Here is a 72,089-nt window from a genome sequence, read left to right as displayed (position 1 = left end):
AAGTACCATGACAGCAGGTTACATGTAGGCAAGATTTTTTTTTCTCTGTTAAACTAGCTGTGTCCAAACCACTCCCATTCTCAGTAGTGAACATAGCAATAGATACTAGGGGGTTTGAATTTTTTTTTTTCTTTATGAGAGGTAACAATTCTATAAAAATTTTTCAAAATTCAAAGCCGGTGCAACAAATCCTACTTTTGCTTTGTGATCAAGACATGGGTCATGGCTAAGAGGCAGAGTGTTTGCAAGGGGAGCAAAGTGATGCTATGCAGATGGCCTTGCAGTGGGAATTAGGGAAGTGGCTGTTTGTGAATGGTTCAAACCTGCTTCAAGACTAGGCAGGACATGTTTTGAGAAACTAGCAATTGCATGAACTTGGTTCATGTTAAAATCATCCTTGATTTTTAAAATTAATTTTGTAATCAGGCAAGAGGAGAGGAGAGGAGAGGAGAGGAGAGGAGAGGAGAGGAGAGGAGAGGAGAGGAGAGGAGAGGAGAGGAGAGGAGAGAAGGAGAACCTTGCTACCTGCAGCAGTGGCCCTTGCTGATAGCATGCAGCAGAGACAGGACATGTTCTTGCCTAGGCCTGTAAAGAGGTTGAAGCATCCATTAGTGGCAGCCATGCTACTTTTAAAAGTAATGATCAAATTTTGAACGTGTGGCAGCTCTACCTTTTTGTGAACAATTTGGGGGGGGGCGGGTCCCACCTTTGCAAACCTAATGTTACTTTTCATAGCCGCAGCTGCTGACTCGGCACAGTAGCTAAGTGTTAGTGTCTGGCACGGAGGCACTGGGAACAAGAAGATGCACCCATTTGGCCTGTTTATTTTGAAAGCTTCCTCATTATTGTTGTTTTTGTGGGTTCAAGTACTGTAGGCCTGTCAGGAGATAAAGAGGCCTTTCCTGGCTCCTGAAGCCAGTCTCCAACATCTGCCCTGTCCAGAGGGAAGGAAAGCTATGTTAAAGAGAAAAAAGCCACCACAATTGTTAGCTATTTGCTAGTATGTTTAGGCAATGAGATCAGAGCGGTCGAGCTGAAGAAAAGTTTGCTCAGTTCTGATTAAGAGAACCAAAAAGTTTCTGGCACATAGGTTTTCATCTTACAGTGAATCAAAGGAGCCTCTCATGTACAAAGCCCTTGTCATATTTTGCAAACTGTAAAACACTCCAGTGGGTGTTTACTTGCAAATGACAAAAGGAACAGCATGCAGATTTTGCAGTACATTGGGAAACACTGGTCAGAAGATAGTTTATATTTAAAAGCAGTTATTGTAAACTCAATTGTATAACATGCTGATCTTTAACAGCAAACATCTGCTTATTCCTCTCAGACATTTATTTTCCCGCTTTTCTTCTAACAAAATGTTTTGAATACTGGGTAACGAAAGCATCTCCATGCCATGTTCAGTCTGCATGTATATAAAGTCAATGTGTGAGCATTTTCCAGGGACATCGCATGAAGGTTCATGTGGTTTTACTACCAACAATCTACCCTGGAGCAGAGAGGTATGTCTGCCACACAGCATAGGTAAACAGACCTTCATCTTCATGTCTGTGCTTCAAAAAGCTATTCTTTAAACCATTCCAAATTGTCTGTAACCTTTGGAATTATTTTCTACAATGGAAAAAAAGATGAGAAAAATTTGCTTTTAGACCTGACTCTAAGGCTGAAAATCAACAGCACACATTGATTGCAGACAAAAGTCATCAGCCAGGACACAAGAAGGACATTGTCACTGGGTTGCATATCTGAAGACCAAAGGCTTAAATGTCCATATTAGCAAATGCTCTTGTCACCTTCTATGATGGCTCAAAACTCTAATTAATCTGACAAGCCCCACTGACACCTGGAAAATAGAGCAAAGTCCAAGCAGGGCTTTTCCTTCCCGTAATTAGGTCAAGAACCTGAAGCTACCTATCTGACAGGTGTAATAGTGGTGTCTTTAAATTAAAAACAACCAACCAAACAAAACACAGGCAAACTGAGGGAAATCACCCTTTGCAAATATTACTTGACCCCTTTACCAACCGTTCCTGGTTTCAGTGGGATGTATTCAGGCTGCGTTAGGATTAAGATACTGTGCTGTTCAGAAGAGAAACCTGCAGCAGCTCTTCAGCAGCTGTTGAAGCTGGGAACGTAGGAAAAGCAACATGTTTAGTCCCCGCGGGCTGAGGAGATGCCTCGTGTTACTCAAGAGCGATGTGAATGGGTGAGTAGGTGCTGCGGCCAGGGGAGGCCCGGCCAGCCACCAGCCGCAAGAATGGCTGCAGGCAGGGCTCTCCGCAGCTCGCTGCCCTGTGCCAGGTCAGTTTGGGCACCGCACTGCAAATAAGAAAATAGCAGCATCCCTACTGACTTGTACCTGGGGGGAGGACAAGCAACAAATGTGTCTGCCATCAATAAGATGGAAGGTCTCATCTCACTTGATGTTAGGCAGTGAGTTAAATTTATGCTGGCCACCACGTGTTCCCTCCCTTGTCAGTGGAGCCGGCGGCTGGAACGACTGCTCTGTTTGTTTGTTTAGGATGGGGAGAATCATGCTGTGGAAGTGCCAGTTTCTCTCCTTTAGTTAGAGATAGCATCTAGAAGACTTACGCAGCTACAAATGTCTACACTGGGCAGACGAAATCCTTTTGAAGCAAACGGTCAGGAAGGGCAAGCTCAGAGCGTTTGAGTGACTTGGCTAGGAACCTAACCATATCTTTCCAGATATCATGTGGCTGGGGAGGGCTCAAATATTTCTGGGAAACAACATGTTTTGGGTTTTAGTTAAAAATAAGTAGCAAAAGACTCATTAAGCAATGCTTAGTTTCTGGTCTGCACTATCAGTGGTGTGTATTGTGTCATTCACCCCGGCAGTCCCATTTTCTAATGGAGTGTGTTGGGTTGACCCTGGGTGGGTGCCAGGTGCCCACCGAGGCCACCTCATCACTGCCTTCCTCAGCTGGGCAGGGGAGAGAAAGCATAACGAAAGGCTCGTGGGTCGAGATAAGGACAGGGAGAGATCACTCAGCAATTAGTCATGGGCAAAACAGACTCGACTTGGGGAAATTAATTTAATTTATTACCAATCAAATCAGAGTAGGATAATGAGAAATAAAAACTAAATCTTAAAACACCTTCCCTCCACCCCTCCCTTCTTCCCAGGCTCAACATACTCCCAATTTTCTCTCCCTCCTCCCCTCAAGCGGCGCAGGGGGACGGGCATGGGGGTTGTGGTCAGTTCATCACACGCTGTCTCTGCCGCTCCTTCCTCCTCAGGGAGAGGACTCCCCACCCTCTGCCCCTGCTCCAGCCTGGGGTCCCTCCCACGGGAGACAGTCCTCCATGAACTTCTCCAATGTGAGTCCTTCCCACGGGCTGCAGTTCTCCACAAACTGCTCCAGCCTGGGACCCCCCACGGGTGCCGTCCTTCAGGAACAGGCTTCTCCAGCCTGGGTCCCCCGCGGGGTCACAAGTCCTGCCAGCAATCCTGCTCCAGCCTGGGCTCCTCTCCCCACGGGGCCACAGGTCCTGCCAGGAGCCTGCTCCAGCATGGGCTGCCCACTGGGTCACGGCCTCCTTCGGGCATCCCCCTGCTCCAGCGTGGGGCCCTCCCCGGGTGCAGGTGGAGATCTGCTCCCCCGTGGAGCTCCACGGCTGCAGGGACACAGCCGGCCTCACCATGGGCTTCCCCAGGGGCTGCCGGGGAATCTCTGCTCCGGCACCTGGAGTCCCTCCTGCCCCTCCTGCTGCTCTGTCCTGGGGGTCTGCAGGGCTGCTCCTCTCTCTGCTGCTGTTCCACAGTTTCTTTTCCTCTTCTTGAATTTGTTACCCCAGAGGCGCTGCCACTGTTGCTGATGGGCTCGGCCTTGGCCAGCAGTGGGTCCATCTTGGAGCCGGCTGGCATGGGCTCTATCGGACATGGGGGAAGCTTCTAGCAGCTTCTCACAGAAGCCAGCCCTGCAGCCCCCCTCTACCAAAACCTTGCCACGCAAACCGAATACATAGAGACGCTAAATGGTACAAGTGGTAGAGGACGTGCAAAATTAAGGCAAAGGGACCGATGGAAGGACAGGCCTGCTGGTGTGCATGCGACCTGAGGAGGCAGAGTACTCTTGGGTAGGGCCCTGGAGCGGGGGGGCTTCCACTTGTTCTCAGCAACTGCCTAAACTTCATTTCTCTGCAATACACTTCACTTAAAAACAGTTAGGTGAGAGGGTTGGTAGAAACAAAGCATCCTGTTTGATGGTGTTTCCACAGAGCACTGCACTGTGGAGGGGAGGAAAGAGGAGCTACAAGGACGATGGGACTAAGATGTCAAATAAGGAGGGAGAGGGCTTTCCTCTTCACCTACCAGCCCTATAGCTGGGAGGGTTTCTCCTCTCATCTTCAAGACAAGGATTGCAGAAGGGCTGCATCCTGCAGGTGCCCTGTGATTCTTTCACCCGCTCAGACCACAAAAGCTCTGGCCTTTCAAAGGTGTGGATTCCTCAGGATGCAGGAAATTTTGCAAATCTGCCTAGGCGTTTGTTTTCTACTGCCTACCTGCATACTTAGCTTCATAGCACCTTTAAAATCCTGACCCCCACAGGGATTAAAACTTTTTTTTAGGGCTTAATATCTTGCCAGTCTGCTAGATGGAATCATCTGATACTAACTCATATGCCCAGAGCTGTGACAATATTGAAGCCAAGAAGTTAAATGCCGAGTTAAGGAGATGGTTTTTTTCCAAAGGAGTTGTGGCACTGAAATCTATCTGTCATCCAAAGCTGGAACTAAGGAAAAGTCCAGAAGGACAGAAAAAGTTCTGCAGAACACCTTCTGCTCTTTCAGGCATAATTTTTCAATCAGAGATCCATTTGTGCGAAAAACATGGCAGGTTTCCAGTAGGATAAACACACCTGATCCTTGTTATTTACAGATAGCCACACAACAGCAGCTCAATTATTGAGGACTGATGAAGCCCTCACAATCCCCTCTGAAGTTCATGGCACATGAAGGTAATCAACTTTTTTGAAAATCTGGACATATTTATCCCCTAAACCTCAGAGGCAGCTACCTGGAACCTAGTTAACACTACGTGAGCCACAGCGAACTAAAATCAAGAAGCAGCATTTGTGGATGTTATGACAAGACTTTGCTGCATAGTCTGGGAGGACAGTTTTTCATCCCTATAATACAGCGAAGTTCTAGAGACAACTGGGCATTTAATTTCCTGTAGAAATCAGTGACATTATACATCTAAACACGTATGTGGACCTGGCACAGAGATAGATGAAGAATTTCCTTATCTGGGTAAAAATCATGAGGGTCTCCAGTAGATTATAAAGCAGCTTCAAGCTTCCAAGATGGTGCTGTGCGCTGCATTGGCCTTTAGTCAACCCCACCATCCAGGAAACTTTAAGGCAAAGGTGTTGCCACCTCTTCCTAAACAGAGAGGACAAGTGTCCTTCTGGCTGGCAAGATGTAACAAACAAAGTCTGAAGCCATAAAAACAAACTTGAGGAACCTAAGTTAGATACCCCCACTGGAGCAACCTCAGTATGCCGTCTAACATATTTATTCTTACAACAGCCATTCTAAAATTGAAAAAAACCTTATTATTTCCATTTATGCAGCCAAGGAAAGGCAAAGGGACTTCCTGAAATACCAACTTTTGAGACAGCATGTGAAGACCTGGTGCCCCTTGCTATCCTCTGTAGCCAGTGAACAGCAGAGCACCCGAATTAATCTTGCTTTGGTGTTTGGAAGTACCTGTCTCTCTTCATCAGCAATGCTGGAGGTGGACAAGGAACTGCTTGAATTAACACTAGAAATGTAATGGGTTTGGCTTCCCCTCTGTTAAATGTCATTCAGGCCAGATTCTGTGGCAAATCACTCAGTCAATGTGTTCACCAGCATTAGGCAGCACCGTAACTGCTGAGCCATTCTTGCTTTCCAGAGAGCAGCTCACCCAGAGCCATATGAATGTAGAGCAACAGGATTCACTGAAGTTGCACTTTTTTAGAAGGCAAAGCCAGGACATATCCAGAGTTTTTTCTCAGTGAATCAATTTCTCTTAGCTCTAATGTTGCATCACAGAGAAATCTACCACAGCATGGGGCACAGGAAATGCAAACCTCATCTGTACAGGTTTTTCAGATCCGTATTCTTTGAGTTACGTCACCTGGTATTTCTTTCTAGTGGTTTTTGATGATGTTAAACCTTGAGGTTCTCCTATCCCCAGTAGAAAAATTCCAACTCTTGTCTTCTCAGTTGCAAGTATTTTTTAAAGACTAAGCGATAACCAAATGTACATAAACCTGAGCCCTGACTGGATATTTTTAATCTAACGACAATTCCCACTGATGTCACTGAAAGTCTGTATCTATCAGCAAGATGGGACACTGTTGAACAGATGACATGGTTAGCCTGAAATGTAACTCTGGTCCTGCCATTCACACTAACGTACTTGTGCAGTCTTGACAGACAGCTACCTGAGCCCATCCAAGGGTATCATTGTAGGTTTAAGATTAAAATATCTATTTTATCTGTAGTGCCCCAGCTGAGACTGAGACTGTGTTAAGTGATGTACAAACACGTAGTCAAAGAATTGATGTCTGAAGTCCATGGCAGCACACTGAACCTGGAAAAAATGTGAAACAGCTTTCTTCTATCTCATGCACCCCACAGAAACCACACTATGGAGAAAATTTTACACCTGGGTCTCATCTTGACACAGACGACATGCAGATGGGGTACCTACCTAAACTGAAGTTAAGCAGCGGTCTACTCTCATCAATTTAAATGGAGCAAGAAAATCCCTTCTCAGATGAAAGTATGAGCTAACCCAACCAACAAAGGTCTTTGTCTCCACAGACTGACCCGCTTCATGTCCTCCTCCATGAGGACCCAGCTCATCAGTCTTATTTTTCTGCTGCATTCTGATGTCTTCTTGCATCTCTGCCATACCGGTGCACTACCCTGACTGCTCTCCCTTCTTCCACAACATGCGGAATTCAGCGACAATGTCAATGTAATAAGACTACTGTCATTAGCACAAGTTATTTGTTGCTACTTGCTATGGAAAAAGTCCGATAGCTAAACATAGCTTGAAAGCTTGAAGAACAACTTGTTTGTGAACACAGAGAACTGTAAATATGTAAACAAAGAACGGATAAAATATGTGATCACAAAAGTTAATTCTAAAAAAGTTTCTTGCTCTTGCCTGACTTTCTAGGTGACCACCAGATTGAAGAGTACATGTTGTAACATTTAGAAAACGCACCCTGGGGATGGAGAAGGTTTTCCATTTGTTTGTTCTGTCTGTTAAAATTATACTGTGGTTTCTGAATCATAAATCATGGAGTAGAGCTGGAGCTGCATTAGCTGTACTACACAACCTCCCTCCTGCACATAAATTCCCTTTAATCCATTTGTACCCTATGGTGGAGTTAATACGTCCACCTGCATATTCTCCAGTCAGTAAACACAGAGCAGGTGAAATCAGGAGGAAATTTAAATGAGATCAAAAGATATGTTCAAAAGAAGGGCTTAAGCCATCTGGAATCCCTCAGAGCTGCCGGTCACACAAATGAGACGCGCTGGCATCCTAAGTGGAATTTCTTGCTTCCCTTTCTTCTGGAGCTGGAGGAAGTTCAAATGAACACTGGGCTAAGAGTTGGCACTTTCTTTGTGAGGAGGCTCATTGTTTGGAGAGGTGAGGTCAGACACAGATTTTAAGGATGCCCAGATTCAGACCCTGAAAGGTTGCCGCTTTTGTTTAAAAGTGGATTACTCCCTGTTTTTCCATTGTTCCTTAATATATTTTGACTTGTCTTACATCTTTAACTGAAGCAGAACAAATCTAGGAAGGCCACAGGAAAATTTGTGGCTTTTTGTTTGGAAAGTCTCTTTATTTAAATGAAGCAAAATAAACAAATAAGCCCCAAGCCTTTGATTTCAGAGAAACTGGTCTGGCTACATGGTAAGTAAAGAAGCTACGGACTGCCCTGCTATGATTGGAATAATGTGTACAATTCCATGACAGAATGAACAGGGTTAGAAATCTAAAGTAAACAAATACACATCTTTAGTCCTAAAGTCAAAACTGCAATTACAGGGAGCCACGTACTTCAAACAAACATCCAACAACATTTACATATCGGGAAAGAACACTGTGCTCCTCTTCTCCTCTCTCCAGGCTTTCAAAACAGGGTTGGAAAAGGGATGCTTAACGCAACATATTTAACACACTCAAAAATGGCTTCAGCTCTAACCCTTAGCTGAACTGAGTATCTCGAACTTTGCCTTGAACACTGCATTTAGAAGGATGCACTCCTGGGAAACAGAGACACTTCATTACAGAAGCTACTGGGAGTGTATTCCATGGGGGCATTTTTTGTTTTGGGGAAGGAGCAGGACAGTCCGCAGAAGTCTTGCATAGAATTGGAGTTGGTGGTTCCTGATGGACTGCCAAAGAATGGCAAACTGATTTTCAAGCACGTTTTGTCTTTTTATCTAGCTGCTGAGACACCCCGAATCTAAGATAGATCTTCTTCTGTACTTCTATGCTGAATTTCAACTTTATCTGAATGCGCCTGCGCTTGCCCCAAAATTTACCCCTCTTTTACGCTGCCTGGAAGTGAGACACACCCCCTCCACCCTCCACGTGCATCTCTGAGAGATAACCCAAGCTGGTATATGCCTAGACTATGGCAAGGAGAGGCATAGCTGGGTCTGTATCTGTTCAGCCAGTGCCTACAAGACCTGCCACAGTGCTTGGTGATGGTGGTAGGTGCCTAATGCTGAATCCAACACTGTGCTCCAAAAGGTGACGCAGATCACAGAGGCATCATGACAGTGTGGACATGCAGAACAGGGTCCTGAAATACAGGTCTCCAGCCTGTTCCTGAGGAGAGTGTAGTCTTTAGTCTGTATTTATTTTGGCCTCAGTATATAAAGGCTGATATTTGCATGGGATATTAGAAAATATTTCATTATAACAGTGTCTCTGAAGTGGAGACCACATTTTGGAAGAGCTCATAAAGCAAAGCAAAGTAAAAAAATCCTTTCATGTGTCCAGGAGAGACTTAAGTACACACATTTCTATCATAACTGAAGCCCACAATAACCTGTGTGTGCTGAGCAGCGTTTCATAGCCTAGGAAGTAATAATTTCAGTTTTAGAAACCCAGGAAGACTGTATCAACCACACACATTCCTAGAAAACAGATACCTTCCTCTTCAGAATGCATGTTATAAATCCAGGTAGAATTTCACTAGCGCACACAAACATAACCTTCAGCAGCAGACTGAATTTAAAAAAAACCTTCCTGCTTTAAAATGCCTCCTATTCTGCAGGACTCTTTTCTGGTTTTAAATAGAAAAGCTATATGCACTAGTGGCATTCAGCTGGCAGGTCAGAAATGGTCTTGCTGAAAACAAAGATCTTGCTAGAAAAGCAAGTCCTTCAGCAAGTTCTCTAGTTCCCACTACTAAAAACATGGATATGTACAAGTAATTCTAAAAAGAATGGACTACATCCTCTGATGTTCTGTAAAAGATAAAATAGTAAAAATTCAGAACTGAAGGGGGAATGAACAATGTTAAACATAATAAACAAGGAGCCCATGAAGCAGTGTGGTACTTGTGGTGGGAGCAATCAGCCATAGCTGGGCGGAAACTGTAACAGGTAAAATGAGCAATTTTTGCTCAAAATTTGAGCAAGGCCAAGGCTAGATGCTGTAGGTGGAACCCAAACACTGGTATCAATTGTGCATCGATTCTCTAGTACTCTCTTGCTCACTGGAACGCAAAAGTCCTTTCTTTTTGGAGACTTTACTATTTTTACCTCCAGTGTTTGATGTTAAGAAGGTTATAAATTTTTTGTTCTCTACTTTTCGCCATGAGAGGAGGAGGTCCGTTGGTTGCAGCTCAGATTTCATTGCCAAGTGAGAGACTCACCCTTCATCCAGTCTGAGGTGGGCAGGAAGGGAACAAAACGACGAGGTCAGGGAATTAGAGGAGATACAAGCCAGAGAAGCACTAGGTAGTCTTAAGATCCCACCTGAGTGAAAGGTGCTCTTAGGATCTTTAGGGGCCAGGGACTCCATGGAAAACACCCGGCAGAAAATCCAGAAGAGTGGAATGCCAGCTCAAGGGAGACAGGAGGGTATTTTGCAATTGTTTGGACACTGACACCTTGGACAGGGCAGGTTTCACCCTGGATGTGCAACCACTCCCCACCCTTTTTTGAAGTGGATATATAGAAAGCTTGGTTTCGGAAACCCTAAGAGAGAAAATTTACTTGGACACTCTGGCAAAGATCACTCAGACTGGCTCTCCACACCCCATGGGCCCACAGCCAAACAGCTCAGTGTTTCAGAAAAAGAAGCAGCTCTTCCCCATTTTTTCCCCACTCTTCTACTGTCCCCTGACAGATGCTGCGCTTCCTGAACCTCACTAGGTGTGATCCTCAGTTGTGAGGGAAGTAAGGAGAGGGGTCAGCAAAACTGCTATCATGGACTTCCGGAGGGCAGACTTTGGCCTGTTCAGGTCACTGGTTGAGAGAGTCCCTTGGGAGACAGTCCTGAAGGACAAAGGGGTCCAGGAAGGCTGGACAGTCTTCAAGAAGGAAATCTTAAAGGCGCAGGAGCAGGCAGTCCCCATGTGCCGTAAGAAGAGCTGGCGGGGAAGGCGACCGGCCTGGCTGAACAGGGAGATTTTGCTGGGACTCAGGGAAAAGAGGAGAGTTTATCACCTCTGGAAGAAGGGGCAGGCAACTCACAAAGAGTACAAGGATCTCGTTAGGTCAAGCAGGGACAAAATTAGAAAGGCAAAAGCCCAGCTAGAGCTCAGTCTGGCCACAGTCGTAAAGGATAATAAAAAATGTTTTTACAAATATATTAACAACAAAAAGAGAAGCAAGGAGAATCTCCATCCCCTACTGGATATGTCAGGGAACATTGTCTCCAAGGACGAGGACAAGGCTGAGGTACTTAATGCCTTCTTCGCCTCAGTCTTTAATAGCCAGTCCAGGTATCCGCAGGGTATTCAGCCCCCTGAGCTGGAAGATGGGGATGGAGAGCACAATGTACTCCTCATAATCCAGGAGGAAGCAGTCAAGGACATGCTAAGCCACCTGGACACCCACAAGTCTATGGGGCCTGATGAGATCCACCCGAGAGTACTGAGAGAGCTGGCAGAGGAGCTTGCCAAGCCACTCTCCATCGTTTATCAGCAGTCCTGGTTAACAGGGGAGGTCCCAGAAGACTGGAGGCTTGCCAATGTGACGCCCGTCTACAAGAAAGGCCGGAAGGAGGATCCTGGGAACTACAGGCCTGTCAGCCTGACCTCTGTACCAGGGAAGATTATGGAGCGGGTGGTCTTGAGAGTGCTCACAGGGCATCTGCAGGACAACCAAAGGATCAGGCCCAGCCAGCATGGGTTCATGAAAGGCAGGTTCTGCTTGACCAACCTGATCTCCTTCTATGACCAGGTGACCCGCCTAGTGGATGAGGTAAAGGCTGTGGACGTTGTCTACCTGGACTTTAGTAAAGCCTTTGACAGCGTCTCCCACAGCATTCTCCTGGAGAAACTGGCGGCTCGTGGCTTAGACGGGTTTACTCTTCCCTGGGTGAGGAACTGGCTGGATGGCCGAGCCCAGAGAGTTGTGGTGAACGGCGTTAAATCCGGCTGGCGACCGGTCACAAGCGGTGTTCCCCAGGGCTCGGTTCTGGGGCCGGTCTTATTCAATATCTTTATTGTCAATCTGGATGAGGGAATTGAGTGCTCCCTCAGTAAGTTTGCAGATGACACCAAGTTGAGTGGGAGTGTTGATCTGCTGGAGGGTAGGAGGGCTCTGCAGAGGGATCTGGACAGGCTGGATCGATGGGCAGAGGCCAACTGTATGAGGTTTAATAAGGCCAAGTGCCGGGTCCTGCACTTTGGCCACAACAACCCCATGCAATGCTACAGGCTTGGGGAGGAGTGGCTGGAGAGCAGCCCGGCAGAAAGGGACCTGGGGGTGCTGGTTGACAGCTGGCTGAACATGAGCCGGCAGTGTGCCCAGGTAGCCAAGAAGGCCAACAGCATCCTGGCCTGTATCAGAAATAGTGTGGCCAGCAGGAGTAGGGAAGTGATTGTGCCCCTGTACTCGGCACTGGTGAGGCCGCACCTTGAATACTGTGTTCAGTTTTGGGCCCCTCACTACAAGAAGGATGGTGAGGTGCTGGAGCGTGTCCAGAGAAGGGCAACGAAGCTGGTGAGGGGTCTGGAGCACAAGTCTTATGAGGAGCGGCTGAGGGAACTGGGGTTGTTCAGTCTGGAGAAGAGGAGGCTGAGGGGAGACCTTATCGCTCTCTACAACTACCTGAAAGGGGGTTGTGGCGACGAGGGTGTTGGTCTCTTCTCCCAAGTAACTAGTGATAGGACGAGAGGAAATGGCCTCAAGTTGTGCCAGGGGAGGTTTAGATTGGATATTAGGAAAAATTTCTTCACTGAGAGGGTGGTCAGGCATTGGAACAGGCTGCCCAGGGAGGTGGTGGAGTCGCCATCTCTGGAAGTGTTTAAAAAACGTGTGGATGTGGCGCTTCAGGACATGGTTTAGGGGACATGGTGGTTCTGGATTAATGGTTGGACTTGATGATCTTAAAGGTCCTTTCCAACCTAGTGATTCTGTGATTCTGTGATTCTGTGATCCTTGTTGCACCGATCTGTCATCTTAGTTAACTTACTAATGCAGCTGAAAAGCAGCGTGTTTGCTGGGTTAGTGAATTGTTGCAATTCACGGATGTGTCTGTCAGATTCCAGGATGGGTGCTAAAAAGGGGTAAACAGACAAGAACAGAATGAGACAGACTTATTCACTATGTCCCATCAGTCTTCTCTTGGTAAGCAGGCCCTCAGCATGCGTGATGGTTACTTGGGAAGACAAACACCATAAGCATGAACATCCCTGCTGCTTCCTCCTTTCCTTGACCTCTTATTGCCGAGCATGACGTTGTATGGTATAGGAATATCCCTGTGACCAGTTTGGGGATCTGTCCCTGCTGCCCCATCCCAGCTGTGTCCTCTCCCAGTGTCTTGCCCACTCCCAGCCTACTGGCTGTGGGCGCAGAGTGGGGAAAAAAGAAAGCCTTGACGCTGTGCAAGCACTACTCAGCAGTAGCCAAAACACTGCTGTGTTATCAACACTGATTTAGTCACAAATCCAAAACGCAGCACCATAGGGTCTGCTATGAAGAAAATTAACTCCATCCTAGCCAGACCCAGTACAACTGAACAGTCTCGGCTCTCTCAGCCTTTCCTCACAGGAGAGGTGCTCCAAACATCTTCATGGACCTTTGCTGGACTCTCTCCACTATGTCCATGTCTCTCTTGTACTGGGGAGCCCAGGACTGGACCCAGCACTCCAGGTGTGTCCCACCAGTGCTGAGCAGAGGGGAAGGATCACCTCCCTTGACCAGCTGGCAACGCTCTGCCTGATGCAACCCAGGAGGCTATTGGCTGCCTTTGCCACAAGGGCACATTGCTGCCTCGTGGTCAACTTGGTGACCACCAGGACCCCCAGGTACCTCTCTGCAAAGCTGCTTTCCAGCTGGTCAGCCTCCAGCACATACCGGTGCCTGGGGTCTGTAAAACAGTCACCTCAGGTGGCCTAACAAGAGACACGGTACTGCAGTGATTTCTCTAGTGGGAGAGGGAGGGCTCATAATTTTCAAACAAAAGAAAAAAAAAACCTGTCCCAGATACCTTGCTAGATATCTTCTGCATATGAGGAGATGGTGACTGTTCTCTCTTTCAATAACTTCAGAGGATCCCTGTCAATTAGAGATCCTGAAAGTCAATCTCTTTGTGTCTAGCATGTTTTGCTTTGTACAAGCTAATCCAGAGACCTACAAAAATATATCAGGCTTTGCTGCCTATTGGAAAACTTCATGTCTGATTTTCATGAGGTGTGGATGGTTAGAAAATGTTTTATATGGTGTGTAATTGATACTGTGTCCATGGCAAAAGAACTCAGGTTTTGGTGAGGTCAGAGGTGTGGATGATGAGTGGCTTCCGCAGTACCTATCTGCAATATTCAGGAGGGAGAAAACAAGGGTTTCAAGGATCTCATGCTGCAAATATGGGTTTTTCCTTAATTTCTGAGAATCGTAGGCAACATCTGAGTTGAGGTATTACATCCAACATGGGAAGGATTTATATTTAGCCCTCCTGTTCACACAGAGGCCATTCACAGAAGTAGGAGGTAGTGGTAGTTTAGGAGCCAGCAATCATGATTTCATTACCTTTGTTCTGTGTAACTAGAACAGAGTCCAAACCAGTAAACTATATACATCCTTGGGGTTTGAAAAGGGCCAACTTTCTACCAGGCTGAAAACAATTGACTGAAGTCAGCTGGGAGATGACTCTAAAAAGAAAAATGTTAATTAGGAGATATTTAAGAATATTTCACTAGATGCTAAGAAAGCCACAACACCACAATTGGGAAAGAAGGCTGTGCTGGTTACAAAATAGCCTGACTTAGAAGGAGAGCAAAATAAGCTAAAAATATTTTTTAAAAAAAGAAGAAATGAATTAAAGGATGAATTGATAACAATGAATACAGATTAGGAACTATGAACTGTAAAAAGTTAATAAGAGAAACAAACGCACACAGGTAGAATTTTATGGCTGGCGTGTCTAAGAACAAAAAAGGACTTTCCTTAATAGACCAAAACAGAGAAGAAGCCTAATCATGGTGCTCGTTTATTACTGAAGAGAAGTGGTGGCGTTGCTGCTGTAGAAGACAGTGATTTATTCTGTATTTGAGAGGAGAGCCCATAGAAAGCAACTGTTTCCCAGACCCTTCACAAACACATTTGACCTTGAAGACTTAAATCCTCCCATATCTAGACTTTAATCCTCCCATATGTTTTCTTGTCTCTGCTTTCCCTTTCTACACTTAACCAGTCATGCTTAGTTCTTTTCTACTTTCTACCTCAGTCTCATGTCATAGGCTGCTGACAGGAAAGCAAAACACAAGGCTAACTCCTTGCCTTACTCATGCAGCCTTCATAAAACTTTCCTGCCTTCAGAAGACGCAGCTGCCTCCAGATAGCCCTCGGCAAGCGTCTGCTGACACGATTTCTTGCCCAGGTTCAAGTGATGCCAGGAGAGCTGCTAGAGCTCCCCAGATCCGTTTGTCCTTTCCCTGACCGTGTGGGATGTATATCCTGCTTTGGAGAAGGTCCTGTAATCAATACTGATCCAGATAGGCTAGCAGAAAACAGATTCTGCTGCAATTTTTTAGACCTCAGGGCTGCAAGGCCACTGTGTTGTTTTATATTACTAACGACTGATTAAGGTGTCATACCAGTGCCAAGGGAACATGGCAGTGCCTAATTAGAAACTGGAGTAATTAGGTTTAAATGAAGGTGGAAGGATCACTCTCAAATGAGTCTCCAGTACTGCAAGGTCCTGTACTCAACTCAATGCTCTAATTAACATTTTTTCAGCAATAACTAAAAGAAAGAAAACGGGAGACGGAGAGTCTCAGAAACCACACAGACACCAAGAGGCATTATCTGAGTCCTGTGGGCAGTAGCTAGATCTTATATCCTCTGCCAGTCAGTGTTGTGGGTACCATTCCTTCCCACAAAATCCTGCAGGAATCTGGGTTTCCAAATCTCCCAAGCCCAAGTTCCTCATTTCTGTGGCACAGCACAATTCACAGGGCAGATGAGGGGAAAAAAGCCTGTTTGGCTGATGGGATAGGACCTCCCCAGCACACATCTACAGGGCTGGACCCCACGCAGAGCCCAGCCACAGGGCTTCACATGCTGCCTTGGCAGAGAGCACAGGTTTGAACCCATTTTCTTGCACCTTATAAAAAAAAGATTGCACCCTACATCTGGGGCACAGGCTGATTTGAAGTGGGCTTCTCTCAGCCTCTCCTGTTGAAACACCTTCTATTTGCTTAAATTAATTACATATTTGTTTGGACAGGACTAAAAGCATGGAGATTCAGAGATGAGCGCAGTTCCCTCCCCCAGCACTAGAGGTTCTCTGACAAGTGGCCATCGTCCTCCCAGAGGAGGCTCAGCCATGGTTGCCACTTGGCTGAAAACCGTGGCCAGAAAGAATGCAGTGACACAGACAGAGCTCCTGCTCAAGCAGGCGGCTGTCCAGGTGTCTGGCTGCAGGGAGTGCCTGAGCCTGTCGCTTGTACCAGAGACCAGCGGAGACACCACCTGCGTGCGGTGCGACCAGGTGAGTGACCTGCTCAGCCTGGGGCAGAGCTGACAGAGGGAGTGGAGAGGCTGAGGAGCATCAGGGAGTGCAAGCAGGAGATGGGTTGGTGGAGCCGCACCCGGCCATCCCTGAAGCAGGGGCAGCTGGTGGAGGCTCCACAAGCAGCAGGGGATCCCCATGCCTCTTGCTGCCAGGCAGAAGAAGGGGACCTAAGAGATGAGGGGAAATGGAAGCTGGTCCCTGCTCGGAGTGGCCGGCGAATCCCCTCCCGGCCTCCCTCACCGTCCCAGCTGCCCTTACACAACAGACATGAGGCTCTGGAACATGAGGGACAGGAACATGAGGACCCTGACGAAGGTCCATCCAGGGGGTTGCCTAGGATGAGTCAGCCAGCCCCATGCATCAAGACACCCTCTGTTAAGAAAAAAAGGAGGGTAATTGTCGTAGGCGACTCCCTTCTGAGGGGTACAGAGGGCCCAATATGTTGACCAGACCCAACTCACAGGGAAGTCTGTTGCCTCCCTGGGGCCCAGGTGAGAGACGTCACCAGGAAACTCCCTGGTCTGGTTCAGCCCACTGATTACTACCTACTGTTGGTCCTACAGGTTGGCAACGATGAGGTTGCACTAAGAAGCCCAAAGGCAGTCAAAAAGGACTTGAGACCACTGGGGCGACTGGTCGATGGAGCAGTAGCACAGGTAGCGTTTTCATCAATCTCTTCACTGGCAGGGAGGAATGCTGAAGGAATAGGAAAGCACACCTGATCAACACATGGCTCAGGGGCTGGTGCTGTCATCAGAATTTTGGGGTTTTTGACCACGAGGTGGTTTACACGGCACTGGGCCTCCTCACAGCAGATGGAGTGCAACTGACTCCAAGGGGGAAAAGGATTCTTGCTTATGAGCTGGCAGACCTCATTGAGAGGGCTTTAAACTAGATTTGAAGGGAGAAGGGGATAAAACCAGGCTCACTAGAGTTGAGCCTAGGGGTGCTGTGCCAGAGTTGAAATCGACAGCCCAGCTTAAGTGCATCTACACCAATGCACGCAGCATGGGCACCAAACAGGAGGAGCTGGAAGCCATTGTGCAGCGGGACAGCTATGATGTAGTTGCCATCACAGAAACATGGTGGGGTGCTTCTCATGACTGGAGTGCTGCAATAGATGGCTATAAGCTCTTCCGAAGGGATAGGCAGGGAAGGAGTCATGTCAGGGAGTGTTTTGATTGCATAGAAATCAATGGTTGTAAAGACCAAGTCGAATGCTTATGGGTAAGGATGACAGGGAAGGCCAACGAGGCAGATATCTTGGTGGGAGTCTGTTACAGACCACCCAGCCAGGACAAAGAGACAGATGAGACATTCTATAAGCGACTGGCAGAAGTCTCGCATTCGCTGGCCCTTGTTCTTGTGGGGAACTTCAATCTACCAGACATCTGCTGGAAGTATAACACGGCAGAGAGGAAACAATCTGGGAGGTTTCTGGAGTGTGTGGAGGATAACTTCCTGATGCAGCTGGTGAGTGAGCCCACCAGGGGAGGTGCCTTGCTGGACCTGCTGTTTACAAACAGAGAAGGACTGGTGAGAGATGTGGTGGTCAGAGGCCGTCTTGGGCTTAGCGACCACGACATGATAGAATTCTCAATTGTGAGCGAAGTAAGGAGAGGGGTCAGCAAAACTGCTACCATGGACTTCCGGAGGGCAGACTTTGGCCTGTTCAGGTCACTGGTTGAGAGAGTCCCTTGGGAGACAGTCCTGAAGGACAAAGGGGTCCAGGAAGGCTGGACAGTCTTCAAGAAGGAAATCTTAAAGGCGCAGGAGCAGGCGGTCCCCATGTGCCGTAAGAAGAGCTGGCGGGGAAGGCGACCGGCCTGGCTGAACAGGGAGATTTTGCTGGGACTCAGGGAAAAGAAGAGAGTTTGTCACCTCTGGAAGAAGGGACAGGCAACTCACAAAGAGTACAAGGATCTTGTTAGGTCAAGCAGGGACAAGATTAGAAAGGCAAAAGCCCAGCTAGAGCTCAGTCTGGCCACAGTTGTAAAGGGTAATAAAAAATGTTTTTACAAATATATTAACAACAAAAAGAGAAGCAAGGAGAATCTCCATCCCTTACTGGATATGGTGGGGAACATTGTCTTCAAGGACGAGGACAAGGTTGAGGTACTTAATGCCTTCTTTGCCTCAGTCTTTAATAGCCAGTCCAGGTATCCATGGGTTATTCAGCCCTCTGAACTGGAAGATGGGGATGGAGAGCACAATAACCCGCCCATAATCCAGGAGGAAGCAGTTAAGGACCTGTTAAGCCACCTGGACACCCACAAGTCTGTGGGGCCTGATGGGATCCACCCGAGAGTAGTACTGAGAGAGCTGGCGGAGGAGCTTGCCAAGCCACTCTCCATCATTTATCAGCAGTCTTGGTTAACAGGGGAGGTCCCAGAAGACTGAGGCTTGTCAATGTGACACCCATCTACAAGAAAGGCCGGAAGGAGGATCCTGGGAACTACAGGCCTGTCAGCCTGACCTCCATACCGGGGAAGATCATGGAGTGGTTCGTCTTGAGAGTGCTCACAGGGCATGTGCAGGACAACCAAGGGCTCAGTCCCAGCCAGCATGGGTTCATGAAAGGCAGGTTCTGCTTGACCAACCTGATCTCCTTCTATGACCAGGTGACCTGCCTAGTGGATGAGGTAAAGGCTGTGGACGTTGTCTACCTGGCTTTAGTAAAGCCTTTGACAGTGTCTCCCACAGCATTCTCCTGGAGAAACTGGCGGCTCGTGGCTTGGATGGGTTTACTCTTTGCTGGGTGAGGAACTGGCTGGATAGCTGAGCCCAGAGATTTGTGGTGAATGGTGTTAAATCCGGCTGGCGGCTGGTCACAAGTGGTGTTCCCCAGGGCTCGGTTCTGGGGCTGGTCTTGTTCAATATCTTTATAGATGATCTGGATGAGGGGATCGAGTGCTCCCTCAGTAAGTTTGCAGATGACACCAAGTTGGGTGGGAGCGTTGATCTGCTGGAGGGTAGGAGGGCTCTGCAGAGGGATCTGGACAGGCTGGATCAATGGGTCGAGGCCAACTGTATGAGGTTTAATAAGGCCAAGTGCCGGGTCCTGCACTTCGGCCACAACAACCCCATGCAATGCTACAGGCTTGGGGAGGAGTGGCTAGAGAGCTGCCCGGCAGAAAAGGACCTGGGGGTGCTGGTTGACAGCCGGCTGAATATGAGCCGGCAGTGTGCCCAGGTAGCCAAGAAGGCCAACAGCGTCCTGGCCTGTATCAGAAATAGTGTGGCCAGCAGGTGTAGGGAAGTGATTGTACCCCTGTACTCTGCACTGGTGTTCAGTTTTGGGCCCCTCACTACAAGAAGGACGCTGAGGTGCTGGAGCGTGTCCAAAGAAGGGCAATGAAGCTGGTGAGGGGTCTGGAGCACAAGTCTTATGAGGAGCGGCTGAGGGAACTGGAGTTGTTTAGTCTGGAGAAGAGGAGGCTGAGGGGAGACCTTATCGCTCTCAACAACTACCTGAAAGGGGGTTGTGGCGACAAGGGTGTTGGTCTCTTCTCCCAAGTAACTAGTGATAGGACGAGAGGAAATGGCCTCAAGTTGCACCAGGGGAGGTTTAGATTGGATATTAGGAAAAATTTCTTCACTGAGAGGGTGGTCAAGCATCGGAACAGGCTGCCCAGGGAGGTGGTGGAGTCACCATCTCTGGAAGTGTTCAAAAAACATGTGGAAGTGACGCTTCAGGACATGGTTTAGGGGACACGGTGGCGCTAGATTAATGGTTGGACTTGATGATCTTGAAGGTCCTTTCCAACCTTAATGATCCTGTGATTCTGTGATTCTGTGAGCTGTGAGAATAACTAAGGGCTATATGCAATTAGATTAAGGCAGGGAAATCTGAAATTTTATTTACTACTTGCATAGGTACATCTGATATTGGAAGGTGCTTCTCCTCTGAGACGATGTTAGGGATTTCCATTTAAATAAATTCAGAAAATAACGCCCACCATCCTATTAGCACAACTGCCATAAACTGGAGGGATTGTCCTTCCCTGGAAATCAGGCTTTGCAGAAGAACAGGGCTGGTTGGATTTCCCCCTGTGGTCTGCTGCAACTCAAGGGGGGAGAGGCCTTATGGCTATGTTAGGGAATCAGACAAGATTATCATAAAATCCTATAATCAAAGAATATTTTGGGTTGGAAGGCACCTTTAAAGTCCAACCTCCCCTGCAATGAGCAGGGGCATCTTCAACTAGATCAGGTTGCTCAGAGCCCCGTCCAACCTGATCTGGAATGTTTCCAGGGATGGGGCATCCACCACCTCTCTGGGCAACCTGTGCCAGTGTTTCACCTCCCTCATGGTGAAAAATTTCTTCCTTTTATCTAATCTAAATCTACCCTCCTTTAGTTTAAAACCATTAGCCCTTGTCCTATCGCTACAGGCCCTGCTGAAAAGTCTGTTCCCACCTTTCTTATAAGCCTCCTCTGAGTACTGGAAGGCTGCCATAAGGTGTCCCTGGAGACTTCTCCAGGCTGAACAACCCCAACTCTCTCAGCCTGTCTTCACAGGACAGGTGCTCCGGCCCCCTGATCATCTTCATGGCCCTCCTCTAGACTTGCTCCAACAGATCCATGTCCTTCTTATCTTGGAGGTCCCAGAGCTGGACATAAGACTCCAGGTGATGTCTCCCCAGAGCAGAGTAGAGGGGCAGAATCACCTCCCTTGTCCTCCTGGCCACGCTGCTTTGGATGCAGCCCAGGATACGGTTGGCTGCCTGGGCTGTGGGCGCGTATTGCCAGCTCATGTCCAGATTTTCATCCACCAGTACCCCCAAGTCTGTTCTAGTCTTATCACATATGGTGGAGGATAACAAACAATTCACCTACTGTTACCTCTCACTGAAGTAACTCCCCACTTTTTTTTTAACATTTTGTAGATTTGTAGATTTGTAAGCTACGTAGTTACACTCAGAAATATTCCCAGATATTCTCAGCTTCCCCAGGCAATCTCCCTCTCTCTCTGGCTTTCCCACTTGTTCTTCCAAGCAAAATGTCCTTTATCCATTTTTTTCTTCAAGCTTTGAAATTTGGAAAGAGCAGATAAAAGAAAAAATATTCTTGGGTTTTCACTAACTTGACCAAAAAACTGAGCAGAGCTTTGTCATGAATATTGGACAATTTAAATCGATGATCCAGCTGGGGGACTCAGGGTGCCAAGAAAGGTAGAATAACATGGCTGGCTGTCTCCTTTTCAGTTCTCTAAGTTGGATCTATAAATCACCAAATGATAAAGAAAGCATTTCTGAAATTGTGGAGGGAAGAAGGGAAGGAGAACTATCAAGACAAGCTAATTATTTATGCTTTCACAATAGCAAAGGGGTTCAAAGCAGTTAACATAGATTAAACACACTAACCGATCATTGCTTTAAACTCGCAAAACCACAGCCCACAGACAAAATCCAAACCAGCCATGCTATGAACAGAATGGAAAAATCTCTGAGAATGGTAAACACCATCCCAGAAATACGTGGACTGTATAAACTCTGCTGACACATAGCAGGGACCCAGTAAAGACCCTTCTTTGAAAAGGATCTTCTTGGACTGACAGTCACTAGGGTTTTTTTTTTTTGCTGGGGGAGCAATATTTTTGATGGCATCCTGCACTTCTGGAACCTACACAAGCGTTGTTTGCTGTAGCAGACGTTCTCTCTCCTCAAGAATGAAAAATTTCTCTGGTTTTTAGAGCCTTAGGAATGGAGTGTAACAGAAGTGGGTCAATAAGCCACATGACTAAGTCTGAGTTCTCCCTTTTCAGTAACAGATGGACTTACTAATGTCATACTAAAAATAATAAAACTACATAACAGCCACAGTGCTCATTAATGTTTAACAAAGAGTAAAGAATACTTCTTTTATGCCATTGGCATCATTTCCGTAGTCTCAAGGACATTGAAAGCATGAAGAAAAATTCTCTTATTAATTTCATATGATAATCCCTACTCAAGTACTCTCCTTTTCTAGTGTGCCTGAAACTCCCCTTAAAATCTGCCTCATAAGAGACATGGTCAAAATCTCAAGCCAAAATCTGTATCCTCTGGTGGATAATTCGAGAGGGACAATTTTGCCTTTAAGTCCTCAAATATCCCCATCTTCCTATGACTACAACAGTTTTATGATGAGGAAGGATCTTCATTTGTTCCAGTGAAGAACTTTCAACTGAATTTTAAAGAAAAAGTGGAAATGTTACCAAAATAAGCACTATGGGGATAAGAATCCGTCCAAGCTGAGGGAAATGAGTTAAAGTTGGAAAAGAAAGAAACCTGAAACATTCTATTTTTAGAAAATTGCACACAATGTACATGTCAAAGGGCAGGGATTATAACAACAGATTTATGCTGAAACATGCTTAGGAGAAGTAAGTTTATTCACAAAAGATATAGGACCATCCAGATACTGTGAAATGGCAGAGGATTCTAAGTAATGTGCCACAAGCATGACTGAATGCAGAACTCTGACAGATAGGGCACATCTTACCATAAACTAAATTATGTGTTTTTCAAAAGTAAATAAACATATATAAAATTGATAGTTCCAGCTTTAGTACCAGAGCAACAAAATGTATAATTAATCAGACACTGGAATGAACAAAATCCCACAGTTATCACAAAATTGTAAAAGTCTCTGAAAGACAGTGCCACTTATGGACACCAGAGGTTACCAATTTGTACCCAAGAGGAATCTTTTTTGTTTTGACTTGGTTGTTTTTGAAGAAAAGAAACAATTTTTATGGTTGTATGTGAGCCTGGAGATGACGGTGGCTGGGTTCAGCTCCTTGCTGGCTTTGGCTTACTGTGTCATACTGAGCAAGTCAATTAACTTCACTATGCCTGTGCCTCTCAAATGATAAAACATCAGTAACTTCTAGCTGTGCAACCTTCAGACCTCACTGCAAATTTTTTGGTTGTCATTTACTATCAATATCAGGCTTACCATAATGAAATGCCAATTTTGTTGATCCTTCTTGATGCCATAGTATACTACAGCTAGAGCAATAGCAGTAAGGATCGCAATCGTGGTATACAGAGATCTATACACTCTCCATCCGTGCAGTTCATTCCTTAACAAAACAAACAAAAAAATGACTGTTTAGTTTTATTATTTTCTTTTACCTTTAGAGTAGCTGAGATAATACTAATAACCATAAGTAACTCATTTGGTGATGAACCTGAAACAACCTTTCTAACAGATAACCCTCCAGGAATATCTGTCTCTGCAAGAGGCATGGACTAAAATACAACAGCTCATAAAACATTCCAGTAAAGACTAGTTATAGCAGCTGGTTAATAAGATGACTGTCTAAGCAATAGTGTTAACAGGGTGAATGACCTTCCTCCACCTGTCAGGAGCTATTTCCTTTAGTGTCTCTATCCCATCTATTGTTGTGTTATACACTCACTATGCAATATTTAATTAAGTATTTACTTAACAGGTTTCTACTCACAGCTACCATTAATGATAATGCCAAGGAATGACAAAAGGTGGTGGAGGAGCTGAGATGGACAGGGAAGAGAAGAGCTAGAAACAGAGAACAGGGAGAAAAACTTATGGGGAGAAAACATGAAAGGGAGAACTCCAGAGAAAGTGGAGTTCACTGCAAATGCAGTGGACTCCTTTAGGGGTTCAACCAAGAATGAGAGCTCCACCTCTGCCAGGAGGCAACAGGAGAAACAGGAAGAGAAAGGAGTAGAAAACAGCTGATTTGTTAATGATTCAGGGTAAGAGGGAAGAGATTTAATGATAGAACACAAATTCATTACAACAGCCCTATTGGGTTAACTCAAGGATTCCCCTGGCCCAGCCTATGACTCTGGCCAGAGACCCCAAAGAAGGAGTTTAAGAACAGGGTAAACACGGTGATATTTCCTTGGTGAATTCTCCAAATGATCAGCAGCCCTGGAGACAAGGGTGACATCTTCCAGTTGTGTTACCTAGAGAAAGTGAGCCTACCTACAAGCTCTGCTATAGAGGTTTTAATAGCATTGTACCTCTAGAGAGAATAAAACTTTCAGAGATACCTGTTTTGTAAGGGATAGAAACATTAAGTCTTTATCTGAATCTGAGCTTTTGAGTCAAATGTACACACTGGGAATTACAATGGGAATCAAAGAAAAACACCCCCCAAAAAAAATCATTTGCCTGGGGAGTTTAACTTAAACTTGGGGAAAGCCATTTGCAATTGCTGTGCTTGGAGGTTAAGACCAGCTTGAATGTTTTGGAGAGGGAACTAGAGACCGCTGCAGTGCACTGAACCAGCAAACCACAGATTCATAGAAACTTGCAGAGGCAAATTAAAACCTAAAAAAATGCGAGGATTAGTTTGCAAGAAACAAAGGGGTGGTTCGCACAGGGTAAGGGAATAAACACGCTCCTAAGCAATATCCAGCCTCTGGCTACTGACATTTTTCCAAGAAACAAAACCAGTTTTCACATATACATATACCTAAAAGGTCCAAAATTATTCTCTGCACAGTGAGAATTACCTGTAGAAATGGTTCAGGAGATGATTGCTTCCAGCAACTAGACAGTCTTCTGGAATATCAGTGAGGCTTGATCTGGGGGAAAATGTCACTTTATCCTTAGAAGCAGGACCCAGGAGGAGGGCAGTCATTCACCCCATGCCCCTTGTCACCACAAAGTGCCTCAGTTACTTTTGGGGGTGGACAGGCAACCCCATGAACCCAGCAGTAGGGCAGCCACTCTCTGGCCCTGCATGTCCAAGGCAGGTTGGAGGAAGGTGAAAGCTCCTTTATGTCTGAGGTAAGGGCCTAGATATCTACAGATGGGAGGAGTAAACAAGCAAGGGTATCTGAAATATAAAATTAAGGAAGCCCAGTCTTCTTCAACAGAGAAATCCTATAGGGGTGCTCAAACCTGTTGGCAGACAGGTGTGAATACCTATCAGTTGGGTACATCACACAGAGTGGAAAGCGCCTTTGTATCTAATCCAAGCAGTAATCAGATATGTATTGTTTTCTCTTAATTTTCCTCTGTGCTATTTGTATTTGTACTTCTGTTTCTTATTCTCCACTTCTCTTATCCAGGCTGGCGCCAGTGTGACTTTGGAGTACAGTAAACACCAAGACTACTGTATCTGTAGACATGGGGGTGGTGAGGCACTTCCTAGCACAACTACTTGTTGTTTACAGAATCACACAGGAAAATAAATGCTCCTTCACTTCTCCGCATGAATATTTGTGCCTTAGTAACTCTGAGGGAGAGAGCGTTAGAGTCGTCCTTCAGGCACAAATATTATAGAGGTAAGCATCCTGGAAAAGTAATAGCAAAGAATGGATCTGAATTCAGAAGATGCTATGAGAATGTGCAACATTGAAATTCAGTAGGAAATTTTCCAGACAGAACAGTATTTTCCCACCCCTGTTCCTGGATCAAATTTCTTTCAAGCTGATCCCCAAAGGATTCTCCTTGAGCTTACAAGCCTGTTGCACCTGCCCACCCGGCGTGGCACCCACGTGCAGCAGCAGCACTTGAACCACGCAGAACATATCAGGAACTCCTTTCCTCAGCAGTGAGAAAAATCAGCTGCTAAATACACTGCTCTGTATCAGTTTCTTCACTGTACAAAACATGAGCCCCTTTGACATGAAGTTAAGAGAGCCTTTGGTATCTTAGAAGATTAATCTAACAGAAAACATACGAATATTATGCTTTTTGGTTAGAGTGTTGATCCTTCTCTCCTGAGAGATGTAGAAATCCATCCTGATACTCAAAAGAGTCAAGTGCAAATCCCACACTGATAAGAAAAGTTCCAAGGAAATGTAGCTAATAAAGCCCCACCTCCTCGATGCTTTGTCACACAGTCTTTCTGCTCATAGTTTTGGCACGGTTCTATGTGAACTTCAAAAAGCATAATATCTTTCTAGGCAATAGGACACCATCTATAAATCCCTCCAAAAAGACCTTCACTTTTAGTCCTGTGTGACCAGGTCACTGTACTACACAGTAGAAGCTACTTAAAGAAAATCCAAGAACTTTCAAACTTATGTGGACTAGTACTCAGAAAGAGAAGAGTGGAAAGGAGAGCTGTGCTGGTTTCTCTTTCAGCCATGGCTTGACACCTGAAGATATATGTGATGTGATGCAATGCAAAGGCTCTTTTGGAGGCAGCTCAAAGCAGTATAAGATAAGCCTGGCTGCTCACTCCATGATCTGCCAGCTTTTCTTGGACCACAGGGTGGGAAATTCTGGTCTAGCTCCTTACAGAGACTACTTGCAGTTCATTTCCCAGAACATATTATCTGAAACAAGTGGGGTCTATGTCTGCTTTTTGCAGTAGGTCTCACCATTTGTTGCTTTGGGGTACCTAGGTGCCCATGCAGCAGGGAGCTACAACTGCCCTGAAAATGGTGATGGAGGATATTTGTCCTCGGAGCATCCGCAGATACATGTCCCTGCCTGAGAACCTCAAGCAAAAAAAGGAAGACACATGTAGATAATGAAGACACTCTGGTTTAGCCAGCTCTGAGTCAAGGTGCCTGAAAGGGCTCAAAAAGCAAGCAAAAGAGAGGAATGTGTGGAAAAACAGAATAATTAGTGTTTGGTTTTGCTTTTTTCTATTATTCTTCTTCAGATTTCTTTTCTTTCCTTTCCATTTTTTGTACTGCCATGTTGCAGGACACCTCCTCCCGTGGTCTAATCTTTTCTCACCTCCCCTACTCAAATTCCAGCCCTGCCTTGCGATGGCCTTTCTCCTCTCCGGTCCCAGGGGTGTTCCTGGCAGCTTGTTAATTAAGTAGAATCCCTGTGCTGACAAATTTCCTGTGGGTGCCATTGTGAAATACTGAATAACATCAGAAACATTCGCTAAACTGAGTAAATAGTTGGATCCAAGTCAGAAAGCTTTCTGTTGAACCCAAGATGCCTGTGAGCAACAAAAACAAAAGGGAGAGATTGCTTTCTGCTGAAGTCACAGCGAACAGTTGACTGACTTACAGCTTATTGCAGAAAGGAAGGGTAAAATCTAATGCAAAATGAGAGCTTATATGCCTATTCTTCCTCAAACTAAAAGACATTCCATCCCTTCAGGGCTTCTCTGTCCCTTAATGACTTCCTTATTTACTTAATCTGTATATTGTGCCAGTCGCATCTCATCTTGCACATTCTGAACATCCTAACTTGGGATGGCTTCAGTTCTGTCTTTGTTAGAAACAACAACAAACACCAGAAAAGCACTAGTATTTCCTAAGAAGGACCAAAATCTGCCTTAGGTTTCAGGTGACTCTGAGTAGCTATACTGTGGGCAACTCAAGTTTTTGTTGGGCTGAGCCCTCAGCCTCCAGTTAGCAAAATCCAGGAGCCTGCCTATTCCGTGGGTAACTTAGTGCTCAGATGAACCTGGTCTTTACAGAAAGGCACTCGTACATCGTGTGCCAAATGGAGGGAAGGACAAACGCCTCCTCCCTTCTCTAAAAGTCAAGTTTGGGGAGCAAAAAATACCCAAGCTTCTCCCAAAAGTAAAATGCCAGAGGACTGGGATGTTCCCAGTCAACTGAGGAGGGTTGGGTTTTTTTAATGATATAGGACATACAATTTGAGTTAGATCACATAACGTAAACAATGTAAAAATAGAAACTGAAAATCACAATGTTTCATTAAAAATGTGACTGTGAGGTGTTGTCAACACTGCTAGATTTTTTTTTTTTTTGCTTTATTTCACTTTCACTAAATCTAGCAAAATCCACCCAGAATGTTTCAACACCCTTCCTTACAAAGTATTAGTCCACTTTTCCTGTCAGCTCTACACTCCACTCTTTGGGACCCAATCGGCCTCGTTTTATTCCGTGCTATACTTTTATACAAGTATAATCTGTTAGTGATTAACGTACCAGTAGGCAGTGCTCAAAATCATGCTGCCAGCTCCCCTTTTTTTAATAACTATTAGAGTTCTGTGCAGCCCTACAGAGACCTTCCCTCGTGTAGCTCTTCATCTTTCCTACACAGAGCTCTGTGACTGCTGGATAACGGGATTTTGCTCATCAGCTTGGTTATGTTTTTCCATTTAGCTCTCAACAGCAGCAAACGATAGTCCAATTTCTTCTAAACTTTCTGCTGTTTAGCGCTCTGGTCACAGACTAAAACCTCATGTAGTAAATCAGGGTGGTCCAATGGCAGCTGCCACTGGGGCTGGATGCCCGTTTTGGGACACCTGCTCCCCATGGGCTATGTTATCGATGGTGGCCATCCCTGGCTGGCTGGACGCCAATGGGATGCTCCTTCCCCACAAATCCTCTTCCTTTCCCCGTTGTCCCGTTCAGCCGCTGCTGTGCTGTCTAGGTCACGGGTCCAAGCCACTACAGGTTGTTGTGAGGGTAAAGCCAGGGAGGTAGATTTCCTGTACTTCAGCCTTAAAATCCTACTCTCTGGTGAGAATATAGAGAAAATGCAGGAAAAGGAGACGTTTGCCTGCTAGGACAGTGCTCCCAGCCACAAGAGCAGCTCCCCATCTCCAAAGAAAACAGCAACAGCATAGATGGAGGCATCCCACAAACCGGTTGTCATAGCTGAAGAGCTGGGCAGAACCCTCAGCTCAAGCTGGAAACTTGGCCTGATTTAGAGGTACGCTATGCCCAGGGAGGACAGGCAAGGGGCACCTTGCTCTCACGTCTCAGCTCATTTCAATAGGCCCAAGGATCTTCCAAACACTAAGCGAAGAAGGAGTCCATCCTTCCTCAGCTGATACCACCATTTGAAGGCAGCTAAGGACCTAAGCTGACACCCTCTTCCCATCCTGAGGTGGCCTTAACTTAAAACACGAGCCTGTGGTGCAAGCAAACTAAAAATCTGCATCGTGGCAACATTGCACAGGATTACAAAAGCCAAAAAGAGCCTGGCAATACATCCCAGACAACATACTCATATTGCAACACTTACTCTGAGAGTAATAACTTCAGGGTTAGAACGTACGAGGCATTCTCCACACTAGCCCATCTCTGCATGGGAGTAGTGAGCAAAACAACATGAAGAATACATTTCATCTGTAATGATCTGCATATGTGAATGGCAGAGCTTGAAAATCATGTGGGCACATGTTCCGCCTGACAGAAAAGCAAGCGGGACTTACTCTCTGTTCTGTGATCCTGGATGGAGTTTAAAAGTTGGTGAATAATCAAGATGCAACTTAGCAATCCCATTTCCAATTAGTCAGTCCATTGTGTGAGAAAAAGAGAAGATAAAAGAAGGAATTCCTTTTTATTTCTTCACATATGTGATGGCTCTTTTCATCATCATCATCAAAGTAGCTTCATCAAAGCTTTCCATACTCTCCAACAGGACCTCAGAGCACAACACACCTCTGAAAGAAAATTAACTGTGTTTCATTCATTCACTATTCACATAGTCAGTTTTGACTGCAGCAAAGTTCCAGTGCCTCCATCTTCTCTGAACAGCTGTGAAACGGCAGCGGTGAAATACGCTGACAGTGAGAGGTTTTAACCTGCAACTAGTTCTGCAGCAGTATTAGCTGTGTAGTAGTTCCATCGTATGACTTGTATTTTACTGGAGTGATTCCAGAGAGTGCCAAAATATAGTCTCAGATACGTACTTTACCTCTTTTCTAAGAAGGGGAGGCAGAGCACAGGTCACTGTACAGGAAGGGAAAAGAAAACCCATGCCCACCCCAAGCCTCCCCAGGCTGGAGCCTTGCTCCCCCATTCCTTCAAGCTTCTGCAGTTTCTGGCTCACCTTACTCTGAGAAAAGTTGCCTTCACGAAGCAGGTCATTTATTTGCTGCTGTGAATTTCAATAACCACTAGTCTCTCTATTTTGAAAGACAGCACCATTTTTCATGTCAAAATGCTAAGCAATGACACATCGAGCCTCCAAAAGCATCCAGATTCAAAATAGGGATAACAACTTTGGGATAACTTTTTCCCTTCTGATGTCCAAACTTTTGGCAAAAACCTCCTCAAACCTAAGAGAGCTAGAAACACAGTGTTCTCCTTTTAGTTTTGTAAAGAAGACTGAGCGAGGGGTTTGGTTTGTTGTTTGGGTTTTTAAGCCTGATATTAGCAGCTAAACCTCAAAAAAAAACAGGCCAGAGAAATCCCCCACTGACTCAATATCTAACTGGGAGAGCCTGTAACACAGAAGGAAGACCCAAAAAAAAAAAAAAAAAAAATTCAGGAGAAAAATAGACATGAAGAAAAAAACGGAAAGTTGTGTCTGGTTCATAACAGGAGTGTAGGTGAAAAAAATGGCCTTGTGCATCACCAGATGGAGCACTCAGGTCCCTGCAGCATACTGGAACAGAGATAAATCATTCAGCTGTTTCCATAATTTCCCCTGGAAGCCTGGAGACACATCACAGATCCTGTGCAAGAGGAAGAAGAAATTAATATGAAATGGAAAGCTGGATAAATGAAACAGGACATCCAGGTCAGGTACCATCGTGCAGGTTTTTTTACCAGCTCTAGAAAATGCTCTTGATCTATTTGGGGATGAAAGGAGGGGAAAAGGCAAGTAGGCAGGAAGGGAGACAAGATGAGGCAGGCAGACAGACAAGAGGGAAGGAAGGAAGGATGGAAGGAAGGAAAGAAGGAATAGAAAATTTTCAGTCTGGCAGCTTTAACAGTGGTGGCACCAACCTGTTTGCCATGGAGACACTGCGGGAGGGTGTAAGTCAAACCCAGAACATTTGGAGAGGTAACTCGTTTCTTGGAGACCAACAGCAGCTTATGGGATCAATAGTCCATATTAGCACCAGTGACACTGCATAGTAGCCTGCTAGCAGGTGAGCACGGTAAAAAAAAAAATCACCTGCCCATAAAAACTCTGTAGTTAGAGCTTCATTATGGTGAGGATGCTCCTGATTCACCTTTTTCTTGATACTGAACTTCAGCAAATACCAACCTTGCATGTGTTTGTAGTGCTCTGGTCCCTCTAATATATCATTGAAGGCTGCACATGGCTTCAGAGACCGGAGACCATCACTTTCTCTGCAGGCTGATGCTTGAGGTGTCACCACTTCATACACCGAGAGGGGAATGGTTAGAGCAAGCTTATTATTACTTGAATTCAAATAGTAGTCAATGCTCCCCATACCTGTAAGGTAACAAATATAACAACTAAATGCCTGATGCACTGTGTGTCCTTGAAGAAAAAGGTATACAAAAATCTGTATATTCAAAATATAGACTAGAAGTAAATAATCTCTTCTTGTACTCCCTCTCTTATCTACCCTTGCTATCCTTCCCAAGTCCCATCCTGGGGAGGGTACCCACTTCAGCTCAAAGTACAGCCAATCTTTCCCTTAGCCAAAGGTGCCCAGGTCTCATTTCTGTACTCACTGGCAAAAGAAATGGAGAAGCAAGTTGGGAAATTACACAGGAGATTTATTATGGGTTATCCTTAATATAGAATGTATATTTAAATCATGTCATAGAATGTATATTTAAATCATGTCATTAGTATCCTTCAACCTTTTTTCATTAATCTAAAGAAATAAGCCCCAAGTTGAGATTGTTCCCTGCACAGGGCTCCATCCTCTTTTTACATAATTACTGCATAATATAAAATCTAACCACATGCAGGTGCTGGGGTCCAGGTCTCCCTCATCCATTTGAATGGCCAGATGTCTAGGACAGAGTTTTTCCACTCTTCATGGTTTGCAGCCTTTCCAGTGGATGCACAGACCCATCTATAACTATTTTTTAAACAAGACTATTGCCTCTAACTTTAGAAGAGGTCGATGCCTTCCTCCCCTTTCACCTTCATGAAGCCACAGCCCACAGGAGGAAGTCCATCCATCCTGTGTAGATGGCACAGAGCCATGTCCCCGCGTCCTGGAACTTGACTTTACATCTGCAGTGTCACCACCTCAACAGGAGGCACAGAAAATGCCCCCATGTACCCCAAAATAGACAACACTCAACAGTGAAGACGCTTGTTCATCGGGGAGGAACTGTTGGTTGGAACTGTTTGGGTTCAAGGACTCTGGTCATGGACATCACTGGATGTACCAGATAAAAACAAATTCTGAGGATAAAAGTAATGCCTTTCTTTGAAGTGTTTCTTGAAATGGAGGTTAAAAGCAACCAGTTGGTGAATTTCCCCAGACACTGTTGGACTAATCACGCTTGGTCAGAAATAGAAATGACCACGCTCTCTTTAGGCACACCGTGATGTGTCCTGTGCTGAAATTTGGCAAAATTTCGAATGGCTCTAGGTGTGCCAGTCGAATCTCAGAGTTAATTAGCGTCAGTTTTTCAGCTTGATTTGACTACGTTTTTGCTCACATGTGGACTAGCCAAGGGACACATAAGCAAAGGCAGAGCTCTAGGTTCTCTAGGACTGCTGAAGCCAAACAGGGGAATTTTACAGAGCACTGAGGGCCTCTGTTGCTGTGCAGTAGCTGAGCAAGGGTTGTGTTTTATTTAAGCATCTTAATAACCTCTTGGTCCTGTTTTAAGAGCCTAAGACCCTAAATGGATCTAGGATGTTAGTTTTTCAACCGACCTGCGTGCAACTGGTGCTTTTTTCCTGGCAATAAACCGGCTGGTGCACATTCAGTCAGGCTGCGCCAAGCCTGTGTGTCACTGTGTGTGTCTGGTCATGAAGATTTGCAGAGTACACTGCTGAAAAATTGAACTATAAATCTAAAGCTCTTCTCATTTTGCTAGGATGCTGGCAGTGGCTGTGTCTGCGGCACATGTGGACCTGAGATGTCAGTACTGACTGCTCTTCAAACTCCAGAAGCTTGAAACACTCATGGGCTCAATAGTAAGGTGGCCTCCAGGGCAGAGCAGCAAGCTGGCAAGTACCTGAGAGGAGGTACTCATTAGTTTAGCTATGATTTGTTTCCACAGAAGTTTGACAAAAAGAATTTTTTTTTTCTTTCAACTTTCAGCATGGAACAGCTCAGCTCCAGTATTTATGATAGAAATATCTCAGCTGATTCATGACCAGCAGTATCTGGTTGTCATTGCTGACCCACCTTAAAACAAAACAAGTCCCTACAAGGCACCCCGTGAATCTAGCAAGCTTCCTTGTCCTGCCTGCCACCTGATTTGTGTTTGCCAGCTCATCATCCAGAGAGGATATTTATTATATCACTAGCTAAGGAAGAGCCTTTAGAGTGTTTTAGTGTACTGCTATGGGCACTGTTTCCAAAGATACATACACCGTCAGGCCATCTCTGTATTTTGGGATCACTGCTCAAGGTTAGCAAGCTTACTAAGAGGAGTCAAATAGAGCAGAGAGGCTGCAATGTGAAACCAAAGGTGAGTGGCCTGAAAAATGCTTCACATCTGATTGAAAATGGAAAAAAAAATGGAAACACTAAGCTACGCCTATATTTTCTTCCACAGGAATCGCAGCATAGTTGTGTTTGCATGGAGCACCAGTGGCATCTAGTGACCGCACCCAGAAGATCACCACGAATTGGTATGAAGGCAGAAAGACACGGTGTGGTCTGAGGCCAAGGGACACACCACCGACCTGCTGGTGATGATGGTTGCAAACCTGGCCTAACCTCTAGCAGTTAGCAATATTGCATCTTCGTGGTCAGATATTTTAGCACTTTTACAGAAGATGCTATCACGTCCTGCCAACTGCAATAGTGAGATCCCCCACCAACCCTCTGTCTGTCACGCCGGCCTGGACACTCAGCGGCAGTGTGGGACAGCTTGCCTCTCAACGTGCTGGCAGAAGAAGCGCCTCTTCAGCATGAGTGGAACAAACACTTTCCAGTCTGGATGAAAACCAGTGACTCAGCGCTGACTAGTGGGGATGGAGAACGTGTCAGGCAACACCAAGTCATCTGTCCCTCTGCCAAGCGGACAATAGTCCTTCTGTTCCCTCTGGAGAAAGACCTCTTCTCCTAGAGCGCTGGGGGCCAGCCAGTGAGCAGCATTGGCTGCAGCTGGGTGAAAAGTTTACTAGTGCAGAGGAAACATTATAAAAAATGATCACACGCAGTGATCTGGAGTTCAAAGGGCATGATGTCTAATGCAACTGACTGCTAGTGTCAGAACGAGCAGAAGATGATCAGTTTACAGCTGCATTTTGGTGCAGATAGAGCAACAGACCTACATTTATTTTTTTAAAAAAAGAAACCCAGCTTCATGAAAAGATGTCGTTAGGAGAGTGAGGATTGTAAGTCCCCGTTGTGAAACAATTGTAAGATTTCTGACACCACTTTTGGTGCCTGGAACCACAAGTTCACACCTTGTAAGGCTTCGCTCAGCTCTCCGCTCTCCGAGCGCGCGTGGCTGACTGCAGGCGAGCTGTACATCATTGGCCTTTCGAAGCTTTAACATTGGACTCCAATGCCTATGCTGGATGGTTGCTAGAGACCTTACCTACTTTTCCTAAGAATAAAATTGCTTCCTTTCTGCTGGCCAAACCCATTCCCTCCACGGGTGTCCTTGTGGTGTATCCGCACTGACTGGCTCCTGCCCTGGACTCCGGGCTGACGTTCATATCCATGTGTCATTTGGAGAAGCCACCAGAGCTGTTGGGAAGGGAAAGCAAGGTACGTGCATGCGTGCAGCGAGCTGCACGGGCAGCGAGCAGCAGGAGCAGAGCAACACCATTGGGTATGTTCGAAAAGGGCTGAGAAACTGCTCAGGAACTACTGCCTGGGTGTCCTTCATCACTGCACGGACTGTCTGAAGCACTGGACTCAGGTTTTCAGCCATGTCTGACTCTCTGAGGGCCTGTGAGGCTTTCCAGCCTGCTCCCACCTCCTGCCCCTTCGGAGGATCCCTCCAGGCCAGTCCTGTGGCATCTCCCTGGCCAGGGGAGGCCGGTCAGCCTGGAGGGGAGGAATCACCATCCGGCTTGAAGTGCAAGCAGAGCCCGCAGAGGCGAGCCGGCACGCAGCAGGGTTCACAGCGACAGCTACTGTTTCAGGCTTACATTTTCTGGTGTTTATTATTCTTTTCATTCCTGACCATGTCTCCATTATTATTATTCTTTTCATGTGAAGGAGGAAGTTTTGCTACTGAACCGCTGTTTGCGGTCCCTGCTGTGCATGCAGCTGCCCAGATCAGCACAGCTGCTTGGCTGTGGATGAGCTGCTGGCCTGAGCCACCAGCCCGACCGTCCACCTCACCTCTGTGTGATATGCACAACCCAGACAAAATGGGATGACTGCCCCAAGGGAAGGCTGTCTCTGGATGCACCGTGTTCCTACACGACCCCATTCTTAGGCATTTCCAACCATTAGTGGTCAGAGAAAAGATGAGGGGCTAAGCCAACCAGCATGGCTATCCTTATCTTCCCGAACACTCTCATCAAACACACAGCCAATGAACGAAAGAAAGGCCTGGGAGTTCACAAAGAAAAAGCACAAGCTAAACGTAGAGAGGAACAGTTGCAACAACTATGAAGTGTTGCGATGCAGAAAGCACCCCTTGTCTCTCCTGCTCCCGTATTCAAAAAATGAGGCGCTGCTCAAAAAAATTCCCCTGTCACCAACAATTACAAAATATCAGAAAACCAACAAATGATAATGAAAAACTGTACACATCCTTGAGAGGAGAGAGCGAGCAACCTACCATGTAGCAGCCCTTTCTACCAGACCGGCAGGGCTGCTGCTGACAAACCGGACGCGGAGGATTACATCCCAAGCACTACTGCGGGTTGAGCGGTGCTCAACCACCAGACCCCCCACAAACTGGTACAAGCCGTGCTCTGAGCCCATGCGGGCTTGCAAAGCCTTCGGGCTGCGCTGGCGAGCCAGCTCCGCATCGCCAAGCTTTGCCCAGGGTTGAACGGCCACCTCCATCCAGCAGCGGCCTGGCACACCTTCCAGCTTAGCGATTCTTGCTAGCCCAGTTTTGGGGCAGCGCCATTGTAGCTATGCCCTCCCCGCAGAGCTGGGTCCCATCCAGCCGGCTCAGAGCACAGCCCAAGAGAAGTCAGGCGTGCCTGCAATGACGGCGTGTGTTTTCCCCCGAATGGGATTCGAGCATTCGCTCCCTTTTCAATGGCTCACTGTGTGAACCGAGCCACGGTGAACCACACCGGAGGGCTCTCCTCTGGTGTCTCCCTTCTGCCGGGGCAGGCTGGGAGCAACCACCAGGCTACCAAGTGGATGGACAACACCACCACGGGATGTGGCTCCTTGCTGGCATCAGGCAATTCCATGATCACTCTGAACAAAGGATGGGCAGGGAGCGGCAGGTCATAGATCCGATCCTTTGGTTTGTTGTTTATAAACAACATAAAAAGAAGTGCAGGCACCAAGGAGTTCGCTTTCCCTCAAAGCTTCTCACACCTTTTGCCTGGATGAGTTGCTCCTTCCCTCCTCCTGACTCCTCTGTCCACATGTATCGCCTCCCACGCCACCACCATGCCCGCCTGCTTATTTGTGGTAAGCCAGTGTGGTTTGATACGGTTTTATCAGAAAAAGACTTGGAAACATTTGTGGTTCTCTTTAAACCTGTGGTGAGCCAGTAAGTGCCGTATGCAGCTTGTAGAATGAAGCACAGCTGAAATGGCACCCTGCAGGCTGGGGGTGGCTGGGCCTGAGCATCAGCTAGCCCGACACTGTCTTACCCTGCAAACCACTTCTGTGTCCTAAATAGCGTTAAATACCTGGTGTCAGTCAAAGTCAGCTTGCACAAGCCCTTAAGGCTCTTCAGTGGGAAAGGGTGTGCAGAAGAGACCGTTCACATGGGCACTTCCCTGCAGCATGCCGGATCCACGCTTCCCACATGCAACTCTCCCAGAGGAGTACACCTTCCTAAGGATGCTGTCACCAATGCAGAGGTGTCCAACACAGCTGTTTCCAGCTGCTTGAGAAACCAGTCACCCAACCAGTCCCCGCTGGCTGATGACACACGGGCTGAAGGTGCTCATCGGGGATGACTGCACACCTTGAACCATGCGCGGGGCTCCATGACGATCCTGTGCTTTGAATGAATCTTCTGCCAACAAAAAGCAAGTAAAACTCGAGGGAACAAAGCACTGACAAGGACAGGGATCTATTAGGATGAATTTTTGTCTCTTCATGCTTCAGCAGAGCTGTTGTCAGCCAATGACACCGGCTCCCTGCTGCTTGTGGAAGGCACCGGGTAACTCATTGCGAGAAGGTCAAGGAAAACTACAAATGGTGAAACCACCCACCGTATTTCTGTATGAACAATATCACATGGTTTAAAATCCATGTTGTGGAGGTCTGGAACAGATTTAAAGTCTCTCTTGAATTTTGAACATGAACTTTTACCTGAATTGGCAATACCAGTGTAAAGGGCTGCATTTTATTTTTGCTTTAAATAACATTTTGTTGCCTTTCTAGCAACCGCTTAACATTCACAGAATCACAGAATCACTAAGGTTGGAAAGGACCTTCAAGATCATCAAGTCCAACCATTAATCCAGCACCACCATGTTCCCTAAACCATGTCCTGAAGCGCCACATCCACATGTTTTTTGAACACTTCCAGAGATGGTGACTCCACCACCTCCCTGGGCAGCCTGTTCCAATGCTTGACCACCTCTCGGTGAAGAAATTTTTCCTAATATCCAATCTAAACCTCCCCTGGTGTAACTTGAGGCCATTTCCAACAGTAGGATTTTTGTTAAGTATACAAAATTATGTTTTCCCTAGCTGCAGTTGTGGATGAAATCAACAGTGTGCTGCCTGCAATTCTGAAAAACTGATTTCTACCACCTACCATTTTTACCCTCAAAGTGTAGGCAATATCAAATAATCTCAGAATAGCTTTGGACCTGTTTCCACTTGTAGGATTGTAAGTGTCCTCAAAATAGAATCAAATGCCCATCTCTTGAGAGCTTCTATTTGATGATGGTAAAAAGCATTCTTTTGAATGAAATAAAAAGTCAATCTGACCCTAACAAAATACTTTCTCAAAAAAAGTCTAGGAGTTTAAAAACAACCCGACAGAAAGGTCATTTAATTGCATGGAAGAGAGCATGAGTACAAGGAAGCCTCAAGGAGAACAAAATGCAGAGGTTTTTGCAGCAGAGACTCCCACCACCACGCTTCCCAAGGTCCTCAGTGCTGCAGTGCCAGTCTTCCAAGCCCAGCTGCATCACCAGACCTTGTTTGCTGAAGGGATTCTTTACGGAAAAATAATTGGAAAGTTCTCTGGGGTCACCTGGTTCTCTGGACCTCGTCTTATTGTTCCACCTCAGTACCAAGTGAAGAAGTTACTTTTGCTGTACATTCAACAGGCAGATTTCAGGTAGATAGTGAACATTCTTTGAGGTACTGAACAGCTAAAATGACACTCAAATTTTCTCATCTAGCAGTACTTAAAGAAAATTTCCTGCAGCAAACATCAACAGACTAATGCACTGAGTTGCTGTGGTTCCTTCGCCTCAATCCTAACGGCCCAAATCGAGCACACTCCTCAATTCTTGACTGGATCTGAATGGCTGCAATTCGCATTCTATTGGCATTTCTTTCCCCAGACCACTCACTACCCATGCAAAGCTTGCTAATTTTCCATTGCTGCATCACATCTTCACGTGTTGAAAATTCATGCACGTACTTGTGACATTTTAGCAGTTTTTGCAGAATGACAGTCTTTTTATTTTTACTGGGTCAGTATACAGCCACGTGATACACTGAAGCTAAGAAAAACTGGGGAGAATGATTCACAGTAAAATTCTGAGAAGTCCATTTCTTCTAAATCAAGGCAGAAACAGTTCTCATACAGTCCATGATCAGTGACTAAATTCTACATTATTTTAAATTTACTTAGCACTATAAATAATCATTAGTGACAATACTACTGTTGAAAATAAGGCAGGAGCAAGATCTGATCGACATCTGTTTTATATTTATAGTGTTCATACTTGTATATTATTTTATATGCATACACTTGTATAAAACAGCAACAAAATAAAATTGTCCCCACAACAATAAACAGGGTATATTGTACAGCTTCTAAGTTATGGTATACAGTAAAACTGATATCACATCCTATAGGTTATGGGGTACATGAATAAATAGACAATGATCTATTAAAATGCAAATTTAACAAAGAGGTTTAAAAGAGGAAGTAAAGTATTACATACAGTGGTGCTGATTCATCATTACTGCTTTTACTCCAGTTTAAAATAGTGGCACTTTCATGTCACGGGAAACTTGGAAGTAATAAGGTAATGAATCACAGTCAATACACACAATTGGGCAGAGCTGTAATATTTTAACAGCAACTGGAATTTTTTAGAGTGCTTGATTTTGCAACCCTGAAGATGAATTGTTCACATTTAGTTTCTCTGCCTGCTTCTTGAACGCATATTAAAAAAAAAAAAAAAAGTACTTGTCTTATGGTATTCACCAGCTTTGTTTTTTGATTTGGAAGTAAATACTCAGCTTGTCGCTTTGCCATTGCTCTTTCACACTAAACCAGAACCAAGCCACGGAAGCCCATGGCAGTCCCATGGGTCCATCCCACTTACACAGTGGCTGATATGTTGGCTTTTAATGATAAGCAACACCCTAAGTATCAAATCACTCTATCTATAGAATTTAAAACCCTAAACTACCTTGGAACATTCATATATTTTATGTACTACTAAGCTGGAAAATATGATTTAATTACAAGTCTCTAGTCTACGTAATAGCTTTTAAATGCACTGAAGTCAAGATGTGCCATAACATTCCTACAACTACACATATAGTTGTACCTAATTCCTGATTTTGCAGTGCTGCAACTCTCCAGCAGTAACAGAAATGTATGTATGTACATATGTAATAGAAAAGGAGCAAACCCCTGTTGTAGATGGACTTATGTCTGCTATTCTCATGCTCAGTGATTACATTTATATCAAAAACAGTACCAGCAGAGGATTGCTGTGGGAAGAGAAGCACAAAATGCTGCTCAAGAATGTGTGAAGCCAGATGGCCTGGTGGGTAAGTGGTAATATCAAACACAAAGTGATACTTCTGCTTGCTAGGGCTGCTTGTGCTTAGTCATGGCTTCTCCAGCTACTCACAGAACATGATGATGAGGTCTAATGGGGAAGCTGCATAACAGTCATAAAAACTGTTTATATGGTTTTGCTGCACCAGTTTGCCCTTGGAGCTTTAAAAGAGACAGGAGACAGCCATGGGGGGCTGAGTGGTTGAAGGCAGACAGTGATTTTATGTCTGGGTTAGATTTAAAGAAACAGTATGATTCACACTGCAAATCAATGTTTATTTTACCACAGAACCATCAGAATCGACAATAGGGTGCCAGAGTGCATCTTCACTAATCTATCCCATAACAACACGGGAGCACAATTTTTAAAAGACACATTTATACCACTGGTAACCACTTTTGTCCTCATTACTTAATTAAAAATTAGAAATGCTTTGGGACACATAGACACACACACAAAAAAGCAATACAAATTTTTTGTTGCTGTCAGAAACAAAGTGCCAGGTGGTACATCACCGTTTCCTGGTCCCACTGTTGCCACTGGCAGACTTATTGAAACTTCTGCTCATTTGTGGGAAGTGTACTGTTGGTGTTCTTTCAGTGGGGCCATACAGCCCTAAATTCCTGGCTGTAGCTGACTTTCGAAGAGGCTTGACACTGGGAAAAGGATTGAAGACCTGTGGCTTTGGGTTCCCAGGCTGGGGAGATTTAGCCACGTTTCCACTGTCGCCGGATGGACTAGAGGACTCGGACAAACATGGCTGGCAGGACTGATGTGATGTTAACTCAGCATCATTTTTTTTATCTGAGGTGAGTTCCAGTGCTTCCAGTTTTAGCTGAACCACTGACATGTTTGTACTGCTGTCCGTAGAAACTGGCTCAGATGACTGCTGGTCAGCTTTTTGAGTAGTCCTGTCATCCAAACCACCTCCTCCTCTTTCTCCAAAGTCAGAATGTTTGGAATTCTCCTCCTTTGCACCAGGACTATTTGTTTTACAGCTCTCATTCTGCTCATCTATTAGTCCTATGGTATCCCCATAGCCCAGCTGGCCTTTGGCCCTAGCAATATTCTTTCGATGAACTCGTATGTGAGTGCGCCACGGAGAGTTCAGTTTTGTTTTAAGATCTTCCTGGGGAATGGGAGACATCTTCCCTGTAGCATGACTTGGAATGTGAATAACAGCATTTTTGAGTGACCTGTTATTCAATTTCATCTTCTTTCCCAAAAGGAGGTGGTTTATCACCGGGGAATGGTTTACCTGAGAAGGGAGGAGGCTGGTAACTGGCCCTTTGTCTGAAAGAAAAGTGTTTAAAAGAAACACTGTATTGTTAAAAGATCAAAACAAATTAATGTTCTAAGGATCCACCACCAAATTTGATGCCTTTCTTAAGGTATAGCAAATGTTTGTAGGACTGACTTCTATTAAAAAAAAAAAAAAAATCACTGCATTTCTCTTAAATCCTGGAGTCGAACACAAAACTAACTCCTGTAATAAATTTTTCCCGTCCTCTCTCCATGCTTCTTACTTATGTGTAAGTCCTCATCCAGGAACACCATGAAAATAAATCATAACAAAAAAGAGCTTCTCAAGTTCTGGAATTGCACTGTAACCGATAGTTTAACATTAGTATTGGCTTCCAGTCTTTCCCTTCTCCTCCATTTCTCTTCCAACTGTAAGAGGCAATTCAGTCCCTATATGAGGTCAGTCAAATAAGCATCTCCATGAGGCTTGTGTGACTGGACAATGAACTGATGTATTTTTAATGGATAAACTGTACCAACTCTTTTCTATTAAGTCTTCTTATTAAACCAGAGCAGTAGATTCAGAATTAGGTAATTAGATGACAGTTTGATTAAACCACAAACCCAGCCCCTCATTATGATTAGTAAGATTAGAAATGTTTGTGTTTGGGGAGTGGGGGTTGGCATTCCTTGGGAATCAACATTTTACTGTTTGCACTGTTTCTGCTGGTTACAGACTTTATTCAAATCAAATACTTCACCAATATTAAAAAAAAAATTCCTTACAAATGAGGTTAGTGGAAAGTTGCAGCTCTATGTATTCAAATGCTCCTTATAGGACAAGTTTAGGCAATCTAGAAGAGGAATACAAATTCTCCATAGTGATCCATCTGCATGGTTCAATGCTGACTTAAAGACAACACCTAAGTGGAGGGGAATGAGTGGGGTGGGCTGTGTCCAGCTTGCACACCCACTAAAACCTTCAGCTGCACTGTTCATGCTGATCCCTGTGGTGTTTAGTTCGACAATTGGGGAAACAGACTCTATAACGTGGATTGCTAAATAACAGGCTGATGTCTGGCTCAATCCTCACAGCTGTATCATTATGGCTAGGTAAAAACTGTCAGCCAAAATGGAACATCTAACCCAGTTCTTCAGCAGTAATTTGCCATGTCCAGATGAACTCAGAGGAGTTAGGATAACATAGACCAGCTAGGAATCTACCTGCCACTTGATCTGAAGTGTACTCATCTCCTCATTTCACTTTTTCCAGTGCATCAGTATGTCAACTCCAAGAATGCCAAAGATTTGAAGTTTTTAATCAGAAAGATCAACACAATGCACCCAGATAGTAAAGACATTTTTAAAAATACCATTGTTCAGCTGGTCCCTGGGATCTAAAAAAATCCCAGGGTCATCATCTTCAGATCCTGACAAAAAGACGACAAAACATCACCTTCTTATTTACAATCTGTCCATACAAAGTGGCACCCACTTTACTACTGTGTTACATATTCCATCAGTCTCTCGTTTTGTCTATTTGGTTAAACATAAAAGAATTTTATTTGCCTTGTTTCCTATGATGAAGTTAGCTTGTAATAAATCAGTAAATGAAGCATGTTTGATATGTTACCTGCTCTGATATACACATGGTGAACCTGCTGTTGCTGCTTCTTCTTTATCCTGGAATATTGCTTTTTCAAGGCATTAATATCAGTGGTCATACGCTCCATCATCATGCTGTTAAAAGCAGCATGATACTCGCTTCGGCAAGAGTCTATTGCTCCTGGACTTAATTCTGCAATGTTACTGGAACCCAGACTTTGTTCTTCATTCTGATCTGCACAGAGTAGGAATAAAGTGGAGATGAGGAGTAAATTGGCTTACTCAAGAGTTCTGCAGATTATCTACAAGGGAAGTCTATGTCTGATTCCTATCATCTTATTTAACTGTAGTCTTTAATCAAAAATTTATTATAATAAACGTATTTAACAAAGCTGCACTATGTAAAATAAGACATATTACATATCTAGAACTACTGCTTAAGAACAGCAAGCGTTTGAGGGAAGTTTAAAGAATACAAAAGTCAATTAACATAGCAATGCAAAGTTATAAGCACAGTTCTTCGATTACCCAAAAGTACATCAAGCTAAAAGTACATCAATTACTAAAGTAATTCAGAAACTTATTATTAAAGACATTCAGTGGGTCAAAGAAAAGGCTAACAATGCAAGCTATATTACAGTCAAGCAGGCATGAGATTAAACAACTGAGCTAATGATACCAGCAAGAAACATCAAGAAACAGCCATAGAACCACAGGGAGAAAGCTGCTAGTAGCAACAAAAGGGATAGGTGCAGAGCAGCCAAGGATCAGGCAACTTGAGCCTGTCTCTGATCAACAGCTGCAGAGCAATGGCAGCAGTGCAATTTATTTTCACAGCTGTTTCTGATGCACCACCAAACTGGCACTCCAGGGTCAAGGGGATAATTCTTTTCCAAGGGATGTTTGTTTTGTCTTCAGCTTAGTGTCACAAAACACTACAGCAAACAAGAGGAAAATTGCAGCCTATAGGTCTCAGCAACACCAAGCCACAGGAATGATGATGTGTAATCAGATAACAGCGACTGCTATATCAGTCTGGGTTTTTTGGGGGGAAAGGTGGGGGTGGGTTGGGGATAAATAACGATAAGCCTCTCCCAGCATATCGTAAAATCACTGTTGATCCAGTACCATTTTGTAAAGGCTGCAAGTCAACAGATGATCTGCTTTTCTTGTATGGATCAGAATTTTGTTCTGCTTGTAGAGCTTGCACAGGTGAACATAAAATTCTGTCAAAGGGGAAGGATTTGAAAAATAATGACCTTTTTTCAGAACACTCTAAACCATACCCAATTTTTTTAAAAAAAAAGTGAATATACCCGAAACATACAACAGTCTGAAGGTTTGGCCAAAAGGGCTGTGAAATGACCTGCAGAATTCACTCACTGCTGACAGGTTCCACTATTAGCCATGCATATGCTAATAAAGGTCAAGATTATTTATTACATGTGCACTCTTCAGAAATGCTGACTACCCAACAGCTTTCTTGGAAATAAGCATGGATTTAGGATGGACTTCTTTCCACACATGTGCTGGCTTCTTTTGTGGGTGGGCAACACTATGAGATTGTTTTTTTAACCATTACTGTAGCCAAATCCTTAATCCACATTGTCATTTATTGTATGCATACAGCCTTCGAACTTGACTTTGAAGACATCTTCATGGACCGCAGAGCAAGTCGTTTGGTACCTTCTGTAATCTCTCCGTGAATATAAAATACAATTTTGATAGCAGCTTTCACAGAGGAAGCTACAGATGATTTCTGCAAGATCATCCAGATTTAACTACGTTTTCCAAAATGAAGAAAAGCACTTTTACCTTTCATCTGTTTTTGGTATTTTTGGAGCTCTGGTGCCAAAAACCCACTTAAGGGTCCAAGACAGCCAATTGCATTGGCAATTGAGTCTTCATCATCTAGGTCATTCTCCTCATCACTGTCTCTGGTTCTGCTTAGCCTTCTGTCAAATGAGAACACAAGAGAAATAAGAAAGAGACATCCTTAAATAATGATCATTACCAAACATCTTTATCTTCCTTAAGAGCATACAAGGGAGAATGCTACCTGCCTTTTCACTATCTGTATAGGGTAAACAATAACCCTAAATGCCATAAGCAGTGCATTTCAAACTTACCCTGAAAGTGAAGTTGATTTTACTGCTGCAGGGAAAGGAGTAATGTTGTACGTGTATTTCTCCCTTAATTCTGCCAGTTGTGGGAAGGGAAACTGAGCCATGGTATAAACAGTCTAGGGAAAAAAAAAAATATGTCACTTTTAAAGTTGTCACTTTAACTAACAGTTCCACAAAAGATTTCTCCATTAACAGACTTTCACAGTCTTGCAGGATTAAAGGCTGCACATTCTCAAGTGCTGTAAGAAAATGGAAGCGGTCTAGTTTTAGGATTCAGTCAGTATTTCCTGTAAGAAAAATAAAGACTGACTCACTAGAAAAATACATGTTCAAAGGGGAAAAAAAAAAAAGGAACAGATAACATGAGATGTAGGGTCCTTTTCAACTCCTGTACTCATTTAATAATCATTGTCAATCCTCTCCTTGCCAGCACACCGAAAAACCTCCTTTTCCAATTATGATTTCACTTATGAATGCATCACTGAGGTTTTGGGGATCTTCCAGGAGACCTACGTTTCTGCTCAAGTATTCAACAAGGTATTGACACTAGCATAGGATAGGAAGGAGCAGATCCTCACTTGATGAGGACTGTTAACAGTCTCAGTGTCAGAAGCAAAAAGAAAAAAATAGACAGAATATCATTTTGCATAGTTTCTCTGAAATCTTATAGCTTTTCCCCATCTTGAAACTGAAATGTCTTCTGAAAGACAGCAATGTAAAAGTTTCTCATTAGCTATGGCAGGAAACCTTCACTTATATATAATTTTTTTTCCTGTGCTATTAAGTCAGTGACATTTTCATCTGAAGGCAAATGGTCTCAATTTAAGATGAAAGGAAATTCTGAGCAATTTCTATATAATCTATTCTTGAACTGTGCCTTGTCTGTGCTAAATACACTAAGGAAAAATCACAAACATGAATTCAGTGCTAGACCTTTCCCAACAGAAGAAGAAAAAAAAAAATTTGCAGTAATGGAAATGATGTAAGCAATGAGGAACAGGAAGGACACTCCTGGCTGGATCAGGCACAGGGCAATAGTGCAGTTCAGACTTGTGCATGAAAATGCTTTTACAGTTTGAGCCATGCACAAACTCTACGGCAAGGAGGTTGCCTAGAAAAACCCAGAGCTCTGCCACTCCATGAAACTACAATGCTACTGTGAAAGACAAAAATACTCTATGGCCTGGACAATGATGTCCCAGCAGTCTACCAGACAAAGGAATTTTATGATCTGGAGAAGGACCTACCTGTGGCCCAATGTGTCTGCCTATTTGATCTCCACCACACTTTCCTGTTTTTTTTCCCCCATATGTCTCAACTCTCTTCCTTCATAGAGAAGGAGGTGTGTCTGGAATTTATTTCTACTCTTTATGTCAACAGCCTTCTCAGGTAACTTGTTCCATATGCTAGTTACCCTTTAAGTGAAACAGTCGACTCTGAGTCCTCCATTTACTCCTTGCACCTACTGGTTTAGATTATGCTTTTAGCTTTTGCCTGACTATGTCTCTTCCAGATTCTGTGCAATTTATTTCATTTAGCATACACGTTTTTAGCTTAATTACTTATTATCAGATTATAACTGGAGTCCTCACTAGCCACCTGCCTAAGAGATGCGCAAATTTTATGCTGATGCAAGTTCCACTGGAAATTAAAAAAATATTGTCAATCAACACCTGTGGCCGCCTCACAGCAATGCTTCGGAGTCAAAGCATCCTGTTCCTAGTTTGTACACAGCCCTGGATGCCATTTGGTTAATTCTGGTGAACGTGTGCCAGAGGGAAACAGCCCACACATACCAAGCACGATGCAGCCAAACTTCTTACCTTATTTATGGCCTTAAGGGACAGATTCTGGGAACAAGAAAAGAAAAAGGAAAAAACCTCTCTTCTCACCTTAAATCAGTAGCATTTGTCAATCCTTTGCCTTACCCTAAAAATGCAAAGCCATCTACGCCCTCAGCAGGACACCATACAGAAGCTGATGGGCTGTGGCTTCCAAAAGAGGGTAAGCAGTTTTGCAGACAGCTCAAACACTTATCTCAAGAGCTGCCCCACACTGGTTTAAGGCTCTTCTCTCTTTTCACTTTCACTAAGAAAACAAACAAACAAACAAAAAAAAAGCAAAAGCAAAAACAAACCCAAAAGAAAACAAAGTGCTACTCGGGTAGAAAGTTAACAGTGAATACCATCAAATCAGGGAAGCTGTCTATGGGAGATAGTCTAAAATGCTAGGCTACTATGGAGGGATTAATCCCTGTTCCCCCCCACCATAGTAAACACACAGGGATGCCTCTCCTTTTCCCGTTTGCTTCTCATCTCCTCTATGCTACAATGTTTTTAGGTGTACAAACTGAATTAGTTTAGCTGCTTATAAAAATGCTTGCTTTCTGAGAAGGCATGAAATCCTGTACTCAATCTAGCACAGGCTGCTTAGAGTATCTGCAGACACCTGGCGTATAGCCTTCTGTATCCAGGTTAGAACCAAAATTTATTAATAGGCCAATAAAATGACATTACTGAATACCGTGTTTGTTTAACTTCTAGTCCTGAATACATAGTACAGCTCTTATCCTTTATTTACCTAAACTGTTCAATCTGAAAAAGGAGGAAGCTGTAGGCTTGCTTGCTCCTCCAATCCCTCCATGCTCTGCTCAGCACAACATTGAAGAACTCTTGCCATGCAAGGGCCAAATCCGCAAAAGCCCTCAATCCTAGGTATCTGTACTGTCTGCATGGGAGGGAGGCATTTTTAATGATAAACTTGCACCAACTATACATGCTGGTGGAGAGAATGGGGATAAGAGTCCTCTGATCTACTTTAGACATCTGCTCTGTCAACACTTGCCCCTGAAGGATCAGCCATACCTCCCTCCTTGAACTCCCAAAGGAAACAGGCCTCTTAAAGCACAATTTGTTTTGTAGTGATGGAGAAGTGCCTGTTACTCTTCACTGGCTTAAGTGAGCCTGGATAGGTAGTTCAGATGTAAATGTGTCATGCAAGTCTGAAGAAAAGTGAGATGACTGCCACCAGCAACCCTTACTGAAATGCGTAGGGAAGGTAGAGTAGGACATTAATCTTTTCCCACAGTAGGATATTAATCCTTGAGCCATGTTGTAAAAAAAGTACTAGATGTAAAATCACCATTCTGATTTTGATAAGGGAAAAAGAAAAAAAAAGAAAAAAGAACATTTCAAAAACAAAGCAGTCTAAATATTCATCTCCGGCTGACTCCTGTGAAAAAGCCTAAAGCATTTTTAAAAACAGTGTCTTCAAGCAGCCTAGATCCTTTCATTAATGCAATGGTTCATATTTCCTTATTTTCTTCTCCAACACAGAGAAAATTGTTCAAATGCAGCAGCCAGACACATGGTGGCATTCATATCCCCTAATGGCAGTCATATAGTTCCTAATTCTCTCCACTTACGTTAGAGAGCCTAGCGTGAGCACCTCAGATGGGAACGGCCACACTACCAGCACCTGCCTTTGACTTGAAGAATGCGATCTAAACTGTAGTGTAGTTTCTTCAACTGAGAGGACACACATAAACCTGCATTTCCATTTTTGAAGCAAAACAAAGCCACAGTGCTCACCTCTCCCATTCCTAAAGCTCCCTCATCAGACAAAATAACAACAATAACAAAAATAAAAAATCTGAAACTAATCCTTTACTTCAGGGCAGTACTTTACCAGACTAGGGAAGTGTTTTATCCCAGATAGTCAGTAAGTTCTGCTTCCAATGACAGGTAACAGAAGTCGTCTGCTAACTACTGTTAATAAACTCATGCAACTTCATAGACTGAGACTGACTTTTTCCCTTCCCCTAAAACAGGTAAAAAATTTCAGGTGAATTATGTGCTCTGTATTTGCACCCATTTAATCATCATGCTCTAACTCATCACAAGCAACCTTCCAGAACTGTAGCATGAAGTCTTTATAAAGCATGTAAGTGCACAACACTTCAAAGATATCACAAAAAGAAATGTAAGTGCAAATCAATAAAATTGTATCTGCAATACTAAAGGCCCTTTCCTTTCCCAGAACAATGTGGACCTTTGTTCTCACACAATGATGTATGCTTTAAGAACTCAGGGACTGCAATTATCTACAAACGTCTGTGTTTATAGTTCACTGATGACTGTTCATGGTTGGGGCTTTCTTAAAATCACAAAGGGTATTTTTTTGCCCCTTTTCACTTGATAAACGCTTGTATCTCAGAGTGTCTGCAGAATGAAAAGGACACAGTGTAATAAATGACTAAAACAAAAATAAAACAAAAGAATACCCTAAAAATTATGACTACTGAAAGATTCTACATCTTACTTGTATAAATCCAATTGGGCATTGTATCACAACAAACTTTCAACTGTCAACATACAACCAATTTTTATCAAATGGAGCCTAGTGGTTCTCTACACTTACGTATAAGATAAGATTTTAGCTTAAATTGCAGGTCATCTATTTGTTTCATTGACATGCTAGCTCAACTCAGTTATCTTAAACTTTTATTCTTGGGAGAGTTTAGGTTTCTCCAGTATCTGAAAAAAATGTAATTTGTTAGAAATCAGCACCTGAAGGATACACAGAAAACACAAACAATAATTATATCACAATTACTCACCTGCATGAGTTCATTGCTGTCAATCAGACTGTCTTCCAGCATCTCCTGGGTCAGCTTGCCCATGGTACTGTAAAACTCATCTGCGGTTTCACAACACTCTATTTGCCTACATCAAAATACATGTTGTTTTTTTATTTCGCTCTTACATATGATTATACACCTCCAAATCAAAACTGCAGTTTCTGTCATCATAAAATACATGCTTCCATTAGTCACCTTAATTCTTAAGTTTATTGCAATCCCCCCTCCACCTCCAAATAATAAAACTGTGCACATCACATTGGAAATGCTCGTGCGGTAAAAGGATGTACTGAGCACAGCTTACTGTCCTGACAGAATGGATTCAAGGATTCATGCATGTCCAGACAGGTTATTCCCTCTGCCCCTTTCACTTCTACAACATGAGAATGAATATAACCTGCCTTCTACTAGCACAAGGGAGCTCTCCCATCAGCTCAGAAAGGGAGCATGAAGATTTTTTGACTGCCTCATCACTCATTCTTCACTATGCACCGAACTGCATTCAGTGGTTGAACTGTCTTTTTGTTGTCTATTTGCTGGCCAGAAAACATTCAGGTGGAGTAAATAAAGTATAGGTGTTTCTATACACATCATTGTATTCAAAAGAGCTGAACTTGCATAGTGCAGAATGAAGGAAAATTCACTCATATCCTGCATATTTATGAATGCTATTTCTAATTTAGAGATGCAGACTTTTTTGGGTTTTTTTCCTTTTGTTTTGGTGGTGTTTTGGGGCTTTCTGGGGTGGGTGGGGTGGTGGAGGTGGGGGAGTTGTTCGGTTGGGGTTTTTTGTTCTGTTTTTTTTTTCCCCCACACTTTTTTTAACATGTCTAAAAACACAGAATCACCCACAGAGTGTCAGCTAGGAGAAGAGAAATACCAGTAATATGCTTTTGTGAGTTGCTGTTCTACATATATTAGGGTCAGCCGCTAAGCATCCTCTCCCATCAAGTGAAAAATTTGTTTTGCTTCTATCCCAAACAAGTACATTGCTGGGTACATATTGTAGCCTCCCCTGTAAAATACAGCTGCTGGAACAGTCAAAAAAAGTACACTGCCTTTTTTCTTAAGGATAAGAAGAGGAAGCTTCCCTTGATCTTCAGTGTCTATAGGGAACAAACATTGAACTATGAAACTCCTGCCATCTTAATCATTCTTTTAGCTAAACTATGCTGTTAAAAAAAAAAAAAAAGACTAGAAACAATGGGTATGTAGCCAATTACCACAAACTTACTGCTTTCCTTCCCCAATACCTTCAAGTCTCTCATGATCTCCACATACTGCTTTCTCTACTGCATCTATTTTTAACATCCCCATTCCTTCAGTCTCCCACAAAACAGAAGTAGAATTGAACCACCCACATTTTAGGAAAAGCACTTCTCACCCCATTTTCACATCTAGAAAGATAGTCTTGAGACATATGAAGATCATGACACTATGATCACTGTTTCAGGCCCCACTTCTTTAAATCCTCCGTTCTATTTCTAGTGGAAAAGAAAGGCACAAAATCGCATCTTCTCCCAGCAAAAAGATAGTGCCCGATCTTTTACTTCCTCATCTCATTTGGTATCATTAATTACAAACCTACTGTATTTCAATTCTTGCTCAGTTTTAGCGACTCATCATCTCCAGAATCTCTGGTTCTCCCACCAGTGTCCCTTTCTGTTAATTGCCCTCAAATCTGCCAGACCTTCTCCTATTCCCCACAAACAATAGTTGCAACGTGCACAGTGTGATCAGATCATTCTTATTCTTACAGATTTCTTCATTCTGTTCCTTCCAATTTTTATAAAACATGTTTCATTTTTGCTTTAAGTTTTATGGTAAAATCTTCAAAGCAGTGATTTTCTTTTTTATCCTGTTGAGTTGGAACATTCATAATTACAGCTTTTAAGTGCACAGAGACCCTCTGCAATAGGACCTTTCATCTAAAGGTATAGTACAAAGTAATAAAGCACAATGGGACTACATATAGCTTAATCCTAATGCAAATGATTCATGCAAGTTTCATTTATGAACTGAACAAATTAGGAAATTATTATTCTAATTATTATTCTTCAGATTAAAAATTAAATATACTAAACAAAGTCTATGGGCCTGCAGTGCTGATTTATTCAGAAAGAAAAAAAGAAATTAAACCTCCAAGGACAGAGCTGAGCATAAATCTCAGTGGTTCAGTCTCAGGGAAAAAAAGGAAGGCAAGTGTTGATAGGCATCACAAAAAAAATTTGATGCAGCTGCTGACACCAGCTGAAAAACATTTCCAGCTGAACTAACATCTGCTCGACCTGTCAGAGCTCACACCTCCCACTGAAGTCGGTGACAAAACTCATTTCTCCAGGAGCATTGTACACTCTTTGGAATGCAAATATTTGCTATGACAACAGAGAAGTTCAGAAAAACTAACCGCCTCTTGTGTTTTGTCCTATGTGGTGAGTTTCCAAAGCCATAAAGGACTATAATAGAAACTTGGCTAGAATGTGCTTAAAAGCAGAGAATTTCAGAGAAATTTGCTGGCCAGCCTTAATAGAAAAGAACCATGTAACACTAAATCATTCTCTCCGTAACACAGAACTCTTTTCTTGGGTACAGCAAATGGGCTCAAATCCTTAAGTCTCTAAGTGAAAATAAGGGAATTAACATCCCCAGCTTCAGGTATCCAACTAAATTAGCTAGTGACCCTAAGTCTCTCTATACTCTTTCCACAGATTATTTACCAGCTGCCTCAGAGGTCTATGTTCTAGAAAATCCAACCAACCTTTTAGCACAGCATGAAGACATTATACACACACGCAAACAACTGGAGACATTTCCTGCAGCAAGGGTCAATTAATTATAGTGCCCATTCTGACATATCAGAAGCACATGTTTCTGTGAAAGCCATGGAGGCACTTTGTGCAGCTTTTTCAAAGCAGAATCATTCTGAAAAACTGCATCTTGTTTAGAATTGAGAACACACTCTTCAGAACAACGTAAGTTACACACATTGCTCATACTGAAAAGAAAAATCAGATAAAAATGGCCACTTACTCTCCTAACTTTGCCCAGATGGCCAAAGCTACTCTCAGTATGATTTCAGAGCCTTCAAAGAACACGGAATCCCAGATCTTCAGAACTGTATGATTAGGCAGACAAGTGGCAAAGAGTGTCAGAAACCATTGCATTGTGAAGACATTTGTAAGTGGGGGTTCGTAGCCTCCTGAAAAAAAAAGATGCTTAAAGTAAGTGTAATTTACTATTATTTTACAAGAAGTATAAACAACATATTGAAGTCCACCAGACATTCTAGTACCTCTGTTATTGCTCAAAACTTAGTTAGCCTGCAGTTTTCCTAAGATAAGCTGAGAAAAAGAGCAATGGAAGAATTACATACTGAAGTCACCTTTCATTCTGCTGCACTGCAAAATCTCTAAGTAGCAGCACTGTTTTGGGACTGTAAACCTTGGAAAACACCACCTTTGTTTTTCTTATACCAGAAAGATTGCTTTTCCTTCCCCAAAGCCATATGAGCTAAAAGCTTTTATTAAAAAAAACAAAACAAAACCAAAACCCAAACCAATCCCAAAACTGCTGCATTTCTTCAGTAACTAATGGTAAATGGTAAATAACAAGTCTTTATCTACATGATGGTGAAAGTGACTGTCTCTGTAAAGTCTTACCTACTGTTTTAATATCCTGATGCACTGCCAGCTTAGCAGAAGTGACTGTAACACATTCAGTTTTCCTTTTGGCTTGTTAAGTTTCAAACAAGAGTTATTATTTCAGCCTGAAACTCTGAAGTTTTACATTCTTACTATGCTCAGAGAATACTTTGTGCATCCTTGTATCAACTGATGCACTGAAGGCCATGACCAAAGAGGCTGCTGCCTGTGAAAACACTTTCAAACAGCAAATACTTCCTTGATACCCTTTCTTTGTTTTTTTACAGTTTGGGCAGAGTCACGGTTTATTTACATGGAACATGGTAGCAGATCTTTTCTAAGATGGAACTCAGGGTGCACTTAGCTTCCAGACTGAAAAAAACCCCAACCAACTACTAACAAAAAAACCCACACTCCCAAATAAAAGAGCTGTATCTTGTTAGGGAAAAAAAAAAAAAAAAGAGGGAATGCTATACCAGAAAAAAAAGCACAGTGCAAAGCCAATTTTCAGGTAGCAACCCAAGAAGTTGTCCTGAGTTTTGCACCTGTGTATTGCTAAGGTGAAGAAATACTAACCAGCTACTATTGGTTCTCACACTGTAACTCTTCCCAGAACAGCTATGCAAGCTAGCAACTACAGGGAGCAATAGTAAGACAGGTATCTTCAACTAAGGCAAGAAACAGCCTTTTCAAGGTAGCCCTTGTACTAAGCTGTGTGTTACAGCGTTGTCACTCCATACATTTTATATCCTTGTTAATACAATTCTGTTTGAAGTTAGTGGTGGGACCAAATTATTTCCCCTTTATTTTTTCCTCAAGAGCACCACCTGTTTATGTTAAGCTTACCAATAATGGAATCCATCATCTTTCACGTTAACAATTTAAAATATATATTCTAAGCAATAAACTCATGTAAACACTTAAAAGACTGTATTTTTAGACCACTGCTCAGATGAAACAACAGCAAAAGGGAATTTAATAGTATTTTCTGTTGAACTTACCTCCACTTTCTCTGTTAGCAGCTCTTTGCAGTGTGTCTAAGTGCTGGGACAGTTCAGGAAGCTTCATTTGTAAAAGATCTCGGAAAACAGCCATATCCACAGAGAGAGCGCGGAGATTATTGACAAAATAACTATCAGGAAGCACCTTATCAATTAGGTAAATCATGATCTGTGGGGCAAATGAAATATAATCATGGAGGACCTACAGAGACAGTTATTTTCTAGGAATAACAGGAAAAAAAAAAATACAGAATTTTAAAATTCTCTGTTCACTAAAGAATGGCTTGGAGCCAGTGGCAACACATGCCTCTGGTATCTCCATTTATATGGGGAGAAAACATAATTTTAAGCATTCGCAGGTACTCCAGGTATCCACAAGCAATCAAGGTGGAAAAGCCTCTTGAAGCTGTCCAGAATCTATGAACCATTAATGACCGAAATCAATGTCACAGTAAGCTATGCCCAGGTTGGAAGCGTTATGCAAACTGAAGGCAACTTTTGGCACTTCTGATGCTGTATGTGTTTATGAGATTCTCCACACTGTTGGAAAGTTCCACTGTCCCTTCTCTGGTTGTTAGCTGCCACAACTAGAAGACTGACCTTCCAAATCACCTTTTTTGCCCCCTCTCCAAAATGCAAGATACTGTTTTTTAAAACACATTCTCCACACATTTTACTGTGATGTGTTACCGTGTGCTGCACTTCATCTTGTCACTTTAAAAGCTGCTAAATTAAGCAGCGTGAGAAGTTTTAAACAGACATCCGTTTCAAGTGTGATAGCTCAACTACAGGGGTGGTGATGTATTAACTGGATGCTGTCAAACTTTTGAGAATAAACAAATGCAACAAAGAAATATATTGAAGTTGATGTACATCATCCGCCCAACAGAAGATGCTCACCTTCACTTCAGTATCTTTTACAATCTCTATGGCCACTCTACAAACCGTACCCAGAGAGCCTGCATGCGGTCATCCTGTCTGCTTCAACTCTCCATTATTCCTTTGTTAAAATTTCAAACGAGCATCCTTATCATCTGTTTGATACAGCCTCTAATGCTTGAGAGGAGCACAGCACCTTCATACACAGGAAATGATCCTCCTTACAACCCCTCTCTTTTTATAAGATGCTCACAAAAATAGCTTGGCAGACACTGGAATTTCAAGAGCATCACTTTACATAGTCTCACTGCTTCCTTTTCTCTTCCAATTGCTTGTGACCACATACTACCACTTGTCCTTGCAAGATTTTTTTGGGCAATAACAGTCTTCTGTTCCACGTTTTAAAGCACATAGATCAGTAGTCAATACATGCAAATCAATAGTTCTTACACATTTTTGATGGGGCCTTTTATTTTTCTTAAGTTTTAAAGATTGTAAGGAAATAGGTGATCAAAACATGGTACACAGGTTAGCTGGAATCTTGTATTTTGTCAGATGCATTCCCTAACCTTTACTGAATACCGGGACATCTCATTGTCTTTTAAAAATATGCTTTATTTTGTTCTGATATATTTCAACCAACGGAAGAATAATTTAATATGGCAACATTGTTACAACTATGCTATTTGTGTTTTCATTAATTTCTTATGACATAAGCCTCCCTACCTTAAAAAAAAAAATCTATTAAAATTATAAAATTTATAAAATTTTTATTTAAAAAAATTATGAAAGTTTTTGCTCCCTTCCCACTGCATGGTATTAGTTCATAAACCTCAGATATATGAGAGCATAGGAAGTCCATTCTATTTCAGTGACATGTGAATTGTTTTAAGAATGCTTTTTTAGAAAAGCAATTTCACGTGTTTACCAGTTTGCAATAGATACTTTCTTCATGACACATCTCTACATACTTATTTTTATTATTTGACTTTGTAATATTTCCCCACAATAATGTGCAGGAAAAAAAAATGTTTTTTTAAGTTTCAGTATCTATGAGACTTTTATACGTACTTCTATAGGTTCTACACATGCAAGCTGTGATTTTCTAGCTGATTTCAGTAGGCTAACTTCGAGGTGTCTTCAGGATTTATCTTAAACATGCCTGCCTTAACTAGTGAAGATTCAAGCATCCTTGGCTGGACATTCACTGAAGCTACCATGTTGGGTCCTGTGCTGTTAAAACCCCATGGTGTCAGTAGTACCAGCTGTTTCGCAGCTTCTGGGAGACACTTCCCAGACACAGAGCTTCTGTTTATAATGCCCTTCCCGGAAAGGGGACCTGACTGGCAAGCCTGGAGAATCCCCTTGCTCCCTTAATTCCTAGACTCTGCAATAATCCAAACATAGTTTCCCCATAGATCCAATCCTGAGGGCAGCTTTGCAGGCAACAGCCTCTGCAGCTGTTCCAAAGTCACCCATCACTTGTGTTAGCACAGTGACTACAGCAAAGAAACAGCCACATGCTAACCCCCAATTCCTCCCCCCACTCCTTTTTTTTTTTTTTTTATCCTTCCCTTTTCCCTCTCTCTTCTGGGGAAATTCCAACCCTGCAAAGCCCACACGCTAAGCTTGAAAAAGACATGACTATTTTCCATTCTTATTTTCTGCAGGTGATACCCATTTTGGTGCTAACAGCCTTCAGTTCTTTACCTCCCCCGGGCAGTCTGGTGCCACTCCATTATCTCCTTAGCACAAGGAGCCTGACACCACTCACAGTAAAAGACAACCCAATAATATAAAGATGCACACAGTTCTTATAATCAATTTGGACTTCATAAACCTTGGGCAATTGTATTTCCTGTATTATCATAATGTGTTTTAGGAGCTTCTGGACAGTATAAGATCACAATAAAACGTAACAAATTCTAGTTAAAAATAGTGAGAAAATTTTTAGCAAGAATGATTAAAAGGAAATTTTACTCTCTGGTATAAAGTAGGTACATTAGGGTATATTTTCTTCTTGTTACAACAGGCAGCTCTCTAGAATGAAGTATTAAATACCAGCTAACTGGACTCTACTACCACAAGTTTTATACATTATAGGAGCTCTGAGTGAATTTAAATATTTACCATACTTAAATCATTGTCTAAGGCAAAACAAACAGCTCAATATGTCGAGAATCAGTCATCTTTTAGTAATTTGACCCCAACTCATACATATGAGCAAGTTTACTTCAGGAAATTTGCACATGATCTTGGCAAATCTTAAAACACATTCCTGTAGTAAGCTGCATTTCCATTTTCTGACACAGATTTCATTACGCTTTCTATTAAATAGAATAAAAAAATAAAACACTGTATGACTAATGTAGCCCAGAAAGTAGCTTCAAAGTGATTTACTTTCATTTTAAATATTTATTTTGTGTTTTCCTAAAATTTGCTTTAAAATGCAACATTTATTAACTGCCTTGCATGCTACTGCCACACAAGAGACTGATAATGGAATCTGAAGGTTTCAGCTACCTATTGTGTTTGGAAGCAGGTTTGGGATTATGGGATAAGATATTCTAAAGTCAGTAGCAGTGTTCCCATTTATTTTTATTATGGCCAAGCCCTCATCTGTTTCTGTTTCAAAAAAAAATGTTAACAGTGATAATATTCAAACTGTTCATGTTAGCTCAGACAGGATAACAAACAATCTGCAGATATAAATTGGTTAACTCCTTTAAAGGAGTCCTGTTCGCTTAGGCTGTCTACAAAATTCACACACTGGTTTATTCTAAAGCTAACTAAGTAAAAGCAGTCTTCAACACTGAAAAAAAAAAAAAAAATTTTACTCACTTTCAGGGCATCCCCTTCATTGCCCTCCATTACTTCCAGAATAAGTGCAGCTAGTATGTTAAATCCTTGACAATAGCCAACAGATTTATTCCACCTGGCATAAGCCAGCAAAACACGTTTTAATACCACTCGATCTTGCTCAGCCTCTTGGCCACAGTAAGAACTGCAACCAGTTCGGTGAAGGTCCTGTAAAAAGGAAAACGAAAAAACAAACAAACAAACAAACAAACAAAGACAAGAACAGAGATGTGCATTTTCCTTCCCCCTTTAGTTCTCCTGCCTGCCCCAGTTTTCCTTCCACCTCCACCCTCCCAACACATACTCCCAAAGTTGATGCCAATGTTTCTTTTTAATCTGTAAATCCTTAGCTTACTGAAGAGAAATAGATTCAGCAAGCTCTTAAGTAAACAAGTTACCTAAAAGATGTTCATACGAAGTTGTCACAGAAGATATTAACAGATATCTAGATTTCAAAGAGGCAAGACATAACAGCTGCTTAATTGAACAAAAAAAAGCAACTGTTTTTATTGAAGTATAAAAGAACTACTAGGCAACTAAGTTTTCAAAACATAAAAAACCAGAAACTGTGTCTTTGAGATTTAAGCAATTTATAAGTGAAAGGCAAAACATGTACTACAATGCTCAATGTTTCATAAGTAATATCAATAAGCTTAAATTACCAAGTACAGATGACAATTGTAATAATCAGGAACACAAAGTATTTTACTCCACGTTCTCTAATTAAGATGACTATAGAACACAATCTCTCCTAAATAGAGTAATGCCTCCTAAATGGGTAAACAGACTAGTATTTAAGTCACCACAGCAATACAGATCTATTAAGCTCTTCCCTAAAACTGCCCACTGCTTTAAATATTAAATGTTAATTAGCTAAGAAATATACATAGACAAAGGTGTTTCATTCCTATGAAATAACTAAAAAATGCTTAATTGCTATATGCAATTATAATTGCTATAAATATACTTTTTAATCCCAGCAAACATTTGTGCTTACTTATAGAGAAGAAATAAACACTTATGTTCCTTCCTCCATTAAACTCCAGTATTTCTTTTAAAATAAAAAAAGTAGAAATAGGGCAAAAGAAATCAGTAATAGCAATTTTTTCCCAGCTAACACTAACCACACCAGTGGAGAAGAAGGATCAAAGAAGCCAAAGAAATAATTTGCATGGACCAAAGGGAATTAAGATGTAATTTTTGCCAAAGCAGTTGCAGAGAACAAAATAAATCCAAATCCTATCCACTAAAAAAAAAAAAAAAAAAAAAACACCCATCCAAACAAAAAAAAAAATCCACCTTCAACTTTTCATTAAAAAATTAAAATAAAATAACAAGTTAGCTGGCTACCTTTACTATCTGGATGCCCATAGAGTCATCATCAGGATTACTTCTTTCATTGAATGTGAAACGCATGGTTTTATCCCAGTCAATGGCTATGCTGTGTAAGTACTGATCAGCTAGGGTCAGCCAAACCTAGGAATACACAAAGCAAGTCAACAAAATGAATTATTTCTCAAATAAAATATGAACAGTTTTGAAATATACTGTTAGATGAACCTCATCAGCTTCACCCATATGTGATCTGCTGCTAGACTTGAAATACGCAGAAGAGGACTATTTCTAAAACAATTTTAGCACAATTAAAGTGATACCTTGCTCCCTAAAACAGAAAGGAAGGAAACAGTTAGCATTAAGTGTCCAGGTCTGTGAACTGCTTACAAAGATGCAAGTCCCTTGCCAGAACCTGAGTCCACAGGGACCCTCCAAGATGGAAGCACACTTTCCTGCAAGGACCCTCTTTGTCAGTTCAGCCCTTCTAACCTCATAACCAGCAAGGAGTTTTATAAAAGGTAACACTGCTGCAGGCTTTCCTCAAATTCAGCTATGGATCCATCTCCTGGAAATCCCACAAAAAAAATATAGTGGTGCTTCTCTTTACCAGAGGTCTCTTCTGATCAACTTTGCAGAAGAAATAGCGTCTAGTATTAACCATTTGGGATTGATCTGAAAGTATCACTTGGATCAGAGTAATACATTCTTACAAGAGGTCTTCCTAAACTGTTGGTGCTACAGGGAGTTCCGAAAACAAACATTTTGACTTTTTGTAAAGCTTAATAAATTACCAGAACAGATCTATGCATCTGTATCTAAGATAAAGTCTGAACCTTTATTAAAACATTTTAAAAGTTACTGAACCATGAAAGACAGATCATACAATGACAATAAGTAACAATAAAGGATCTTTCTCTTCAGGAAATTGAAAGAAATCATGAAAGCAAGTTGGGTGAGTTTTATATCAGCCGTTAACTCACTCAAGTGAGAAAAACAATTCAGACACTTCCCACAGATTTAAACACCAAGATAGTTGCATGATGAAGGAATTTATAGACAGCTCCCAGAATCTTGCGTTTTCTGCATTTAAATGTCTCTTCCCACACTTCTGCAAAGCTACCCCTGCAGAGGAATGCTGCTGTTCTGCCACCCAGCAGCCTTTGGCACCACTGACATCCTACTGATGCTGTTCAACTGGATTCTTTGTCTCTGCCAGCTCCAGAAAACAAATGTCACATGCCACAGCAATAATGCAGATGTCACCCTGCTCCTTCTGCTGCCAGCAAAGGAGGCAATCAGCATGCTGCCAACACAAAATGTTTCCTGCATTTTAGTATCAATCTAAAATCATTGGGAAACCAGGGAATGGCAGTGTTAAGAAAAAGGATGTGGTCTTTTCACTACTTCTTTGGTTAGCATCATACGGTCATGTGTGAGCAAACACAGAGATGGGAAGAATGAGAAGGAAAAGACAGATGTCCAAGTTGGATGATGTGGCAGAACATGCCCTCAGCAAGTCTGCTAATGACACAACACTGGGAGAAGTGGCTGATAAGCCCAAGAGCACCTTGACAGGCTGGAGAAATGGGCTAACAAGAACCTCATGAAGTTCAACAAGGAGAAGTGCAAAGTCCTGCACCTGGGGAGGAACAACTCCAGGCACCAGTATATGCTGGGGATCACCCAGTTGGAAAGCAGCTTTGCAGAGGAGGGGGTCCTCGTGGACACCAAGTTGACCATGAGGCAGCAAGGTGCCTTTGTGTCAAAGGCAGACAACAACATCAGGCAGAGCACTGACAGCAGGTTGAAGGAGGTGATCCTTCCCCTCTGCTCAGCCCTAGTGAGACACACCTGGAGCACTGGGTCCAGTCCTGGGCTCCCCTGTACAAAAGAGATACAGAACTACGGAAGAGAGTCCACAAGGGGCCACTAAGAGGATTAAAGGACTGGAGCATCTATCTCTCCTATGAGGAAAGGCTGAGAGAGCTAGGACCATTCAGCCTGGAGAAGAAAAGGCTCATGGGAGATCTTATCAATGTATATAAATACCTGAAGGGAGGGTAAAAAGAAGACAGAGCCAGGCTCTTCTCAATGGTGCCCAGTGACAGGACCACAGACAAAGGGCACAAAGTGAAACACAAGAGGCTCTGTCCAAACATCAGGAAACACTTTTTTTACTGTGAGGGTGACAAAGCACTGACACATATTGCCCAGAGAGGCTGTGGAGTCTCCATCCTTGGAGATATTCAAAAGCCATTTGGACACAGTCCTGGGCAACCAGCTTGGTCACGCTTGTTGTACTAGATGAGGCCCAGAGGTCCCTTCCAACCTCAACCATCCTGTGATTCTATGACTTCTGCCATTCACATACCACAGAAAAATGCCTGAGAGACTTACTTGAGTGTGGGAAAAGACTATTTCAGGAAAGAAAAAAGGCTGTTAGATGGATATAATGATTCATTGGAGTTGTAGCTTAAAAATAAAATCATAGTGGTGTGAGGAAAACAATGCCACTATAAGTCTTCCATTTCCTTTCCCCCTGATTTGTATGAGAGGAACAGTTCAGTTTGGAAAGATAGCAAAATGAAAACAGGAAAAGGAAATCTGATGCATCAAAAATATATGGAACCACATATACTTTATAATGCCTTAAAAACATTCTTTTTATTAAAATCACATTTTTAAAGCTGAGATCGCGTGACTGAGTTTTATAGAAAAGATGAATAGACCTGCCTTTTTTTAGGCTAGGGAACTTCAAACATGGTTAAAGAAAGAAATAAAGTAAGTTTAGCAAAATCCTACTGGATCCTTTCCTACAACACTACCTCAGTGCAATTTCTCATTAATGGCACACTCTACCATTCTACATCACTTCTGACTCTGAACTGCCCTAATTTAGGCAGTCTGCCTTTCCCCCATCAAATGTTTCTATGAGCATTCTTGTCAGCACTAGCATCTATCAACTTCACCTTCGTAAGTATGACAGCCTACACTGGAGATTTGCTCTCCTTTCAGCTGGTTGTCAGCTGCGAGGGCAGCTTCAACAGTGCAATTCCTTGAGACTGACAGAATGAAGCAATAACATCTGCAGCAGAATAAGTTACCTAAGCCTCAAGTAGAAAGAGCCTGACTATTGAAAACACCATCTTTACCTGTCTCATCAGGCTCTCCAGCTGCCCTGTGAGGTTATCACTGAAGAATGTAAACTAGAAAAAAATCCCCACTAGAATTTAAAGCTTCCAAATATTTGCTTAGAAAACACTGATAATATTGATGTCATTCACCTCTCCTGAGAAACCCACAGGCACTGTGTCCCACAAAGCATACAGGTCTACCTACCTTTCTCCGCCATTCTTTCGGTATGCCTGTCGGCAATCTAGCCACCGCTTTGAGCGCATCGTGCCACTGAAAACAAAAGCATACAAAAATGTATAAAATCCACCATTAGTTTAACACAACAGTATAGCAACATTTACAGAGCTGCAGATATGCATATTCATTTCATTTTACTGCATACATTTCAGAGTTTAACTGCTTAATTCACTCACAGGGAAAATATAGATTAATTACCTAATAGTATAACAAAAATAAAATATTCTGGGACACAAAGACTTACGAGATATTGGAGTAAACAATGAAAGTGTATTATATTTTCCAAATACTAATGGAACAGCTCTTGATGCAATTGCAAATAATATGCTGACATTATGATGGCAGATGCACTTCTGAATTAGGGCAAGTACCTTGACTGAAGAGAACCCAGTCCTTCATAAACTCAAGAGAAAAATTAATCAAATTACCTGCTGAAAACCATTTTGACCTAAAGATGGTTCGAGGGTGAACTTCAATTTTGTATCAATCCCTAGATACAAAAAGGAAAAAAAATAATCATAGTCATTATTTTCCTTTAGCTCAGAAGGAAAAAAAAAATTGAAATAGAACACAAGATTTCAGCTACATGTTTCAACAGCTACTGTTGTAGTTTGTTGATTCACTGTTTCTGCGAATTCTTGTCTTCACACTGGATTCGAGGCACATGGTAAGTAGTACATGGACAAAATGTTTTTAAAATGCAGTAATACACTCTTTAATGATGTAGTTTAGCACAACTCACTTCACTAAAAATCATGTAGTTCACTACTCTACAAACTATATTTGTACACTGCAAACTATCATATGCATCCACAAAAAAAAAGTATAGAGACAAACAGTTTCTTTCCACCTATATCAATTTCTTGATGTTAAATCATTCAAACCTCATTTCTAAGTTTTCAGTGCTGAAATTATTTTATTGCTCAGAATATCAAATTTTTTATAATTCCTCAGAACATAAAGCACATTCAGTCAGTATTCACACGTAAGCTTAGATTTTATTTTGGCCACATGAGCAAATTATTTTAATAGTTAATAAAGCCTGCTAATAGTCTATAAAATACAATATTAAATAAAATACTAGTATTTCAAGTTTGGCCTACACTGGATCCTGACTATGGCACCGGAATATGCCATAACACGAAGAGGAGTAACATTTTTAATTTACTTTATATCCCACATTTTGAACGTGCAGGCGTTTAGTCCTTCAAATGACGCTGTCCAGAGCTCAGGTGCTGAACACCGCGTCGCAGCACATCCCCTCCCTCAAGTCTTCTGGCATAAAGAATAAAGCCTTTCTTTATTTTTCTCCCCTAATTTAAGACCATGTATTGCTCCATATTTAAAATGATGTTGTGCATAGCTTCTTGACTTACTATAATATCAAGCCAAACATTTTTAATGTATATTTTAATAGCTGTATATATAAAACCCAGATTTTAATCTTTAACCTTTAATGCAAGGTTTTAAGCATATAAAATCCATGCTAATCAACTCACCAGTAGTACTCAGTGCTTTGGAGGATTAAGCCTGTGAGTCTGACAAACCCAAACCATAGTGGCATTTGCTAGTTATGGAACGTAAAATGCCTTTCAGCACTTGCATACTGAAGTGGCGATAAGCAATTTAAAAGCTTTACTGCCTGATAAATATATATTTAAAGACAAAGCCTTCAAGGCTTCCCGCCCCCCCGCCCCCAGCTGGTGAGGGGACAGGGAAGAGAAAGAAAGAAAGAAAGTTCACACAAACCCCAATATTGTTTAGATTTTCAGCATTTTAGAATTGCATCACTGAGACCTGGGAATTGGTGCTTTCATTTCCCTGCTTCAGATTTAAAAGACATTATTTGTCAGATATAGAAAAATAAAAGCTTAAAACCATAATAGGAATGTCTCAAAAAACAGTAAAGGATTAACAGTTATTCCTGGAAGTAACTGTTTATTAGTATTCTTCCCCATAACTCTATGGCACTCAGCAGGGACTCCTAATAGATGAATCTCTTCTTAATATTCAAAGCAATGTAACAATGCCAGTAACCTACTAAGATGAAATTGTATCATGTTTGCTGTAAATGCAAAAAAAGGTGTCTCATTCCCGATCAATCTAGTGGTAAGCACTGTAAAACCCTAATACATACAAAAAGACATCATGACCAAGAACTCCTTTTGTTAAGCTAATAGATGTTGACACGTTATCTAACCCTGCCTTGTAGCAAAGAAGCCTTCCAAAAGAATCATGTATTCATTTCCAACTCAGCAGCCAACTATTAATCACTTCACAGTTTTCTAAGACTTAAAGATCCCAGTGACAACATCTCTCTTTGCCTTATAAGCTTCCTGAGAAAGACGCGAGCAGAGACAGATAAGTCTGCAAAAGATCAAGCACAGTAAGATAGAACCTCAGAGAAAGGCAAAACATGTCTGTCATTTACATGAACATCATGACCAGGGAGCTCACATGGGGCCCAGAGAGTTGTCTCTCTTGATAAAATAAGACTGAAATGAGACCCTTGTACTTCCATCTACAAAAGTTTATTAAATCATGGCAGACAATTGAGACAGGTGTGAAAAGTACTAGAAATGAGAATAACATCATGTGGTAACACCAGACTACACGGTGCACTCTCTTCAGTATCGCGAGGAACTTCTCAGTCAGGCCATGCACTAGCATTTATACTCTTGTAGAAGCCATGGAGTCTGTGTCCCCTTATTTGTTCGCAGTTAGAAATATTCCCAAATCAAATTATGTAGTGGTTTTGTGACAGGGGAGGGGAAGAGCCATGGGGAGTGAGCCACAGGAATGGTTCCTCATTCCTACCCATTTTAAAGAATTTACATTCCTAAAACCAAAAAATTACAACCTTGTTCAATAAAAATACAGCAAGTAAGCAAATTAAAAAAAAAAAAAAAGCTGCAACACAAACATTACAGACAGAACAAGGAAAGGTTATACCCACCCAGGAACTTCCCAGGGCATCTGCAGGAAGGCAAGCAGCAAGCTGGGAACAGCACCTCATTTCCCGTTAGTTATTTCTGGCACAAGAACCATCTTGCTACGTACAGTTTCTGAACTCTTCACTGAATTTGCTTATGGACTTTAGAGCTTCAAAGAAATTAGTGCCTACCTGTATTCCAACCTCTCTTGGTTTCCCAAATCTTCCTACCTCCATTGTTCCCCTTTTCCTCAGAAATTTCCCTCCCCTGCACATGCTTGCTTTTTTTTTTTTTCCCCCCCTCCCACTCAGTCCTGTCATTTTGATCCTGTCCACTTCTGCCTGGATCATCACCAGCCTTTCCCCAGGGCCTCCTTCCACATACTATCTTTTCTCCCTTACACTTCCATCATCCGCTGCACCTTACCAGCAACTCCCTTTAATTCTATATTCAGTTGCCTTCTCCTCACAAACTAACTTAGATTCCCTGATGGCTTCTTCCCCCCTCTGTACCTCACACCTATCCAACCCTACCACCGACCTTCTACATCCATTTTCACTGGATTTTCCCCTTTTTGTCAATCTTCCATCTCTGGGACACATTCCTCTTCGTTATTTTTGCTCTTTGCAGAACAGACCCCTTAGAGCCTTATAGGAACTTTTCTTCCCAGCTCCTCTGCATGGACTGCCTGGCAGAAACATACCACATACACAGCGATAGTTCCTACTCTTGGGGACTGTAAGAGCTGTCAGTACAACTCAGCTCTTTCACATCAAGCCAGCCAGGCTATAGTGTCATTTGACATATTAAGTATCACCTCCAGTTCATACACTTTCAACTGATGCTTCATACCTAAAAAGTATATTAAGTCATGTAAGCAGGAATGTGTTGGGAACATACATGAATTATTAGCTCCACAAATATAAGCATACACAAAGGTACATATATTTGGAACCAGTCAAACTTCTGAAGGGTAGGGAAATGCCAAAGTAAGGCCTGTTCAATGCCCTCGCAACCAGGTCACTAGAAACAGCTGTGGAAAAGTTATTTAAAAAATAAAAGGTATAAAAAAGAAAGATAAAACCTCACAAAAGCCAGTCCCGTTAGCTTTTCCATGTAAAATACACGATGAATCCTGACAACAAAAGGCTGCAAGAGGGAAAATTATACCCCTAGGATTCACAAACACTAGCAAACTGTAGCACAGGACCACATAAAGAGCTACAAGAGGGGAGAAAAAACGTTGTGGGTCAGCCAAGCACCTGGGTGAAGGAATCAAATCTCCACTCACATTAAACAAAAGAGTGGGGCAGAGTCTTCAACTTTTTTCAGAAATAATAAACCAGAAAAAGCATAGGAAGATGATCTGTTCTGATGCACGTACGTGAGATATAAAGCCATAGCTTCAAACTTACAAAGGATATCAGTGTAGGTTCTTGGCTATACTTAAAAGCAGTTGTTGAAACCGCTCCCATGGAAAACCAATAAATATTTTATTGAAAACAAATGAGGAAAAATGCCTAAAGCAGCTTTGTGTGCAGTGGGAGTCCAAACTTGGGGAAAAAAGTGGCAATGTAAACTACCACCTTATTGTTTCTTGTTGTTTTGGGAAGATTCTTAGCCTTGCCTTGTAATTTATCTCCAAATGTAGGTTTTCATCTGTAAAATGAAAAATAAAAGTAACATTCTGAGTAACTCTGCGTGAAACCACTTTTGTCAGGAGCCAGATCTCACTGGGATGTATCAAAGCACATCTAAAATCTGAAGTCTACAGAAACTTCTCAATACAAACAGCTGATACAGACACTAAGAAAATCTGAAGGAATCTTCATTCAGCTTATTTTTTAAGAGCTCATTTTTGATGCCCCGTCTCTGTCACTCTCTGAAGGTATGTATCCTGAATGACGTTATTGTATTTACTTACACATGAACAAAATGGAAATCCCAACCCAGTGGGATTTCCTAGCTTTAAGACTATGGCGTTCGTGGTTACACCTCTGATCATCTCTCCTGGTCTTTGTGGGAGCGTAAGTAAAAGAATGTCATTGTCCAGACAACATCATTACCTACAGACGACTGTAGAGGCAGGGGTCTGTGAGAAATGAGTCAGGAAATCTCCTTGATAACAGCAACGCCATAAAACTATACCAGAATATATCTGAGACTTTATTAATAATAGCATCCGAAATACATCTCAAAAACAGCAGCAGTCAGCATTGTCTGCTTGACAGACACTCAGCTACTACAATGGGAAACTGAATCTTAACATTTCTTTCCATTGCTCTGTTTCAGTAGACCTCAGGCTTGCATGTTTTTTAAATGCCTAGGATTAGACAACAGATCAACAACATTTTAGCTACAAGTGACAGCTCTAGCATTGTAAATTGAATTTAAATTTCCAATACTTCATTAAAAAAACCCAAACGATCTAGAACTTTGATGGCAGGCACCTAGAATCTAGCATTCAATAATGATCACCCATCAGTGCTTCTGCTGAGAACCCACCTCCCTGGAGCAAACACACATTGTTGACTGACCACCTGGTCCTTAACAGATCTCGGCAGTAAAGCGGGATCCAGAAAAAGTAGCCGCAGAGCCGATGCCTTCCCCGTTAGGAAAGGCATGGCTGCGAATTTAGACAACACCCTACCGCAGACAAAGGCTGGGCGGGAGGAGGGGTCTCCGGCAAGGCGAGAGTTAGGAGGTTTAGCGGGAAAGGTCTGGCCAGGCTGAGGGGAGACCGCAGAGCCCCGGCGGCTGGGCCATGGGGGTTGTGACCGGGAGAAGCTGGCGGAAAGCCGTGGCCCGGGGGGAGCGCGGAGGGGAGGGAGACAGCAGGGACCACGAACAAACGGCACAACGGGCAGGAGCGGCGGGGAAAGGGGACGGGAGAGCTGAAGGGCAGAGCCGGGATCCGGCGCAGGGTGGAGAGCGGGAGGAGCGCCCCGGGAAGGGGGCAGCGCGCTGTCTCCTCGCAGGGCCCACGGACGCCTCCGGCCTCCCGCCCGGGGCCGGCCCGGCTTCCCCGCCGGGCCGGCCCCGCACCCGCCGGCGCTGCTGCCTCCGCCCGCTCCCCAGCCCAGGGCGGCCTCGCAGGCCCCGCTCCCCCGCGCTATGGCGGGCCCAGTCCGGGCGGGACCCGCGGCGCCTCGGCCGCCGCGCCCCGAACACTCCGCCGCGCCTCAGGCCGCGACCACGGCACCTCAGGCAGGCCGGGCCCCGCCGAGGCTGCCCGCGCCGCAGCGGCGGGCGACGAGGCGCGGCCATTTGCCTCGGGCAGGTGCCGGGCGCGGCCGCCCCCCTCCCTCCACCCCGGCCCACCGCGCCTACCCGCGGCCCTCATCGCCCTCCGGCCGCGTCCTCCTCGCCGAGCCGCCTCCGCGGGGAGGCGGCGGCCCGGAGCCCGGCGCTCTCCCTCCCCGCTAAGCCGCTTACGGGAGTGCGGCAGCCGCCGCCTCGTCTCCCAGGCGGGGGGAGCCGGTTACCTGGCTCTAAGGTGCAGAGCAGGCGCGGCGCCGTCCGGGAGATGCAGCTGCGCTTCTTGAGGACGTTGCTGAGGATGGTGCCCACGCCGCCGCCCGAGCTCTGCCGCTTCAGGCATCGCCCCCCGCGCCGCAGCGAGCCCGTCAGCCTGTCCTGCCGCATGGCAGTCCCGGACCGCCGCCCGCCGTACCCCAGGCTCGGCCTAGGGCGGCGGGGCAGGGGGCATGGCGGGGCGGGCTGCCCCCGGCCGGGCTGCGCGGCGGCGGCCCTCTTGGCTAGCGGGGATCTGCAGTGCAGAGACAGCGAAGTCGAGGTGCGAGAGAGAAGAGGGAGGACGGGGAGAGGAGAAAGGGAGAGGAAAAAAAAAAAAAGGGTTGCTCCCGCCCACAATCCTAGCATCACTGCCTAAGTACACCAGCAGCCTCTCCTCCTCCAGCACCACCTGGGATGCAGCAGGCGAAGGGGAGCAGCAGCTCCCTTAGAAATAAAGGGAGCCCAGGCGGCAAAGGGCTCCAGGCCAGCTGCAGACAGCTCACCCAACACATGCAGTACTGACACGTCTCTCTTGCCACCTGTTAACAGGGGGGCAACACTGAAATTTCTGCCGAGAATGAAATGAGCTAAACATCCAGCAAAGAGACCCCTCACGTGGGATTCTGGCCTAATAGTCCTGCTGTCCCTTTCAAAAAGGTGTCCAGGGAAGGAGTCCCACAGGCGCTACCCAGACCATGGAACAAGGGGAGAGCGATGGATGTAACAGCATCTCACAGTGCCAGGGCAGGCTGGGGTCAGGTCCTGCGGCCAGGGCTGCTCACGGTCAGCTCCAGCACGAGCACACAGGCTGCACAGTTTCTCTGTTTCTGTCTCCAGCATAGAGACTTTGAACATCCTCAAGTAAAAATCACAGCCTTTTCTATGAATCTAAACTGCAACTGCACTTACTAATGACGTGCCATGCACTAAATAGTTAAAGAAGCTATTCAACAGCATTTTATTAGCTGCATTTTCCAGCACTATTTGACCTAACAGCATCTTAAAAGGGGTTTGATACAGAATTTCAAACTAGTGATTTGCTTGACAAGATGGAAAAGTATTTGAAATAATGATAGCTTTTATGATCTAAATAACTCAGCATTTCTGTGGAAGGAGAGCAGATCTGTCACACCACATTAGTCAGGCTCAAAGACCGAGCTACCAGAAGCTTGAGTCTACCTGCCAACATCTGTAGCTTTGAAACAACAATTTGCTCCTCTATTAAAAAGATCTTTTTCCTCAGCCACAGCACAAAGATAGGAGAAAACTGGCAACAGAGAAGCAGCAAAGCCAATTATATAAAAGATACACAATATAAACCACAGAAGCAAGATTTTTTTAAGATCAGTTATAGCTATCTTTAGAAGTTACTGTTAAGTTTTCAGAGAAGTGTGATTTTGAGCATGCCTCTAAATATCTGGTTCAGTTTTGGAGAAAAGTCACTACATTTGAGCTGCTAGCTTGCACTCTGAATAGATAATTAAGTCTGTGTGTCGGTGGTTCTTTTTTTAACAAAGGTGACACTTCCCTGCTGATGTAGATGATGAAATCACTTTATTTCAGTGCCAGAAAGAGATGATGATTTAGTGGTTAAAGCATCAAATTTGAAATGAATTAATCTCCCTAGGCGTACAGATTGTACCAATGGGACTGTAACAGAAACATTTAAATACAGAAATAACCATGTAATCTCTCTAATTTAATCTCCTCTTCCTTGAGCACCATACACAAATAGCACCACACTGTTCTTGGATTGTTTCAAGACTGGCTAACCCAACACACCGTTGCCCAAAGTCTCAGGAGCCATAGCCAAGTTTCACAAACCACATGCTATCCATACAGTGAGAATCAGTCATCCCACTAAACTGTACCTAATCATATGTTACCTTCAATTTTTAAACAATTACAAATTAGCTCTAAGACCGACATCAGTATTCAGCTGATGAGGATAACCAACTCTTGAAGTGAGAATTTGGTATCCTCATTACAGCTACTTCTACATGTCATCTTGTCACTCTATAAGAAAACTGGAAACAATCAGCACAATCATTCTTTGACGTCGGACATGGCTACTTCTAAGGACCAGCATACCATTAGGGAGCTTACCCAAATGCCAGACAGTTAATGCAACACTACTCTTAAGAAAAAAACACAAAAATTAACTTCAGGAGACAAAATTAAGAAGCCAAGCCATACTAATGGGTGTGGTAACTCACTGGATCATTAGCACAAATGGATTTTAAAGACACAGATGAGCCTCCCACTAAGCGCACACGTACATACCTTAAGGGGAAGAGCCTAGCTTCTAGAAAAGTGGATGGCATCAGATTTTAACCACTGATCAGGCAAAGACTCTAATTTGCCTGTGCCAAGACATGTTCTGCACTACTCCCTGACTTGCAGACATCTAAGCATGACACCACATGTCAGCAGCTTGTATAATTTCACCATATTCACCATGATTAAGCTGTGAATAGTCTCCAACAAAGGGGAAATTTCAGACAAATCAACATAGTTCCAAGGTGGTTAAAATGCAACAAATTTGAACCCAAACATGTCACCAGCCATCATGAATCTAGTTTGATCCACCAATGCAGAGAGGTCTGGCCATGTCCACAAGTCCTCACCTGCAATTACTGACAAGACAGATGATGCTCAGAAAGGATTTGGGGGGGATCAAAGTGTTTTGGCTATCTCAGATATTTCAGTTCCACATATTTTGTAATAATCAACTTGAGACTCTGCCTTTTTTCCCCCCCCCATAGTTCATTTATTCCCCCCCCCACAGAGTCACTTTCTGAAAAACCTTACCTCCTCATTTGGTATCTCT

At 43.4% G+C, this 72,089-nt stretch overlaps 1 protein-coding gene across 1 annotated transcript; it reads right to left on the bottom strand.

The window, feature by feature from the left end:
* Window positions 1-40,622: 40,622 nt before the first annotated feature.
* Window positions 40,623-69,768, bottom strand: LOC309404900 (TBC1 domain family member 30-like; the record flags this gene model as incomplete). The annotated part of the gene is made up of 12 exons (XM_081999544.1): window positions 69,229-69,768; window positions 63,239-63,300; window positions 62,778-62,843; window positions 59,454-59,579; window positions 58,086-58,271; window positions 54,366-54,534; window positions 52,754-52,922; window positions 49,703-49,808; window positions 45,088-45,200; window positions 44,774-44,913; window positions 42,987-43,193; window positions 40,623-41,404 (listed from the first exon to the last, which is right to left on the bottom strand). Exons 1-12 carry the CDS (start codon window positions 69,623-69,625, stop codon window positions 40,623-40,625), a joined length of 2,523 nt encoding a protein of 840 aa, XP_081855670.1. The 5' UTR covers window positions 69,626-69,768.
* Between the last annotated feature and the right edge of the window lie 2,321 nt (window positions 69,769-72,089).

The sequence above is a fragment of the Phaethon aethereus genome (assembly GCF_964289735.1).
Source record: "Phaethon aethereus genome assembly, chromosome: 1".
In the NCBI taxonomy this organism is placed as follows: domain Eukaryota; kingdom Metazoa; phylum Chordata; class Aves; order Phaethontiformes; family Phaethontidae; genus Phaethon; species Phaethon aethereus.
The sequence above is the reverse complement of the archived record's forward strand: the minus strand, read 5'-3'. Positions and strand labels throughout refer to the sequence as shown.